The sequence below is a fragment of the Myotis lucifugus genome, unplaced genomic scaffold, assembly GCF_000147115.1.
Source record: "Myotis lucifugus unplaced genomic scaffold, Myoluc2.0 scaffold_50, whole genome shotgun sequence".
Taxonomy (NCBI): Eukaryota; Metazoa; Chordata; class Mammalia; order Chiroptera; family Vespertilionidae; genus Myotis; species Myotis lucifugus.
Window position 1 is genome coordinate 690,094 of NW_005871098.1, and position 72,089 is coordinate 762,182.

The following is a 72,089-nucleotide window of genomic DNA, read 5'->3' on the forward strand; positions in this document are numbered from 1 at the left end:
CTAGCTGGCCTCGGAGCTGGAGCCACAACAAAGTTTCAATTACAGAAGGTAAATAAGTCCCAGAATAAAAAAAGAAAAGAAAAAAAGGAGAGACTGGGAGCTTCAGTTGCAGGCTTGGCCTGCCTGAAAGCACCCCTCAACGCCTCATCCAGGCTGGCCAGGCACCCCAGTGGGGACCCCACCCTGAAGGGGGTGTGACCATCCTGAAAACAGCCATTAGCCCCTCACCCTGGCTGGCCAGGCACCCAAGCGGGACCCCCACCCTGATCCAGGACACCATTCAGGGCAAACCAGCTGGCCCCCACCCGTGCACCAGGCCTCTATCCTATATAGTAAAAGGGTAATATGCAAACTGACCCTAACAGCAGAAAGACTGGGAATGACTGGTCACTATGACACACACTGACCACCAGGGGGCAGACACTCAATGCAGGAGCTGCCCTCTGGTGGTCAGTGAGCTCCCACATGGAGGAGCTCTGCTCAGCCACAAGCCAGGCTGATGGCTGCCAGTACAGCAGTGGTGGTGGGAGCCTCTCCTGCCTCCTCAGCAGCGCTAAGGATGTCTGACTGCAGCTTAGGTCTGCTCCCCGCTGGCAAGTGGACATCCCCCGAGGGCTGCCGGGCTGCCAGAGGAATGTCTGATTGCCAGCTTGGGCCCAATCCCCCAGGGAGCGGGCCTAAGCCAGCAAGTGGTCACCCCCGAGGGGTCCCACACTGCGAGAGGGACCTCCCCACCCCCCCCCCCGAGTGCACAAAGTTTTTGCACCGGGCCTCTAGTATATATATAAAAGCCTAAGCGACCATTATGACCAAATGACCGCAACGACCGGTCGTCCAGTCACTATGACACGCACTGACCACCAGGGGGCAGATGCTCAACACAGGAGCTTCCCCCTGGTGGTCAGTGCGCTCCCACAGCCAACCTCCTGTGGCCCCTCTCCATGGTTGGCCAACCTCCTTTGGCCCCTCACCCTCCCTGGCCCACCAGTCCCCCTCCCGTGGCCCCTCCCCTTGGCCTTCCAGCCCCCCCATTGGCCCTGATCAGGGGGCTGGCTGGACAAAATCTGGCAGCCCCTCCCCCCTGGGTTGACCAACCTCCCGCGGCCCCTCCCCCTCCCCAGCCGACCAACCGCCCACGGCCCCTCCCCCCTGGCCAGCCGGCCCCCCAGTAGGCCTTGATCGCCGGCCAGGCCGAGGGACCCTGCCCATGCATGAATTCATGCACCGGGCCTCTAGTTTTAACATAATTGTAAAGGAAACTGAAGTTATGTTCATTTTTAACTTTTTTGAATATACAATATTTGCAAAATGACATTAGTTGTTACATATGTAATTGTAACTAAATTTAATAAAATAATATATAATTTTATGTGAAATCATTTTAATTTTGCTATAAAATTGAAAATAAAGCAAATTTATCAATGTTTAAAAGTAAAACTCCTTATGTTATTTCTCTGCAATATACAATGAAATACAAAATGTATAAAATGAAAGCAAATGTATAAGCAAATTTATAAGTGATACAGAAAAGAAACTCTATGGTTTGAAATTGGAAATTATATACCTGAAGCTTCAGGCATCACAGTATAATTCACGTATTTTATAAGTAATTTCAATAAAGAAAACTAATTTTTTTACTTGTACATAGTCCCAATCAATATTCAGATGTCACATTTTCAGAGATCTTTATTAATCCACTACCATACTCCTGCTCTCTGTTCTTTGGCTCCAGTGCTTTCAAAAAACATGAAGTCCTAAATAAAAACAAAATACAGAAATAAGTTTTCAGTAATAAAACTGAGGTCAATTCTTGGATGCATAAATGCTAAGGGATATGAAATATGATGAAACAGAATGACATATCTGCTAACCAAGAAAATTGTTTATTATAAGTAGATCTGGGAAAAGTTGATAGCTTCAGCTTCCCATTTTAATAGCAATTACATCCTATAATTCTATCACTTATTAATACCTGTATGGATTTAATTAGTCATCTGATAATTTCTCTCAATTTCACTTTTTCTCAGGTCTCCTGTAATGACTCTTTTTGAATCTTTCTTCCTAAACTTTTTATATTCTTTCTCTAATAATATAACTTTTCTTAAGACTGGAATACCATGTACAACTTTTAGATTTATTTCAGGGGAATGAAAGCCATCTTAGAGTTAGAATACCACTTAGAATTGTTTGGCCCAGTTTTATGATTTCTCTTCCAAATTTGTCCACTGTGTCCCCAGCTGGTCTCACTCCATCAATGCCTAACTAGATTCTCTCTTCCATGACTTAAAGTCAAATCCTATGGATTTTATCTCTCACATCTATCATTTTCCTTTATCCCTTCAACAGAAATAAGTTAATCCTTATTTGCAATCACTTGCAATTACTCTACTACAATTATACCTCTCTTCAATCCATTTCTCACACAGTCACCAGGATTTATCTTTCTAAAATTTGGATTTATAACAATTTTATTTATACCTAGTTTAAACATAATGAGTTAACTAAAACCATTTCAATGTATTCCCAATGTCTATTAGAAGTTGCACAGTCCTTAATAGTCCTTTAGTAGAAGCCCAATCTATTCCATGGTCATTTACTAACAATCCCACTACCACCCCCAATCCCATGTCCTATCTATCCAAATATCCTGACTGCCTTATCTTCCCTATACCATTACATAAATATCAGATCTTAAAAAAACCAATAAGTCATTAATCATCAATAGCCAGTCAATGTTGAAATTTCTATGAATCCCTGTAAATGTCTCTTTTTTTTTTTTTTGAGGCTGGGAAGATAAGTGAATAGAGTCAGATTTTTCTACCCATTCATTTATCCTAGCCTGTTTCAATGTTCCAAAGTTTAATTAATAGCACAAGGTTTAAATGTCTTTTTATACTGGTTTGTTCGATTCAGTATACAGAGTCTACAAACTGCATTAAGTTGATGTCTTTTAAGTCTCTCTCATTTTATTATCTTTTTATTTTCCTGACATTTATTTGTTGAAGGAAATGGATCTTTTTGCTGTATATTCTCTCATATTTTATTTTTTTCTGAGTGCATCCCCAAATAAACATTTAAGATATTCATTTAGATGTTCCAAACCATGCTTGCAGATTGGAATCACCTGGAAGTGATGTAAACAGTTTGAAGGCTTGGTCCCATCTCCAGAGATTTTGATTCACTATTTGGGTGCAGTCTTGATACAGGGAGTTTAAAAAGCTACCCAGGTGTATCTACTGTGCAGCTAAGATTGAGAACTGTTGCTCTCTTCCAGGTGTCCTTGATTTGGACTGCATATTGAATCACCTTAAGAGCTAAACAACAAACTTTCGATTGTGAGCTTCTGATTTAATTGAATGTGGGTATGATTTGGTACTTGGGGGTTTTTGAAATCTCCCTAAGTCAGCGGTTCTCAACCTGTGGGTCGCGACCCCTTTGGCGGTCGAACGACCCTATCACAGGGGTCGCCTAAGACCATCCTGCATATCAGATATTTACATTACGATTCATAACAGTAGCAACATTACAGTTATGAAGTAGCAACGAAAATAATTTTATGGTTGGGTCACAACATGAGGAACTGTATTTAAAGGGCTAGAAGGTTGAGAACCACTAAGTGATTTAATGGAAGACAAGTTTAGAATACTGCTCTATCCTGTGTGTGTCAACTGGCAGTTTCATCTGGTGGTTGGATTGGATGCACTTTTATTGCAGTTCGCACTCAAGTAGTAGAACAGTTAATTTAATAAAGAATCAGGACAAAATCTCCCCATTTCACTGGGTTCTACTCCACCTTAGCACATATCTGAGTGCACCTATTTTGATTTTTAAATAGAAGCCCCAAAGAGCAGAGCCTCTCCATAACACACAGTCCTTCTATTGCCATGTGAAACTATAGAATTTCCAGAGAAATTAGTCACTTGTGAATCTAGACTATCAGGAGAAAATGGAATTTCAGAGCTAGCATTAAATGGCACCCCCTTTGAATATAATCTATAAATTTAAGCAAGTCATTTAAAAAGGTACACTTTACTGAATCTTTCAGAATGATATTAAATAAATACCCAAGCTTAGCAAGAATATACTTACAATGAGGAAACATGCGCCAAGCATCACAGCTTTCATTTTCACATCAAGGTCTAAAGGGAACTGGATCCCAAAGTTATCAGCGTCTGTAAATGCCTCTCTAACAAAACCAGTCCATTGCTTGGAAATCTTGCCAACCACATTTTCTTCATCAAGAGATTTAATCTAAAAAAAAAAATGATGGTCTTAAAGAATTCTAGAAAACTGATAATAAAAACTACTTTCAAGTTTGGAATAAAATGAAACAAATGTGTTATTAAGCTTATGTGCAATACATAACTATGAACAGTATATTGCTCATTGGATGTATATAAATTCCTGTATTTATAGATACATGAAAAAAATTGTTTCTTTGCTACAGAAAACTTATATGAAAGTAGTTTTACTGCTTAGTCAGCGTGGCTCAGTGGTTGAGCATTGACCTATGAACCTAGAGGTCACGGTTCGATTCCCAGTCAGGGCACATGCCTGGGTTGCAGGCTCGATCCCCAGTAGGGGGCATGCAGGAGGCAGCCAATCAATGATTCTCTCTCATCATTGATGTTTCTCTCTCCCTCTCCCTTCCTCTTTAAAATCAATAAAAATATTTAAAAAATAAAGTAGTTTTACTGAAATATTTAACATTTTATATTGTACTAGTATATTAAGACACAGTACTAAATTATTTGAAGTGATCTAAAACAAAATTTAAGCAGGAAAAGATACAAACATTAAATATTTCTTTGATGAAATTTCTAGAAGCCATCAAGAAGGTAGCAAACTAAACACCATGTGACATCTGCTTTAAGACAAGCACAGAGTTTACTAGTACATAGGCTGAGTGATTACATGTGATGGGAAGGACATTACCACTCAATGTCAGTAGACAAACAGGAAGTGCTAAGGTGCTGGGAAAGAGGACTGGCAATTTTTAGTGAAGGAAAGTATCTAATAAGTAACTTAAAGAGATGCCACAGGTCCAGGGTTGGGGTAAGACTGGACAACAGGAGAGTGAGGGAACAATAAAATAGGAAAGGTGTATGAAAAAAAGCTCTGAAGTAATTTTTTTAAATTTTACAATTCTGCCTGAAGAAACTCCAGGACCACTATAAAGAGTTAGACAGTTGCCCCTCACCAAGTGGGCATATGGCAGCTGATGGTAGCTACACTCACCATGGTGTGTACACATAGGGTTGTGTCAACTCAGGAAGAGAAAAGTCCTTTTCAAATATACACAAGGTAGCACATGTGCCAGCAAAATCCTTTGAAGCTCCAGCTCAAGTTGGAACTGCTAAATAAATGTGGGGAAACTAAAAACAGTTGACTCATTTTATTCCAGTGTGGGTGCTTAAGTTCTTAACAAACCTGAAATACGCTTTTAATATGAAAACTGTGACAGCATGGGTTGCTGTTCATCAATATTCATCCACCCCTCCCACTGTAGGTCCAGTATTCTTCTCTGAACATTGATACTTAGGGTTGGCCATGTGACTTGTTTGACCAATGGAATGTTAGTGTATATGACAGTGAGCAGAGACCTTAAACATGGCTAAGCGGTTTGGCCTGGCTCTTGCTCTCCAGTGATCAGCCACCAGAAAATCATGTAGTTCTTGCTAGAGCTCTAGAATGAGCATACTTGGAGCAGGTCCGAAGCCAACTTCAAGCCTAAATCAGTGCCATCTAGCTGAGCCTATGTGTATCCACTGAGACACAATTGACCTGCAGACTCACAAGCATGAGAGCAAATGCCTGTTGTTTTAAGCCACTGATCTTTAGGGGTTTTATGTTATACAACACTGTTCTGGGAAAACAGATTAAGTAAATCTTGTGCACCCTTTAGTGTTTTATCTGCTAATAGCTGTAATCTAAGTATTTGTAGCTTGTAAAGTAATCTTATTTTGTTTTTTAAATTTATTTTTAATTTTGAAAATGAACAATACAGAGGATAACCTATGAGCCACAATAATGCTGCACTAGATTTAACAGATATTAATATTTTCTTTTTTATTCCTATAGTTCAGAATGTGAAAAATGATCTACAGCTGAAAAGTCAACAGGACTAAGTAATTTTTAGCTAAATTCTAGATACTTAAAAAACAGAAAATCTATATAATGAAATGATTTTAATTTCTGAAAAAATAAACTGATATTACTATTTAATTTAAATGTTAATTATTAAAAATAATTGATAAAGGTATTCTAGTGATTCTTAGCCATTTATCTATTTGAACATTATCTCAGCACAGTCTCTGTCCTCTTTCTGTACTCCTCTTTGGCATGTATGCAAGAGTAGTTTATTCTAGCTTCCCATCCCTTCAAATTTTTTTATCCCTTTAAATTTAAATTATACTCCTTTATTTTCCTAACATAGATTTTCATTTCAGTAATTTATCTTCATCTGTATCTAAGTCCTTTCCAATGAGGTTTTATCAATCTTCATTCTACTACCTGTCTTGTTTTCAAAACTTCCTGTCCTTTAATATTAGTTTCATTCTTCTCCTTATGGTTCTTGTTTTGTCTAATGTTTTTTTAAATACTTCTTATATGATCAATTGCAGATTGTTCCATTATATGAAGTTTGTTCTTGGTGAATTAGTTCCTAGAGCATTATGTACTCATGACTTCAACTATCATCTGTGTGTTGAAAACCCCTCAACTTTTCCCTCTACATACCTAAAATCCAATACAACTCAAATACAAATTATTAACTTTTCATAAATCAACGAGTTCTCCTCCAAGATTCTTAATGTGGCCAATGGCATTATTATTCATTCAGCTTCTTATCTTCAGAGATCAGAATAATCTCCCAATTTTCTTTCATCTTCAACTGACATCAAATCCATGAATCAGTTCCACTTAGTACATTTATTAAATATATCTTGAATTATTTCTTCCTTATGGCATAACTTCTGCTCTTGCTATTTATTACATATACCAAGTTGCCATGCCAATTCATATTCAAACAGAATTCATATTCCATAATGGTTCCTCATATTGATAATTTCTGCATTCCATTTCCCATCAGCTAGCTTTCAGAAATGTTTCAAGGTGCTATTTTCACAATTCACTCAAAGATGTTACTTAATAGCACTATTCTAGATGCACAGAAGTAGAGTTAATTTATTACCTATAATAGATGCTATAAATCATCCATTGAGAAGGGTTGCTAATTCCTTAGCATTAATATCAGAGTTTCACAATCAAGTCTGACTTGCTTCACTAGTATTTTCACTTATTTTCAAACAAATAAAATATGTGTTAGCCAAACTTCTGTTAATACTCCCTGAAAAAACAATTACCTTTTTACTCCTCTGGATCTTTGATAGGAATGATAACCCCTATGTAAAGAACTATCTTATACATAAATCTATGAAGTCTTTACACATACATAGCATAAATCCCATCCCACAATCTATATCCCTTTTAAAGGATTCATCTTTATATAACCAGGGTCTAACACAGGAATTCAGTATCATGTAACCAGGCAGATAATATAACCTAAAGAAGCTGGCTAGTGGAAAACCTAAGAAAGTCATGGGAGACTGGCAGAGTTCCCACATATTAGTCACAATGGGCAGCACCACTTAGGTTCAGCCTGTTTTCTGCCCCTTTTATAGAAATGTGGGCCCAATTTACCACATTTTCTTCTTTTCCAATAGAACAAGAAAATCAAGATTCAGTTATAAAACCTTCTGACTTTTAATATTTGCAACTAAATAACATGAATTATTAAGGCTAGGCCATCTGTTGGAAAACAGCTGTGATGAAATTGCTCCATGTAGTAAGTACAAAGATATATTGTGGTTTCTAACAATCAATTTTTTTCCCCCAAAATACATTTTTATTGATTTCACAGAGGAAGGGAGAGGGAGAGAAAGATAGAAACATCAATGATGAGAGAGAATCATTGATTGGCTGCCTCCTGCACCCCCCACACTGGAGATTGAGCCCACAACTTGTGCATGTGCCCTGACTGGAAATCAAACCATGACCTCCTGGTTCATAGGTTGATACTCAACCACTGAGCAACGCCAACTGGGCTCTAACAATCAAATTAAATACAAAGATAAAGGAAAGACCACAGAGAAGTATAATTGGGTAGCTCATCTTACACTATCTTTCTGAAAACTCTCTTTGCATAATTGGACTTTTTGTAGGAATTCAAACATGTTAGATCTTCTGAAGAGGGCGAAGAGCATTGTCAGCCTGTGTTTCAGACTAAGCAAGGATCACAGGCTTTTGCAGTCAGATGTAGATGACAAGGTTAACCTTCTATTCAAAATGGATAATGTATAGGACTTTTATACAAAACCACATTTAAATATTAGTTGTTTTGCTTATATTTATTTGAGTGCAAGGCTCTGCTTTTTTTTATCTTTAATTTCTTTATTGTTTAAGGTATTACAAATGTGTCCTCATCCCCCCATTAACCCCCAACTTCCCCCCTTCCCCCATACACTCATGCTCTCATCGCCCTTTTGTCCGTGTCCATTGGTTTGGCTTATATGCACGCATACAAGTCCTTTAGTTGATCTCTTCCCCTTACCCCCACCCTCCCCTACTTTCCCTCTGGGGATTAATAGTCTGATTGCTGTTTCTCTGTCTTTGGATCTGTCCCTGTTCATCAGTCTATGTTGTTCTCTATATTCCACAAATGAGTGAGATCATGTGGTATTTATCTTTCTCTGACTGGCTTATTTCACTTAGCATAATGCTCTCCAGTTCCATCCATGCTGTTGCAAATGGCAAGAGTTCCTTCTTTTTTACCGCAGCATAGTATTCCACTGTGTAGATACACCACAGTTTTCTAATCCACTCATCTGCTGACGGGCACTTAGGCTGTTTCCAAATCTTAGCTATGGTGAATTGAGCTGCTATGAACATAGGGGTGCATATATCCTTTCTGATTGGTGTTTCTGGTTTCTTGGGATATATTCCTAGAAGTGGGATCACTGGGTCGAATGGGAGTTCCATTTTTAGTTTTTTGACGAAACTCCATACTGTTCTCCACAGTGGCTGCACCAGTCTGCATTCCCACCAGCAGTGCAGAAGGGTTCCTTTTTCTCCACATCCTCTCCAACATTTGTTGTTTGTTGATTTGTTGATGATAGCCATTCTGGAGGGTGTGAGATGATACCGCATTGTCATTTTGATTTGCATCTCTAGTGTAATTAGTGACTTTGAGCATGTTTTCATATGTCTTTCGGCCTTCTGTATGTCCTCTTTCGAAAAGTGTCTATCTAGGTCCATTGCCCATTTTTTGATTGGATTGTTTATCTTCCTATTGTTAAGTTGCATGAGTTCCCTGTAAATGTTGGAAATTAAACCCTTATCTGTGATATCATTAGCAAATATGTTCTCCCATGCAATGGGCCTTCTTGTTGTTTTGTTGATGGTTTCCTTTGCTGTTCAATAGCTTTTTATTTTGATGTAGTCCCATTTGTTTATTTTCTCTTTAGTTTCCATTGCCCTAGGAGCAGTATCAGAGAAGAAATTCCTTCGGCATATGTTTGCGATTTCGCTGCCTGTGGATTCCTCTAGTATTTTTATGGTTTCCCGACTTACATTTAAATCTTTTATCCATTTTGAGTTTATTTTTGTGTATGGTGTGAGTTGGTGGTCTAGTTTCATCTTTTTGCATGTATCTGTCCAATTTTCCCAACACCATTTATTGAAGAGACTGTCTAGACTCCATTGTAAGCTCTTGCCTCCTTTGTCAAATATTAATTGGGCATAGTGCTTTGGGTCAATTTCTGGGATCTCTATTCTATTCCATTGATCTATATGTCTGTTCTTGTGCCAGTACCAAGCTGTTTTAAGAACAGTGGCTTTGTAATACAGCTTGATATCTGGTATTGAGATCTCACCTACTTTATTCTTCTTTCTCAGAATTGCTGCAGCTATTCAAAGTCTTTTTTTTATTCCAGATGAATTTTTGGAACATTCGTTCTAGATCTGTGAAATATGCCATTGGTAATTTAATGGGGATTGCATTGAATCTATAGATTGCTTTGGGTAGTATGGACATTTTGATGATATTGATTCTACCAATCCATGAGCACGGAATGATCTTCCATCTATTTATGTCTTCCTCTATCTCTTTTTTCATTGTCCTGTAGTTTTTCGCATATAAGTCTTTTACCTCCTAAGTTTATTCCTAGGTATCTTAATTTTTTTGGTGTGATGGTAAATGGGATTGCTTTTTTAGTCTCACTTTCTGTAAGTTCACTATCGGTGTAAAGAAATGCCATAGATTTCTTGGCATTAATTTTGTATCCTGCTACATTGCCGAATTCATTTATTAAGTCTAATAGTTTTTTGATGGAGTCTTTAGGGTTCTCTATGTACAGTATCATGTCATCTGGAAATAAGGGCAGTTTTACTTCTTCTTTTCCAATTTGGATGCCTTTTATTACTTCTTCTTGTCTGAGTGCAACAGCTAGTACTTCCAGTACTATGTTGAACAGGAGTGGTGAGAGGGGGTATCCCGTCTTGTTCCTGTTCTTAGGGGAAATGGTTTTAGTTTTTGTCCATTGAGTATGATATTGGCTGTGGGTTTGTCATATATGGCTTTTATTATGTTGAGGTATGATCCTTCTATTCCTACCTTGCTGAGAGTTTTTATCAAGAAAGGGTGTTGGATTTTGTCAAATGCTTTTTCTGCATCAATTGATATGACTATGTGGTTTTTATCTCTCAAACTGTTTATGTGATGTATTACGTTTATTGATTTGTGGATATTGTACCATCCTTGCATCCCTGGGATAAATCCTACTTGGTCATGGTGTATGATCTTTCTGATGTACTGCTGCATCCGATTTGCTAGGATTTTGTTGAGGATTTTGGCATCTATGTTCATGAGGGATATTGGCCTGTAATTCTCTTTCATTGTGTTGTCTTTATCTGGTTTTGGAATTAGGGTAATGCTGGCTTCATAGAATGAGCTTGGAAGTGTTCCGTCCTCTTGAATTTTTTGGACTAGTCTGAAGAGGATAGGTTTTAGTTCTTCCTTGAATGTTTGGTAAAACTCCCCTGTGAAGCTGTCTGGTCCTGGGCTTTTGTTTGCTGGAAGCTTTTTGATTACTACTTCAGTTTCTTCCATAGTTATTGGCCTATTGAGATTTTTAGATTTTTCCTGATTAAGTTTTGGAAGGTTGTATTTTTCTAGGAATATGTCCATTTCCTCCAGGTTGTCTAGTTTGTTGGAGTAGAGTTGTTCATAGTATTTTTTAACAGTCCTTTGTATTTCTGTGGGGTCTGTTGTTATTTCTCCTCTTTCATTTCTGATTTTGTTTATTTGGGTCCTTTCTTTTTGTTTCTTAGTGAGCCTGGCTAGAGGTTCATCAATCTTGCTTATCCTTTCAAAGAACCAGCTCTTGGTTTTGTTGATCTTTTGTATTGTTTTTTTGGTCTTTATGTCATTTATCTCCACTCTGATCTTTATTATTTCCTTCCTTCTGCTTACACTGGGCTTTTCTTGTTGCTCTCTTTCTAACTCTTTCAGTTATAGGGTTAGGTAATTTATCATCATTGTTTTTGTTTTTGTATTTTTTTAAAAAATATATATATATTTTATTGATTTTTTTACAGAGAGGAAGGGAGAGATAGAGAGTAAGAAACATCGATGAGAGAGGAACATCGATCAGCTGCCTCCTGCACATCTCCTACTAGGGATGTGCCCGCAACCCAGGTACATGCCATTGACCGGAATCGAACCTGGGACCTTTCAGTCTGCAGGCTGACGCTCTATCCACTGAGCCAAACCGGTTTCGGCGATTGTTTTTGTTTTTTACAGTAGGCTTGTAGAGCTATGAACTTCCCTCTCAAGATTGCTTTCGCTGTGTCCCATAGGTTTTGGATTGTTGTGTTTTCATTGCCGTTTGTTGCCATGATGTTTTTTTATTCTTCTTTGATCTCTCTGGTAACCCAGTCATTGTTTAATAGCATGCTATTTAGTCTCCATGTGTTTGATTTTTTTGGATTGTTTTTATTGTAGTTGATTTCCAGTTTTATGCCATTGTGATCTGAGACGATGCTTGATATGATTTCTATCTTCTTGAATTTGAAGAGACTTTGTCTGTGACCCAATATATGGTCTATCTTTGAAAATGACCCATATGCACTTGAGAAGAATGTATATTCTGTGGCTTTGGTGTGAAATGTTCTGAAGATGTCAATTAATTCCATCTGATCTAGTGAGTCATTTAGGATTGATGTTTCTTTGCTGATTTTTTTGTTTAGAGAGTTTGTCCAATGGTGATAGTGGGGTGTTAAAGTCCCCTATTATGATGGTATTGCTGTCAATCTCTCCCTTGATCTCCTCCATAAGTTTTCTTATGTATTTGGGTGCTCCTATATTGGGTGCGTATATGTTTACCAGAGTTATTTCTTCTTGTTGGATTGCTCCTTTTAGTATTATGAAGTGGCCTTCCTTATCTCTTTTTATGTCCTTCACTTTGAGATCTAACTTGTCAGATATAAGTATTGCTACCCCAGATTTTTTTTCATTTCCATTCGCCTGAAAAACCTTTTTTCCATTCCTTCATCATCAATCTGTGTGCATGTTTTTTTCTGAGCTGGGTTTCCTGTAGACAGCAGATATATGGGTCATGGTTTCTTATCCACTCAGTTACCTTAAGTCTTTTGATTGGGGCATTTATTCCATTTACATTTAAAGTTATTATTGATAGATACTTGTTTGTCGCCATTTTTATTCTTTACCCCTGTGTTCTTTCTTTGTTTCCTATTTTTTCTTTTTACAGCAGACCCTTTAGCATTTCTTGCATTGCAGGTTTGGTGGTAATAAAATCCCGTAGTCCTTTTTTGTCTGTGAAGTTCCTGATTTCACCCTCAATTTTGATTGATAGCCTTGATGGGTACAGTATTCTTGGATTCAGACCCTTCCATTGCATTACTTTGTATATTTCATTCCATTCCCTTCTTGCCTGATGTGTTTCTGTTGAGAAATCCGTCGCTAGTCTGATGGGGGATCCTTTGTAAGTAACTTTCTGTCTCTCTCTGACCGCTTTTAAGATTCTTGCTTTGTTTTTTGTGTTTGCCATTGTAATTATGATGTGCCTTGGCATCGGTCTTTTGGGGTTCATTTTGTTTTGGACTCTGTGAGCTTTTTGGATTTGTGTGAGTTTTTTCTTCCCTATATCAGGGAAGTTTTCTGTCATTATTTTTTCAAATAGGTTTTCTATTCCTTGCTCAGTTTCCTCTCCTTCTGGCACCCCTGTTATGTGGATGCTGTTTCATTTCGTGTTGTCCCAAAGTTCTCTTAGGCTCTCCTCCTGCTTTTTAATTTTTTTTTTTCTAGAAGCTGCTCTCCTTGGGTATTTTTTCCTACCTTGTCTTCTAGCTCACTGATGCGGTCCTCTGCTTCTTCTAGTCTACTGTTGATGCTTTCTATTGAGTTCTTTATAGCAGTGATGTCATTTTTCATTTCTTCTTGGTTCTTCTTCATTTCCTCTTGGTTCTTACACATATTGTTGAATTTGTCTTCCATTCTTTTCATCCACCTTATGATCATTTCTCTGAATTCTTTCTCTGACAGGTTGCTTGCCTCCATTGCCTCCATTGTGTTTACTTCCTTTTCTGGTGATGCCTGTTTTTCTTTCATATGAGGGCTGTTTCTTTGTCTCCCCATGATCTCTCTTCTCCAGGTGTTTGGTTATGTAGTTCTCTCTCTGCTGCGTTGAGTTAAAGGCACAAAATACAACACAACAAGGCACAACGCACATGGCACTGAAATGTATTCATAATACTAATAACCCCAAATAAAGGTGACCACCAGATCAAGGAGAATTAGGGGATTAAGAGCAAGAAGAGAAAAAGAAAAAAGCGAAAAAGAAAAAAAAGGAGTGCAAAAATGAAATTTGGAGAAGAAAAAAAAAGTAAGAGAGAAAAGAAAGAGAATGAAATAGAAGAGGGGAAGAAACTATTTGTATGGGGAGAAAACTCCAATAGAACAGCCACTAATCCCAACAAATTCCAGCAACAGATCCCTGGAGATGAATGCAAACTACAAACAACAAGTAATATCAAGCGAGGTGAGGGAAAACAGAAGCAAAAAAATAACCAGGAAAAAAAAACTGACAGAAAAATAAAAAGAAAAAGCAAAACTATCTCACAAACAAGCATAAAAAAAAAAACCCAATATACTCAATAATCAAGCAAACAACAACAAAACGACAGAGAGAAAAATAACTTTGGATAGTGAAGAAAGAGCAGAGAGAGGTGTATATGGATTTAAAGCAAGAGATTGGTAATTAGATATATAAGGAGGGTGAAATTTTAACAGGGGGTAAAAATAAGGAATAGGGAAAATCTAAAGCAGGGATAGGGTAAGAGAAACAGGACAACAAAAGGGGAAAAGTGAGGAAGAGAGTTTTGGGATAAAGGTAAAGTTGAGGTAGAATAAAAGGATGCTAAAGGAAAGATGAAAATAGAATGTAGAACACTAATCCCAAAATATTCACCTTAACAAGACATGACCCAAAGGGAACAAAGCATGAATGTACTCATGGCACCGATAACCCCAATATAAGCAACCACCTGAGAAAAGATAATTAGGGGAGAGAAAAGAGAGCACAAATGATATCTAAGAGAGAGAAAAAAAGATAGGAGAGAAAAGAAAAAGGAGAATATATATTTATGGAGAAAATACCACAGAGCCAATAGATAAACCAAACAAATACAAACACCAAACACTCAGTAAAGAGGGTGAGGCAATGCTCTGCATTTTTTTTCCATTTAGCATAATCAACACTGAAGCTCAATGAGATTAATGACTTCCTTTCTGACCAAAGTTAAATATACGAGCAGTGTCTCCCTCTTGAGCTATTAGGATACACATATTTATTTAATATATTTGTAACATCCTCACAACTTATATTATTATTATATTAGGAAAGAAAAACCTATAAACATGATTAAATCTCTTACCTCAAAATCAACATCTGCACAACAGCCGCACACAAGACATGGACCAATAATTTTGAGTACATCCTCTCTCCTCTCATTTTGAATGGTTAACTTTGGCAGGCATGGGTGCCAATTTTGAATAACATAACCCACTGGTACACCAGGAGGAGCATAAATTTCTATCTACAAAAGCAAAAGAACATGTAAATTGTAATAATAATAATGATGTCTAATAATGGCTCTTATTTATTGAATATATTCTAAGTGTCAGACACTGTTCTAAGCACCACTTGATTTACAACAAGTTGGTACTATTATTCCTATTCATGGAGGAAGTAAATGAAGAACAGAGTTAACTAACTTTATCAGATTCCCTAGCTGCAAAGTAGATGAGATGAGTCACACACTCAGACAGGCTGCATGCATAGACTCCACTCTTCAGCACTGCTCTCCAGACCTGTACATTTAAAAATTTCCATACTTATGAAACACTAGAGGCCTGCTGCACAAAATTCTTGCATGGGGGTGGGGGGGTCCTTCAGCCCAGCCTGCACCCTCTTGCAATCTGAGACTGCTGGCTCCTGCTTGCCCAATTGGGTCTAAACCGGCAGTTGGACACCCCTCTCGCAATCCAGGACTGCTGGCTCCTGCTCGCCTGCCTGCATGATCTCCCCTAAACACTCGCCTGCCTGCCTGATAGTCCCTAACCGCTCTCCTGCCTACCTGCTCGCCCTTAACCTCTCATCTGCCTGCCTGCTCGCCCCTAACCACTTGCCTGCCTGCCTGATTTCCCTGGTCTCTGGTCGTTCCACCATTTTGGTCACTGGGCTTTTATTATATAGGATGTTGAAATTATTAAGGTACTTTTTTCTCAAACTCCTATAAAAACAGTGGCTTAGATGTATGAATAGAATCTTGATTGCTGGTGCAATTTTCAAATCTGAGTAGCAATGGCTCTATAATGGAAAGGAACTGGGGCCTAAAATCTTGGCTCTGCTATTAGCGGGGTGACCTAGGGCGAGCATGTCAAATTCTCGGCCCATGAGCTACATATGGTCCACAACAAACATTTTTGCAGCCTGGCTAATATAATGGTATGTAAGAAACATTTTAATAAAAATTGCATAACTTAATTTTTACAATATCCTGTTATACATAATTATTAATAACTAGAGGCCTGGTGCATGAAAATTCATGTACTGGAGGGGGATTCCCTCAGCCCAGCCTGTCCTCTCTCACAGTCTGGGAGCCCTTAGGGGAGGGAGGCGACCCAGGGATCAGGGGAAGGTGACACCCCCATCACACCTCTGCTGCTGCCACTGCCAGCAGTGCAAGCCTCGGCTGGCCCTGGTTACCTGAGCCTCGGGCAGCCCTGGGAGGCTGGGCAGCCAACATCCAAGGCTTGCCTGCACCTTGGGCGTCGGCTGGGCAGCCAACATCCGAGGCTTGCCTGTGCCTCGGACTGGCCCTGGGCAGCTAGGGGTTGAAGGGACTGGGAGACTCCAGAGGTAGGCATGTGGAGAGGCTGGACCCGCTTGGGGGCAGGCCCAGCCATGCTGCATGCCTGCCACACTGGCGGAGCTGAGAGGACTGGGCACCACCATCTTGTGGCTGTGGGCGCCACCATCTTTGAGGGCATGATGGTCAATTAGCATATTCACTCTCTATTAGATAGGATGAACTACAACATTCGCTAATGACTAATTACTATAATTGTATTGCATTCATTTCCCTTATGCGCTGTACACACAGGCACACCATCTCTCTCCACTAATACTAGCAGCGAATATTTTAGCAGCGGATTGCCACGTCATTAGTCTTGTACTGACTTGTTTGGTGTGTGCAATGAGAAATATTTTGCTTTTGGAGAACAAGAAAAATAGGTTTATTTTTGTTATGCTTATTAATTTGTGCAGTATTCAGTGTCTGGTAAGTTAATGCTCAAGAAAAAATATTAATTTTTATTAAAATGTTCTATTATTTTATGTTAACAAGTACTCATTTATTTCAGCCCTTTGTATTCAGCATGTCTCTATTGAAATAAACCAATATTTCTATGAAAATTGAGGCTTTTGTTTTTTTGCAGCCCACATAAACTTAAACCTTGTTTATTTGGCCCATGTTAGTCTTTGAGTTTGACATGCTTGACTTAGGGAGTTCCTTAGCATGCTCATGTGTAAGTGACATAGTCATAAACTATTTTCTAAGGTCAATAGTATAATGTTTGTCAATGTGCTCTTTACATTCAGAGCATATTCCACCAAACTCTCAGTTTTTCCTCAGATATTCCTATGGAAAGATACCATTATACCTAACCTAAATGACAAAACACAACATAATTCAGTAGGAATAGCTTCAGTTATCTTTTGAAAATAAATGCAGTCTTAGACTTCAAATATCTATGTGCCTGTGCTTTGGTCGGTCTGTGACCTGGTCTCACAGCTACTTGTCTGGAATGACAGCTGTGACAAGTAGCTGTGGAGATAGAGGCAAAGACCAACTTTCCTGTATGCTCTCTGTTCCCTGGTGCCTCCCCTGAGATCCATGTTCTGTACCAGTTAGCTGACAAGTAATATGAAATAGACACTTGGTCTTTATAGAATTGAAGGCACCCACACCTAGCATATACCTATTACAGGTGCACAAATATATTAATTTTTTTTAATGGGGAACTTAAGAACACACGAGTTGGCATTTCTCAAAGGTGGTATCTCCTAGGTTTCTTCCATAATAGGTTGGCCAAAATTGTGAGATGGACATATCTGTTCTTTTCTTCATTCTTCTGTACACTTGATCCTGGAATTGTATCCTAGGATATTCTCTGCGGTGCCCTCCTCTGGCTTTAGCCAGACCTCTCATGGTCATTTAAAGTAAGGGACTTTACCAGCATGCCTTATCTTCTCAACTCTTCCCAAAGTCTGACTCTGAGCAGAAGCTCATTCCCATGAGATGAACTTCTCAGGGCCAGGGGGCTAACTGCTCACTATTTTTCACCTGCCACCCTTCTTCTCCCAATTACTCTCAAGCATAAAACAATAGTTCATGGACCAAATTTTAGAAAATCTTATTTGATTATACAGTTTCAATGAAAGGGTGATAATTCTTGTTGAACTACTTTACATATTACCCAGTTAAATGCTCACTGACCTCCTGAAGGCAGCAGGGGCAACAACAGCTGGTACATCTTAGTGGTCTCTCCAGAGTTATGACCTCTCGGCCCATAAGATCAAGAATCCTCATGGTAAAAGGCCTATTAGCCCCACAGCAATTTCGGGTACAGCAATCAGTATCTTCCACGGCAAAGTAAATCCTCTGTCCAAGGCTGTTCTTAATTTCATATTTGTTATTTGTTTCAAAACCTATTAAGACTAAAAACATAAAAGGGAGTCATTATGACCATTATGATAAAAGAATATAGGATTGAATCTATCCTAAGATACTATAATATCTAGTTATACAATTTTTAGATGATACTTCATGTCACATTGGGAGAAAGCAAAGGAAAGGTGTTTGGAGATGATTCCAACAAAGGAAAAACAACAAAGGAAGAGAATTAGGAGAGAGTATGAAAGTATACAAAATTAAGAGTCCTGTGTGAGACATGGAAAAAAAAACCCATATTCTCCTAATTCCATAGAATCGTGTTGAAAAGGGAGACTTAAGAACTCATACTATTTGCTCACCTTAAAATGTCTTTCCAGCTCCTAAGCAATCCATACAAATAGTTAATAATTACTAAATTTGGAACTTTATGTTTTATGATTAATATATACTAGTATACACTTTAAAATATATATATATATGTATATATATATATATGTTATAAATCTAAAAACTATGAATGGAGTACTGTACTAATGGAGTACTGTACTATATAGGGTCTTTTGGGAGGATCTATAATCTCAAAAATAAATTCCCTAAAATAAAACATGAAAAAAAAATTCAGAATACAAATTATCCAACAACAAAGAGCTCCTTTCCAGGAGTTTAAACTTAGTTTAAACAAACTAACAATAATGAGAACATTATAAATACCTACCAATGTATGTTGTATGTAATCTGAATATAATAGATAATAATTTTATTGTAATTGAATCTATCACCGACTAGTGAAATTAATATTATAATTTCTACTAGTGGTAAGAAACTTTGCAGAGAGGTGAAGAGTTTTCATTAAAGTCTATATCTAGGAAAAAAGACACTATGGTTCATGAATCTTCCCGGCACGAGTTTTGAAACATCTGGTGACTTCCTATGCTCATATTATATGTGAGGAGTACTGTACCCAGAGAGACATCTGTTGGAGTCAGACCCATTCACATGAGCAGGAATGCTGTTTTGGGAAGTCAGATCTCTAGGCCTGCTGATCAGCATCCTTCAACATCCTAAGTGATAATCCTCGGCCCATGGCAAAAGGGTTTTATAGGGTTCATCTGAACTCCCAAGAGAAACTGTTGGCAGGATTGTAATTTTCTACAACATACCCATCCAGATTCAAAAAATGTATTCACTTTGGAAATGCACTAAGATAAGTGCACTACTGCACGTGGCTCTGTGCCAATCTCAAGGTTATCACATATTAGGGGAGGAAAAGCCAGAGTGAGAGAGGTTAGATAAAGTGATAAATCACTGAAGTGCTTTCTAGAGAGAAGAGGGAGCAAAAGTAAATTCTGGTTGGTTTCCTTCTAAATTAGGGTCTATATCATAAGGATGGATGCCCAGAGTAATAGTATTTTACCACTTGATTCCTAAGTTCAAGAAATGAATTATCAGGATGAGAGACATTTGTAAATAAACAGTTTTAATCATTCCACATCTGTTAAAGTGTTATAATTGTGGTTGTTGATATGCCTTTATTTGCACAAATGTCTTCTCTTTCTAGAAATATAATCAACACAATCAATACATACCTTCTAGAAGCTCAACTTGCTGATGAATCAGTATCTGATCTATCTATTATAATAAAAACAAAAAGTTAAACTGTAAATTATATATCACATTTTTAAGCCAACCAAATTAACATCAGTTTTTATATTTTATTTTATTTTATTTTTTTAATATATTTTATTGATTTTTTACAGAGAGGAAGGGAGAGGGATAGAGAGTCAGAAAATCGATGAGAGAGAAACATCGATCAGCTGCCTCCTGCACATCTCCCACTGGGGATGTGCCCGCAACCCAGGTACATGCCCTTGACCGGAATCGAACCTGGGACCCTTGAGTCTGCAGGCCGACGCTCTATCCACTGAGCCAAACCGGTTTCGGCGGTTTTTATATTTTAAAGAATACATATAATCAATTAACAATACTTACCAATATTATCAATATTTAATGATAATTTATATTACTTCTAGATATACCTGAAATTAATATATACTTTATATTTTTTATTTCTTTTATTTTTTAAAGAATAGTTTATAGATTTTTAGAGAGAGAGGAAGGGGAAAAAGAAACATCCATTAGCTGCATCCTGCACTCCTCCCTGGGGATTGTGCCCACAACCCGGGCATGTGCCCTGACTGGGAATTGAACCAGCAACCTCTCAGTGCATGAGACAATGCCCAACCAACTAAGCCACACCGGCCAGAGCTAAAGTTAATATGTTTTTAATTAAAAATATCTATTGAATGGCCTGGCCAGTGTGGCTCAGTGGTTGAGTGATAAATAGTGATAATTATAACACCTAAATATCATAGAGCTTTTATAAGGATCAAATGAGTTAATACTTGTATTATACTTAGGAACAAAGCCTGGAAAATGGTGCTTAATAAGTGTTTGCTGTTGGTTAGTATCAGATTATATTCAAGATCATAGAAAATTCAATTTCTTAAGCCATATGTAGTTTGCTTTAAAAGTAAGCCTGATCTGCTCAGCCAGTGTGGCTCAGTGGTTGAGTGTCGACCGATGAACTAGGAAGTCACTGTTCGATTCCCAGTGAGGGCACATGCTTGGGTTGTGGGCTCCATCCCCAGTGTGGGTCATGCAGGATGCAGCTGATAAATGAATATCTCTCATCTTTCATGTTTCTATCTCTCTCTCCCTCTCTCTTCCTCTCTGAAATCAATAAAACTATATTTTTAAAAAATAAAAATAAAAGTAAACCTGACCTAGAAGAATTAGAGTAATTTGTTTGCAAAAAATGTTGTTTTACCATTTCAGACATTTGCTAATTAGTCATTTGTTAATAAGTAAACTGGAAGCACAGTTTTATTTGAATGACTATTCGAGGTATTTGAAATTACCTGACTTAAATATTCCAACCCTGGTGGACAGTCTGATGGAGGTGGTGGTGCTGGCATCCATGGTACCCCTGCAGGTCCAACTGGCTGATTATACACTGGCTGGTGTTGGACAGGAAAGCCCACTGGACCAGCACTTGAACAGCCAGGTGGTGGGACTGAATAGTCAGCCTGGGGGACAGGATAGCCTGCTAGCATCCCAGGATAGGCAGCTTGCAAGCCAGGGTAGCCAGTATGTCCTGGAGGTCCTGCAATATGAACAAGTGAAATAATTTGTAACTATACCGAAAAATGGAAACATCAAGTCTTTGGGTTTACCCCAGTATCTACAAACTGAAATTTCAGTTTAGGAATCTTGTTTCTATGAAGCTTAAACTTCATGTTTTTATCTTTCATCAAATTTTCAATGAAATATCATATACATTTATATTTTGAGAGTTTTGGGCAGAATAGAATTGGCCCTGGCCTTATTTTTATTATTCAACACTCAGATGAAAATATGCTTAATACCTAAGAAAGTGAAAGAATCAACAATGATCTAGAGTCATTTGCACAAATATTCTGAAATGCCTTCATGGAAAAGAGAGAGAACATTGAGTAGAAGGTCCAACATAAAGGCTTTAGGAGCCAGCATTTCTAGGATCAAAGCACTCTGTAAAACTGGAAATTTTGGAATTCTAAAAAATCATATCTTCTATATATATATAGAGAGAACTGGGAACAGTTTTGTCTCTTCAGGGTATATTTGGCAAGTTCTAAAGATGTTTTTGGCTGTTACAACTAGAAGGGAGGATGACACTGACATCTGGTGGACAGAAGCCAGAAATGCTGCTAAATATCCTAAAATGCCCGAAATAGCACCCTGATGAAAAAAATTATCCATCCCAAAATATGACAGTGCCGCTTTTGAGAAACCCTGGTATAGAGGTACAGGCATGTCATTCCTTCCAGTACTGTCCATGTAATTTTCTGGTTTAACAATTTCCCTGGAGTTTAATCCACTGTATAGTCCATTCCTAAGACCCTCTACATGTAAGGCATGGTCCAGCATGTATACAAAAGGAAAGCTTTCACTTGTTATCAGATGAAGATGAGAATATCCCCAAGTAGCTGCGTTTCTATAGCCTGCAGCTTCCTTTTAAGCAGTCATGTCTTTTCTGTGACTCTCTCTGAACACAATTAACCTCAGCCCCACATGACTCAAAAACACTCAGGATCAAATCTCCTAACTGATTGATTTCATGATCACAATTTTCTGAAGAGATGGAGAATCAATACAATCAATAAAAAAATACTTTAATGCTATTGATGATAACATATAGTCAACCAAAACAAATCAAGAACTACTCTGCCAATTTCATTATTGCACCTTCAACAAAGTGCAATCATACATAATAGAGCTAATATGCAAATTGTCATCACGCCCTCACACCCTCGCACCCTTGCGCCGGGCCTGGGGGACCTGAGGCCGCACCCCACCCCCGCCCTGGCGTGGGGTCGGGGGACCTGAGGCTGGGCCCCCTGCCCTGTGGGGCTTGACGGGGTGGGGCAGGCCAGGTCTGGGTCTCGTGCAATTTCGAGGCGCATGCGGGTGGGTGGGGACTTGACTCTGGGTCCCACGGCGCGCCCCAGACTCAGACAGGAGGGAGATTTTCGTATACATTTTACTAATTTTCTTTCATCTCTGACACTTCTATAGAGAAAGGGCAAATAGCAATATTAAAATATTTCCTCTAATTAATTCCCTTTTAATGGGCACGAATTTTCTGCACGGGGCCACTAGTACTATAATAAATACACAGACAGATGGACAGACATGCACACACTCCCTTTGGAGAATATCAATGATTGATTTATTTTCACTTTATTCTTTAAACAAATGAGTTTACCTTGGAATGCTGCCGGAGGATATTGAGGATGATACCCAGCTGGGAAATTTGTTCCTGGGTGAGGAGCATTCATTTGTGCATCTGTAATTCAAGGAGAGTTAAGCTTTAACAAAATACACATTAAAAAGAAAAATATAATGTCTGTGGATAGGTAACTTCATTTGCATGATCTTGTGCTATATTGAAATAGAGTGAATTCTTCACTTAACACAAGTTGTGCCTGTTATCAGAATTATTTTGACACAGAATCATGTGTCAAACAAATTCCCTTTAAAAAAAATTTCAACTGATTTTTAGAGAGAAGGAATGGGAGGCGAGAAACATCGATTCAAGAATGAAACATCCCGCATGTCTCTCCCTCCCCACAACCAGGATTGAGCTTGCAACCCAGGCATGTGCCCTGATCAAAAATCAAACTGGCAACCTTTTGGTGCACAAGACAATGCCCAACCAACTGAGACACACCAGCCAGGGTAAACATATTCCCTTTTGGATAAAATGAAACAGCTAAATTCACAGGGCTTGAATTTCTAGTTTTAAACTGTGCTGGATGAGTGTTCACTTCCATACTCTGATTTTGTTGGTATTAGAAAAGAGATGGTTTTAAAACCACATATAGAGTGTGAAGAGATAAATAAAACTAGGGGGATGTGAGAATGGTAATGGAAGAATTATAGATGATTTTAAAGATATCTATAATCATGGCTCTAGGAATTTTTTAATATTTAAAATAATGCATATATATGTATTTAAATGTATTTTTATTGATTTCAGAGAGGAAAGGAGAGGGAGAGAGAGGGATAGAAACATCTATAGATATAAAAGCCTAAGCAACCAGCCAACCGGCTGACCAGCCGGTAGCTATGATGCACACTGACCACCAGGAGGCAGACGCTCAATGTAGGAGTGGAAACCAAAAGCATGAAAACAGACTGATGAATCTCAAAGGGAAGGGAGGAGGGGGGAGGGTGGGGAGAGATTAACCAAAGATCTTATATGCATACTAGATTTGTGCACTAGTGCGTTCCCTTGGCCTGGCCTGTGCCCTCTCACAATCTGGAACCCCTTGGGGGATGTCGGAGAGCCAGTTTTGGTCTGATCCCCACAGGCCAGGACAAGGGACCCCGGCACCGGGCCTCTAGTCAATGATAAAAGAGAATCACTGATTGGCTGCCTCCTGCACACCCCACAGTGGGGATCGAGCCCACAACCTGGGCATAGGCCCCAACCGGTAATTGAATTCTGACCTCCTGGTTCATAGGTCGATGCTCAACCACTGAGCCATGCCGGCAGCCAGGCTATATCTGTAGTTAAATATCCTTTTCATGCTTACTCTGGGACTTCCCTAATAAGGTTGACCAAAGTGAATGCTAATATTTGACTGATTTTGACTTATAAAAATCAAAACTGACTTAAGTACAATAAATTAACAGGTTAAATGTTATTATTTGCTAATCAAATGATATACAATGTGCCGTAACTAATCCTAATATATGTACAAATAGTTCAACATCCTAGTTCTTTATATTTATGTTTCTCCAATTATTCATTTAGTGGCCAACCCAGCTGGACAATAAGTATCTCCTGTCTCACCCCTGACTTAGACTCTAGGGCTACACTGGCTCTGTCTTCATGGAACATATAGTCTAGTGGACTCTCCACTTTTATTATGTCCTCCTCTCTTTCATATGACTTACTAACTGTAAATTCAAAGTTTCTCTTTGAATCATGGGGACATGGCATCAATACAGAAGAAAATGTTGGCCTAATATTCAACCTGACACCTCCCCTGTATGCTTCTCTTTCATGAGATTTTAAAGATGACTCAATTCGTGGTTTCAGCAGGAAGGCTGGACTGTGGGCCCACTCTCTCCTCCATTCAATTGCTTCATAATAAGTTCAGCAGAATGGAGTCCATGGAGACTGCAAATTCAGGCAACAGAGCTATTTCCATCAGGCCTTTCCCCTGGATAGACACACCAAATTGTCACAGATTTCTGAATTACTGCAAGCCATTTTTTTCCCAACCATGCCTTTCTGTTTCTCAGCATCACATGAGTGGCCTTGCTTAGTTCTCTAGCTCTCAAGGCTCTGCCCAGATTCCCCACTCTCAGTGTGAGTTAGAGACAACAGGGTCAGACTCGACAGATCTGAAAGAAACAAACTGCAAATCTGACTTTAAGACCTACCCTTAAATGATATGTCACACTTTGGCACTTCTGAGCAAATACCATTGTTCACCACAATAGTGAAGATAAACATATGTCCATGACATCACAGAATCAAGAAATTAGGACCTCATTATCTCTGGGATTTTTGTACCAGAGCAATAATCCTGGTAACAGGATTAGTGGAAATTTATACAAAGATAAATACATGAATGGGCAAGTGGTCAAGTAGAGCAAAGAGCATATGAATTACAAATGAATTTGTGAAATGCAGCCTAAAATAACATAAAGTCATAGGAGTATCACATTGTTGTAAAGGTATTTCATTTTAATTTATATATGTATATTTATGTACATATGTACATTTCACTTCTATTGATGCATACATGTACATACAATTTATATATGTGAAACTGAAGAGTTAAAAGGTGATTATGACTGTGGCCAAAAGAATCTTTCTAAAGTGATTTGAAGCATCCTAAAATTTACATTAAACAAGTGAAATGTACACATGTATTTAATCTTATTTACAAAACTAAAAGCTTTATATAACTTACATTTAAAAAGCTTTGAGTTTTGTAACTAAGATTAAGTTAACATAGCAAACATTAAGAGAAAAACATGAAACTTCCTGAAGAAGAGCCAAAGTTCTGGTCCTAATAAATATATACATGTAGCAAGGCTGACACTGTGGTGAGAGATAAACATCTTTGGCTACCTACATAAAGTTAAAGAGAGAATATAAATCCTTTCAGAACACAGGACTTTTTAAAAAATATTCCCCCCCCCTACATATTGCTTTAGGTTTTTAAATATATTTTATTGATTTTTTACAGAGAGGAAGGGAGAGGGATAGAGAGTCAGAAACATCGATGAGAGAGAAACATCCATCAGCTGCCTCCTGCACGCTCCCTACAGGGGATGTGTCCACAACCAAGGTACATGCCCTTGACCAGAATCAAACCTGGAACCCTTCAGTCTGCAGGCCGACACTCTATCCACTGAGCCAAACCGGTCAGGGCTGCTTTAGGTTTTTAATCAGACAATGTCTTATTACATGCTTGGTCAATACCTAACTTATTTAAATTTTTCTTGAAAGAAAAAAAAGCCAGAATATAATGATTGGTATTTATTTAAAATTATTCACATGTGTATGTTATGAAACACATATTAGGGATTTATGTGAGGATTTTATTACAATGAACTGACATATTAAATGTATTATGTTAATTAATATGACTTGAATTATCTTTATGTAAATGAAATACACATACAAGGGAAAACTGGTCTGGATGAAATATAGTATAAATTATACAACATATTTTCCAGTAGGCCTAAAATTTCTTAAGTTTAAGGCGTTTGTATTTTTAAAGAAAAAATTATTGGTAGTGAATATCTGTGGATACTGTATATCAAAACACTGAACTAGACTTTAGGATTCTGAAGAATAAACAACACAAAGCAAATTATATTATTTCAGAAACTCAATAAAACTTCTGATAATATATTAACAGCAGATTTAGCATTATAGGAGAAAAGTAAATACATAATTTACTTACTTTGTTTGTCCATGATTATAAAAGTTCTGAAAAAGAAGACCTGATATTAATACATCGGCTGTAATTTTATATGTCAAATATGACTTTTAAAACAAGATACTCTGAAAGAACATATGCACATAAGATATTCCTCTTTTCATCTAGTTTACCAGAATCTGGTCATTTCAACCCTTTGGTCTTGATCCATTCCCTATTGCTATATTTCTGAGTAGAACTTCGAAAGTTGTGGGTCAGCCAGCTGGTGGATAGCTCAGGGCTGGGCTCCAAACATGATCCAGCATGAAAGAGAGAAACATTAGCTATCAGGTCCACTACTGCAAACGCCTCTGGAAATTCCAGGTCCTGTGGATGTGTTCTGCCCAGTGTGGATGGTAAATCTGAAAAGGCATGAACCTTTGTTCTATGCTTTAATACCTTAAATCTGAAAAGGCATGAAACTTTGTTCTATGCTTTAATACCTGTTTTTAGCCAGATAACCCACCCTCAGGGGTTGTCATAGTTGTAGTTCCATGGCAATCTAACTGAAATTTTGTATTTGTTTATTTCTATTGAAGAATAAATAATAATAATAATAATAATAATCTACATTATAAAAGGCCAGGGGCCGTCATGACCTAAATGACCAGACAGACGACTGGTCACCAGGAAGTGCATGGAGCACCTCTTGGTCCCTCTCCCGTGGCCCACAGGATCCTATCACAGCAAGGCTGGCAGCCGGCAGGCGGGGCAGTGGGGGGTGGGCGGGGCGAGGCGGGCGTGGCAGCTGTGGATGAGGCCTGGAGAGAGGCAGGGCCTGATCAGCAGCTGCCATGGATGCTGGCGAGGCCCTGAGAGAGAGAGAGGCAAAGCCTGATCCGCAGCTGCCACGAAGGCTGCAGATCAGGCCCGGAGATAGGCCGAAGATAGGCCTGGAGACGCTGACTGGCATAGAAACCGGCCAATCAGAACCAAATCTGGGTGAACTGCGAGGAGCCAATGGCTGCCTATGAGGCGGAGCTTTTGAAGCTGACTGGCATAGAAACTGACCAATCAGAATCTAATCTGGGTGAACTGCGAAGGCAGAACCTAAGGTGGGGGCTGAGGAGGGTCTAAGGCAACAGCTGTTTGGTGTAAGGTGTAAGAAAGCGGTTCAATTTTTTAATAACCGGTTTGGCAGTACAGTGCATATGGCTATCAGTCCAGATATAGGGATTATGTATTTTTGTCTGCCAAGAGCATCTCCTCCTGATGAAAAAGGCTTTCCCCCTCCATTTAAGCAATCCTATCCTATATAATCTATCTTTACAAATAAAAGGGTAATATGCTAATTAGACTGGGTCGACCAGCCATCTTCTGGACATCCGACTCCCTTCTGGACAAAGCCATGATAGTCGAGGCCAAGGCAGAGACAGTTAGGGGCGATCAGGCCAGCAGGAGAGGGCAGTTGGGGCAACCAGGCTGGCAGGGGAGGGCAGTTGGGGGTGACCAGGCTGGCAGGGGAGCGCAGTTGGGGGCGATCAGGCCAGCAGGGGAGAGCAGTTAGGGGCGACCAGGCTGGCAGAGGAGCAGTTAGGGGTGATCAGGCAGGCAGGCAGAGGCAGTTAGGGGAGATCAGGCAGGCAGGCAGGTGAGTGGTTAGGAGCCAGCGGTCCCAGATTGCGAGAGGGATGACCGGCAGTTGGACATCCCCCAAGGGTTCCCCAATTGGAGAGGGTGTAGGCTGGGCTGAGGGAACCACCCCCCCACCCCCGCATGAATTTTGTGCACCGGGCCTGTAGTAATAATAATAATAAACATTGTACTCAGTACTTCTGCCTTTCAGTGCCTTGATCCAATCCTATATTTTCCCACTCCTATCCTGTCACTACATTTCTTATCTCTCCACTTTATATCCCAACCCCCTATATGCCTGTTAATTACAATTAACACATGAAGCAAAACTCTGTTACCTGACTCTTATCTTGGACTCACACACTAACATAAACCAGAACTGACCTTCCCAAGTCCTCTCGTCTTGCTACCACTTTATTAATGCCTCCTCCTGTAGTGTCTTAAATGGTAAATTTTTAAAAATCAACTGATTCCTCTATATTCTTTACTAAAATCTGGTGTTCCTAGGAATAACTCATGTCCCTCCTCTCATTTTAACTTTTTTTTTTAATTAATCCTCTTCCAAGGATATTTTTTCCATTGAATTTTTCAGAAAGAGAGGAAGGGAGGGAGGGAGGGGGGAGGGAGAGAGAGAGAGAGAGAGAGAGAGAGAGAGAGAGAGAGAGAGAGAAAAGCATCAATGTGAGAGAGACACACTGATTGGATGCCTCCCCAATAGGGGCCGGAGATCAAACCTGCAACCCAGGTATATGCCCTTGACCAGGAATCGAACCTGTGACCCTTTGGTGCACAAGCAGATGCTCTAACCACTTAGCTATACCGGCCAGGGTTCATCTTAATTTTAAGCATAAAATTCTGTAAACTAGTACAACTCTTATGAACATTCCAATTATAATCACCTCTTAATTATGTGTGCTCAAGAAATTCAGCAATGGTTGAATAATTCGAAATGGGTTTACTTGGCTCTTGAATAAAGCAAAACATTTGTTTGAGTTACTAATTTGACTTCCTGGATTTTCGTAGAATAATAGTAAACTAAGTTTTCATTAGTTAGTCAGAAACCAACTGTTGTGGACCTCATCAGGCTAAAAGATTAAAATTTATGTTTTTCTTCAGTTAATCTATAAGATGATCAATAATTAAATAAACATATATGCAACCAAAGTTGGCTAAAAGTTTTCATAGGCCACATTCATGTTTTAGGTTAGGAACAGTAAAAGGAGACTAAAGTCATATGTAACACATGCCATGGTTACTTTTGTTAATCTCACATTTCCATGATCAAATATTATACATTAAAAGTAATACCCATTAACTTAAAATATGCTAAGAGTACCTTCATAGATATATAAAATTAAAAGATTAAGGTTGTGGAGTAGAATTAAAGTATATCCTTTTATCAACATGCTGGACAGGACATCTCTAAAGTTTTTATTTATCCTCAATTGTTCATAGGACAACCCTCTTTAATATGATTAGTCAAAAAATATCTTATACCTTTAACCAATTTTACAACAATTTTAAGGGACCATTGTTTCCATCATTCTCTACTTGCCTATAATGTCAGAAATGTACTAATTTCAAGGAGAAATCCAGAATAATACTTGGAGGAGGAACACAGACAAGTTCCCCCTGTGTGTGTCTGTGGGGGGAGAGGACTTTAAAATTATTAAAATAAAAAATTTTACTTAAAAAATAAAATATTTTTAGGAGAAACCAAGATGGCGGCATAGGTTAACGCCGGAGTTTGCTGCCTCGAACAACCACTTCAAAAATACAACTAAAAGACGGAATGGACATCATCCAGAACCACAGGAAGGCTGGCTGAATGGAAGTTCTACAACTAGGAGGAACCGAGAATCAGAGGAGGCGCAGTGCTGAAGTAAAATACTAAGGTGCGGAGTGCGCGCAGCGCGGGCTGGTGGCTGAGGGCGTGGTTGTCTGTTTCAATCCGGAGGGAGCCTCAGACTCAGAGCTCCAGATCTGGGCAAGTCTCTAGGGACCCAGACTCAAACGAGAGAAGGACTGTCTGGCTACGGTCCCTCCGAGGTTTGCAGCTGTTGCTGGGACAGAGAGGCAGAGCCCCTGGAGACGGACTGAGAGCAGCCATAACTGCTTCCTCCTCTGCCCTGTTGATCCCGTGGGACCCGCCCCGCCCAAGCCCTGCACAGAGGCATTTGCCGGATAGCTTCAGGCAAAGGCTAGATTAGCACCTCCCTAGAGGACACAAGTTCTTCCACTGCAGACACAGCTGATTATCACAGCTAGTCGGCCTGGAGGTCAAATCCCTCTAGTATTAACTATAACAATCAAGGCTTAACTACAACAAGACTGCGCACAAAGACCACTAGGGGGTGTACCAAGAAAGCGTAAAAAATGCGGAGACAAAGAAACAGGACAAAACTATCAAGGGAGGATATTCAGTTCAGAACCACACTTTTGAGGTCTCTCAAGAGGCTTCTAGAGTCTGTCGATAAACTTGATGAGATGTACAGGAAATCTAATGAGACCCTCGATGGTGTGATAAAGGACCATCTAGAAAGTAAGCATACACTGACTGAAATAAAGAATATTATACAGACTCCCAACAGCAGACCAGAGGAGCGCAAGAATCAAGTCAAAGATTTGAAATGCGAAGAAGTGAGAAACACCCAACCGGAAAAGCAAAATGAAAAAAGAACCCAAAAATACGAAGATAGTGTAAGGAGCCTCTGGGACAGCTTCAAACGTACCAACATCAGAATTATAGGGGTACCAGAAGATGAGAGAGAGCAAGATATTGAAAACCTATTTGAAGAAATAATGACAGAAAACTTCTCCCACCTGGTGAAATAGACTTACAGGTCCAGGAAGCGCAGAGAACCCCAAACAAAAGGAATCCAAAGAGGACCACACCAAGACACATCATCATTAAAATGCCAAGAGCAAAAGACAAAGAGAGAATCTTAAAAGCAGCAAGAGAAAGAAACTCAGTTACCTACAAGGGAATACCCATACGACTGTCAGCTGATTTCTCAACAGAAACTTTGCAGGCCAGAAGGGAGTGGCAAGAAATATTCAAAGTGATGAACAGCAAGAACCTTCAACCAAGATTACTTTATCCAGCAAAGCTATCATTCAGAAGTGAAGGTCAGATAAAGAGCTTCACAGATAAGGAAAAGCTAAAGGAGTTCATCACCACCAAACCAGTATTATATGAAATGCTGAAAGGTATCCTTTAAGAAGAGGAAGAAGAAGAAAAAGGTAAAGATACAAATTATGAACAACAAATACACATCTATCAACAAGTGAATCTAAAAATCAAGTGAATAAATAATCTGATGAACAGTATGAACTGGTGATTATAATAGAATCAGGGACATAGAAAGGGAATGGACTGACTATTCTTGGGTGGGAAAGGGGTGTGGGGGATGCGGGAAGAGATTGGACAATAATGTGCACCTATGGATGAGGACAGTGGGTGGGGAGTGAGGGTGGAGGGTGGGGTGGGAACTGGGTGGAGGGGAGTTATGGTGGGAAAAATGAGGAACCAATGTAATAATCTGAACAATAAAGATTTTTAAAAAAATTAAAAAATAAAAAAATAAAATATTTTTAATTTAAAAATATATGTTTTTACATTCAGTTGTTTGAGCCTGGGGAGTTCAGGACCAGTCAGAAAGAACAAGTATGCCAGAAAGAGGAAATCATTAATAAATGCTGTGAATCACATGAGGAAAAGGTAAAAGCTCCTGAGCAATGGAGTGCTGTGACCTAACAAGTCCTTGCCAAATGAGTGCCAACTTGAATATCTTTCTTTCACAGGGTCAGAGATCATTCCCTCCCTGTACAGAAATCCAAAGAAGAGAAACTAAACTGACCCCAAAACAGAGCACACTTGTTCTTATTTGCTTTTTTCCTTCCTATTTGATTACATTATTTTGAGTCTTAAACTACAAGTTTGTAAGGATGAGTATCTGTTGGGAAAAATACCGTGGAACACAATCTGGGCCCTCATTTTCCCATAGCTTTTAGAATTTTCACTATTACATCATGCCTCAAGCATAAAAATGGTTATGTCATAAGCTGTGGTGCAAAATGTTAAGTGACAGTTGTACCTGTGTGTATGCCAGGTGGAATAAAGCACTTGTGGATTAAAGATATCCACCAAGTTCATCCTTGTCCACTATTTGCTGTTTTAAGGATCTTTTGATTTTCTCAAACTTAATGATTCTATCACAAGACATAACATCACTCAGCTTTGGAAATGACGGAGCTGAGTCTTGGGTGAATTAGTTACTTAATTAACATGATACCTTAATTAAATAATGCCTCCACTACTTCTATAAGAAACAAATTCCAAAAAAATCTTCTAAGACAGAGAAAGTCATATTTATCCTATATAGTCTCTAATGAAGTCATATTATATACTGTACCATTGAAATCTTAATTACTTCAGGACAAATAAAAACTTCAAATTATAAACTTCTATGACCAGGAGAAGGAGAAATAGTTCAGCTGATATCCAGTAAATCGTTCCACAGTTCATAATACAGTGAAACCCTTTTGACCATGTCTTGGGGTTCTAAAATTTCTATCTTGTTGCTTTTAAAAAAGTATGACTATAAAATCTGGAACCCAAGGGGGAAGCATCCCTCATTTTGGAAAATCCTAAAATTACTATGCCTACAAATTAGGCAAAACTAGATTTGAATTATTTATCCAAATTTGCTTCTTAATTGCCGGCCCTAGACAAACTAGTTAAAATTTTTTCTCACATTCCCAAGATGGGGGATATATGTTCTAAATTATTTTAGCAAGTTATTGCTCTACAGTCCATCACATAAATGTTCCTAAATTCCTACGAATAAGTGAAAATGAGTTATTAGGCGTGGAGGAGGGGAGAAACTGGGCACAGGAACACTTGCTGAGGTAGGTTACAAATAAAATACTTTGGGGAGAGATCAACCAAGGACTTGTATGCATGCATATAAGCATAAGCGATGGATGTGGACAACAGGGGGTGAGGGTGAGAGCAGGATTGGGGGGATGAGAGGACATTGGGGGGATAAGGACACATTTGTAATATCTTAATCAATAAAGGGAAAATAAATTTTTAAAAAAGAAGGAAATTGTAAAAAAAAATAAAAAAAATACTTTCTATGTTGTTCAGCTTGTGTTCATAGGTAAATTTTGTGCATTTAAAAAGCTTTAGTTAACACTGAGGACAAAAATACTTCATCTGTTGAACTGTAGTTTTGGTAAAAGATAAGTAGACTAAAACCAGATGAATTTATTACAGATGTTGAGTCCACCAGTCCACCAAATACATGTACAAGATATGGGATGGAAGTGAGGTGGCTAAGGCTGATTTACAAAAGCAAAGTATCTGGTAATGGGGAGTCTTCCTATAAAAGTCTACTCCTGCATTTCATGTTCAAGGAAACAAAACAAATATGCTCAGAACCACTTTGAGATAGCATTTTATAGTAAACTTTGAAGATAAAAGTAGATATTGCATCAACTGGGACCAACTGAGAAAGTGATGGTCAAGTGTTCTACAAAACTAACAAGTAAACCAAAAAGATAAGAGAAACAAAAACAACTTTATGTCAGTTACCCTGGCATGGGTGCTTTATTCCTTCTGCAAAGCCTTTGCTGACAATTCCCAGAGGTCCCTCACAAATTTGTTTCCTTTCCTCCTTATAAATGAGGAAACTACACCCCAAAAATGAATGGTTATTTAATGCTAACTCACTAGCTGAATTAAAATGATTTATGGTTCATGTGCTTTATGCTCATGTCCTTGATTCATTGAAAAAAAAAAATCTCCTGGGCGGGGGAAGGGTGGGGGAAAAAAATAAAATAAAAAAATAAATAAAAATTAAAAAATCTCCCAAATTGTCCAGTTTCAGTAAAACTTGTTAAAAGACTATCTTCATGGTATCTCTCTTAATAATTTCAAATTTACTCATGGCCATTTTGTTTTTAGTTCTAGCCAGGCTAGAAATTTCATAAGCACTTACTACATTCAAAATTTGAAAAATGAAAAGCACAGTTGTTAGTACTAATTAACAGCTGTACTTTGACTTTTTCAATTTAGCACTACTTAAGAAATTGCTATACAGTGTGTGTATATACACACATATAATGCGCATGTACATTTATAAATATTGTGTAAATATTAACAGTATAAAACTTGTGCCTTTTATATGATGAGAGGCATAGAGCATGTAAAATAGTGTAACAATCACTAGAACAAAATGACAGACAATACTTTATTATGAACACTCTAAGTGCTATGAATAAGTACAATGCTGCTATAATAGAGTTATGGGGGCACTGGGTTAGGTAGTGGGGATGTGTGTGTCAAGGAAGAGAGATCCCAGAGCTGAAGGAAGTGTGTGTGAAGAGTGGGTAGGCTGTGGCATTACAGACAGAGGTAACTGCATAGGTAGAAGTCCTGAGGCTGAGGGAGCTTGTCTCATTCAAGAAAAGGAAATTTCTGTGAGTTACGGACTAGGAGGGAGAGGTCATTAGACTTGAGGATGGAGTTCTCACACATTCACTGTCTCCAGCTGCACTTTACACTCTGAAAGGCCAGAGCATAGCCAGTCCAAGGCAAAGCACTTAATTTGTGCTTGTTGATTCAACAGGGTGTGTACTGTATTAGTTCATTCCTTTCAGTCAGAAAGAACAGCTGCCTTACAGATTTGAAGGCTGCTTAATCTCCTATGACCTAGCTATTTCAAATGCCACTTTTCTACCTAAGTGCAAAAGTCCACTCACTTTACAAGCAGCCTTGTGTTAGTTCAGCCTTCAAACTCCTCCAATCGTCAGGGTAGTATTAAGAGGAACTTATGCTGTTACAAAAATTCAAGGGAGAAAAAGTGATCCCAAATCGTCTGACACTTGACACTAAGTGACACTTTGCACAGTACTAATCATGTTCCGGATCTTTCTAAACTAGGAGAAACAATAGTTTCCTGCCTGTTCCTGGAACTGGGAAGTTACCATGCCAGAATTCCAGGAATAAGTAAATGTATAAATAAAACCCCAGGGAACCAGATAGTAAGCATGGAGAAGCTGAACTTAGTCAAATATTCAAACAATAAGAACTGATTTTCACTGAGTACTTTCTGCAGTGCCAGATCCTGCCCTAACAAAGTTCACTAATTCACGTCATACTCTAACTCTTGTAAATCTTAATAGTTGTACAATTTCCAGAATGAGGTAAGGAAGGACGGTCTTTGAAGAAACTGGCTGGAAGTCCCCATATTAAGTAGTACAGGCAGGATTCAGTCAGGCAGGGGGACTCCTGAGATAATGGTCTTGGCCTCTACAAACCGCCTCTATCTTTCCAATGCTGATTTTCCAGGGTGTCTGGCATAGTTCCACCCACACTCCTATTTAGTGTTTACTGTTCAACGACAGCTAGCAGGCTCTATTACTCGTCCCTTCCAACTTCCCCAATGGGCTGGCAGATCCCCCTGGGCCCAGGTTCGTGCCTTGATTCAAGGTGCTCTCGGGGCTGTGAAGACACCCACTAGAAGCCGAGCCTGGCTGGCGGTTTCAGACGGGGATCTCGTCAGGGCAAGTTCCTGGCCTGGAGCACCCGGTGGCCAGCAGTGCCCTTCCTGAGCCCTGGCTCCACTTCCGGGCGGCTTCCCTTGGCCCCCAGGACCTCTGTCCCACCAGGTACCCGCCAATCTCAGTGCCAGCGCAACCCGCTGCCCTCGCGCCCCTGTGTCACAAGCCGCCCCTGAAGTCCCGCGCCAGGAGGCAGAGAACGCCCCCAGCTCACCTGTGGCTGCCGCTGCTCCGTGACCGCCCTGCGCTGACCAGAAAAGGGAACCCAGGCGCAGGCGGTGGCTCTGCTGCCTTTGGCCCCTGGGTGGCCCCTGCGTGTCCGGTTACACAGCCTCCCCGGAAGTCACCAGGGAGGGGCCTCTTAGCGACCTTGGCGCTGAATGGAGGCTCTGGTTTCGTTTCCTGGATCCTACGTATACAAAAGGGTTCCCTAGTGTCCCGCGCGCGCGCACGTCCGGTGGCTGCTGGAGGGGGAGCTGCAGGGAGATCACCGCCCGCCCTCCTCTTGCTCTCTGGACTGACTGCAGCAACATTGGCTCTGCGGCTCAGAGCAGCTGGGCACTGGAGCGCCTACACTGGAACTGAGGGTCATTACCTGGAGTTGGCTGTCAGGGGTGGGGTTGAAGGCACTTCTTTGACTCTAGCCTTGACCTCCATACCTTACATTCCTGTCACTTTCAGGGGTGGGAGCAGTGAATGGTTCAGAGCACACAAGTTTTTCTTTATGGGGCCTTTTCACTTTCGCTCTCTGGCTCTTTGTCTCTCTCCATCTTTGAGTCTTAACTCTTTTTAAGAGTTAAACCGACCAGATTTGTTTAGAATGTTTAGTTTTTCAGGTCCTTTGGACTGGCAACCAAGCACAATAAATGTTTGAACTGAACTGAAGAATTCATTGATTTCTTTTTTCTTTTAAAATTTTCATTTACAAATGTAACACCTGATCTTCCACACAATAAAAGTGAAATAAGCCAGTCAGAGAAAGACAAGTATCACATGATCTCACTCATATGTGGAATCTAATGAACAAAATAAACTGATGAACAAAATAGATCCAGAGATATAGAAGCATTGAACAGACTGAGCAATTTCAGAGGGAAGGTGGGGGTGTGGGGAAGAGTGATTAATTGAGGGAGTTATATGTATATATGCATTGGCCAAGGACACCTGGTGAAGGCCTGGGAGGGGCAGTGCGGGGTGGAGGGGGTCAATGGGAAAACAAACAAAGGGGACATCTGTAATGCTTTCAACAATAAAGATTTTAAAAATAATAATAATAAATAAAATTTTCATTTACAAAAGTAACACATGATCTTCCACACAATAAAGCCAAATGTGGAGAAAAGAAGCAAAACATACTTTCTGCACCCCTCTCTTCTCCCCATGACACTTAATAGACATTTGGAAATTTACTGAGAGAATAGGGAGGTGGTAGGAGAGAAGGGAGTTGGAAGGGAGGGATATAGGGACATTGAGAAAAATAAGACTGAAGAAGGAGGGAGGAAACTGTTAGGGTCAAAAAAGGAGGTATGTGAAAGTGGTAAAGAATTATAAATTTACTAGAGGCCCAGTGCACGAAATTCGTGCACTGGGGGCAGGGTGGGGGGTGTGTGTGTCCCTCAGCCCAGCCTGCACCCTCTCACAATCTGGGAGCCCTCAGGGGATGTCTGACTGAAATCTGGCAGTTGGACATCCTTAGCACTGCCGCAGAGGCAGGAGAGGCTCCCATCACCACCACTGCACTCACCAGCCATGAGTCTGGCTTCTGGCTGAGCAGCACTCCCACAGAGTGCACTGACCACCAGGGGGCAGCTCCTGCATTGAGCATCTGCCCCCTGTGGTCAGTGTGCATCATAGTGACCAGTCATTCCTGTCTATTTGCATATTAGCCTTTTATTATATAGTACTAGAGGCCCGGTGCACAAAAGTTTGTGCGCTCGGGGGCGGGGGTAGGTCCCTCAGCCCGGCCTGTGCCCTCTCACAGTCTGGGACACCTCGGGGGATGACCATCTGCTGGCTGAGGCCTGCTCCTCGGGGGATTTGGCCTAAGGTGGCAATCAGACATCCCTCTGGCAGCACGGCAGCTCTCAGGGGATGTCCACTTGCCAGCGGGGAGCAGACCTAAGCTGCAGTCAGACAACCTTGGCGCTGCTGAGGAGGCAGGAGCGGCTCCCACCACCACCGCTGTACTGGCAGCCATCAGCCTGGCTTGTGGCTGAGCAGAGCTCCTCCATGTGGGAGCTCACTGACCACCAGAGGGCAGCTCCTGCATTGAGTGTCTGCCCCCTGGTGGTCATTGTGTGTCATAGTGACCAGTCATTCCCAGTCTTTCTGCTGTTAGGGTCAGTTTGCATATTAGCCTTTTACTATAAAGGATAGAGGACAGGTGCACGGGTGGGGGCCAGCTGGTTTGCCCTGAATGGTGTCCTGGATCAGGGTGGGGGTCCCGCTTGGGTGCCTGGCCAGCCTAGGTGAGGGGCTGATGGCTGTTTTCAGGTTGCCTGCACCCCCTTCAGGGTGGGGGTCCCCACTGGGGTGCCTGATCAGCCTGGATGAGGGGCTGATGGCTGTTTTCAGGCTGCCCGCACCCCCTTCAGGGTGGGGGTCCCCACTGGGGTGCCTGGCCAGCCTGGATGAGGGGCTGATGGCTGTTTTCAGGCTTCCCGCACCCCCTTCAGGGTGGGGGTCCCCACTGGGGTGCCTGGCCAGCCTGGATGAGGGGCTGAGGGCTGTTTTCAGGCGGGCCAAGCCTGCAACTGAAGCTCCCAGTCTCTCCTTTTTTTCTTTCTTTTTTTTTATTCTGGGATTGATTTACCTTCTGTAATTGAAACTTTGTTGCGGCTCCAGCTCCAAGGCTGGCTGGCTGAAAGCAGGTATCTGGGGTTTGTTTAGCTTCTATAATTGCAACATAGTTGCTTAGAGTGCAGCTCAGAGCTGGGCCCGCGGCAGGCGGGGAATCTTGGCTTCCTCCATCGCCGGGGCAACCAAGGCTCATGTTCACTTCAGCTGCCTGGCTGCCGGCCGCCATCTTGGTTGGCAGTTAATTTGCATATCGCCCTGATTAGCCAATGGGAAGCGTAGCAGAGGTATGGTTAATTACCATGTTTGTCTATTATTAGATAGGATTAGGTCATCTAGAAACCAGATGGGTTGAGCCCCAAAGTGGCTCCAGCACCCAAGGGTGGGGAGTCAGAGATTTTAAAAGACTCTAGGCAGACTTTTTCAGTGGGGAATTCTCTGGACAGGTCCAGATCCGGGTCAAGTCAGGAGGGGATAGTTCCTGGTCTTAGCAAATGGAAGGTGGTCTAAGCTAAAGGGAATGTCAGTTGCCAAACGATCTAAAGGTCAGTTTCCCAGGGGAGGGGAACATGGATTCAATTATTTGATCAGTCCTAACAGAAACCAAGTCACTTTGGTTTGAATCCCTTCTCATTTGTGTGACTTTATGCAAATTGCACTCTCTGTGTCTATTTTTTAATCTGTAAAATGAGGGTAGTAATACTATCTATTCGTAGAATTTTTTAAAATCTTTTTTGTTGAATGTATTACAAATATTTCTTTTCCCCCCTTTGACGCCCTCCTCCCTCACCCTTCTCCCCCAAGCCTTCACCAAACTATTGTCTATGACCATGGGTTATGCATATATGCATATAATTCTTTGGTTAAACTCTCCCGTGCCTCCCCTTCCCTCTGAGATTCATTAATCTGTTTTATGAGGATTAAGAAAGGTAAAATATACAAAAAGTTCAGAGTAATGCCTGCCACAGAGTAAGCACTAAATAAATTTTTAAAAACATAAACAGGATTATTTTATGTAAAGTGTTCTCTCATGTGTTTCCACCTTATGATACATCTTGGAAATCTCCTTACCTTTAATACAGAACTGAATGTTTATCTAATCATCACAGTATGTTTTGCTTCCAATTTCATGATTACAAATTATGTCATGGTCATAAACCTTGCACATATCTTTCTGTATACACCATAGAAACTTATCATTCTGTTCTTCTGCCAATATAGTCTGAGAATGCTTGTTTTACCAGATCTCTCCACCTCATAAATATAATTTCCAAATGTTTTCTCTTTTGATTGGCAAGTATTAACTTATTATTGTTTTTGTTAATTCCAATTGTTAGTAATACTGAGTAATTTTTTCATATTATTACTGAACATTATACCATTTTCTTTTGTGATATGTCTGATATTAATACAGTTTTCTGTTGGATTGGGACATTTACTCCCCCTTTCTTATTTGTTGTGCTCTTTATATACTGTGGATTGAATCCCTGATTTATTAATAAGGTACAATCCTTTTGCCTAGACGATCTCTGAATTATGTCTAATTGTACGTTGCTTTAGCAATACACAGTTTTCATTTTTAATCATCTTTTACAGTGTTTTCCACTTTTGACTTCTGGAATTTGCATCTATTTTAGAAAGCTTCCTGTATGCACTCCATAACATCCAGTATGAGTTCTTTCTTGACACCTGTTTATTCTTTCTTTTTAAATCAGGACACAACTTTTTATTTTTTTATAATAGTTAATTTACAATATTATGTCAGTTTCAGTTATATTGATTAGACATTTTATATCTTATAAGTGATCACTCCAATAAGTCTAGTAACCATCTGACAATATACATAGTTTTTATAATATTATTGCCTATATTCCTTATGCTATACTCTACATCAGCAGTTCTCAAACTGTGGTTCGCGACCCCTTTGGGGGTCAAACAACCCTTTCACAGGGGTCACCTAAGACCATTGGAAAACACATACATAATTACATATTGTTTTGTGATTAATCACTATGCTTTAATTATGTTCAATTTATAACAATGAAAATACATCCTGCATATCAGATATTTACATTACCATTCATAACAGTAGCAAAATTACAGTTATGAAGTAGTAATGAAAATAATTTTATGGTTGGGGGTAACCACAACATGAGGAACTGTATTAAAGGGTCGCGACATTAGGAAGGTTGAGAACCACTGCTCTACATCATTGTGACTCTTTTTATAACCAGAAATTTATGCTTAATTTCTTCACCTTTTCATCCATTCCCGGACACCCTTCCCATCTAGCAAACATCAATTTGTTCTCTGTGTCTATGAGTTTGTTTCTGTTTTGTTTGTTTGTTATTTTGTTTTTTCAGATTCCACATGTAAGTGAAATCATATGGTATTTGTCTTTTACAGCATGGCTTATTTCACTTAGCATGGGTCTCAAGGTTCATCTATGTTGTTGCAAATGACAAAATTTCGTTCTTTTTTATGGCTGAGCAATATTTCATTGAATGTGTACCACCTCTTCTTTATCCATGCATCTATTGATGGACACTTAGGTTTCTTACATATCTTGGCTATTGTAAATAATGCTGTAATTTACATAGGGGGTGCATATATCTTTTGGAATTAGTGTTTCGGATTTCTTTGAATAAATACTCAGCAGTGAAATTGCTGTGTCATAAGACAGTTCCATAATTTTTGAGGATCGTCCATACTATATTTGTTAATGGCTACACCAATTTATAATCTCACCAACAGTGCTTGAAGATTCCTTTTTGTCCACATCCTCACCAACACTTGCTGTTTGTTGATTTGTTGATGGTAGCCATTCTGACAGATATGAGATGATATCTCATTGTTGTTATAATTTGCATCTTTTACCTCCTTAGTTAACTTTATTCCTAGGTATCTTAATTTTTTGTTGCAACGGAAATGGGACTGTTAGATTAGTTTCTCTTCCTATGAGTTCATTATTGGTGTATAAAAAAGCCATAGATATCTGGGTGTTAATTTTGTATCCTGCTACATTGCCAAATTCATTTATTAACTCTAGTAGTTTTTTGATAGAATTTTTAGGGTTTTCTATGTATTATTTGCAAATATCATGTCATTTGCAAATAATGACAGTTTTACTTCTTCTTTTCCAATTTGGATACCATTTGTTTTTTTCTTCTTGTCTGATCATTATGGCTAGCACATCCAGTACTACGTTGAACAGGAGTGGTGAAAGTGGCATCCCAGTCTTGTTCCTGTTCTTAGGGGAAATGGTTTTATTTTTTTGCCCATTGAGTATGATGTTGACTGTAGATTTGTCATATAAGGCTTTTATTATGTTGAGGTATGATCCCTCTATTCCCACTTTGCTGAGGGTTTTTATCAAGAAAGGGTGTTGGATTTTGTCAAATGCTTTTTCTGCATAGATTGATATGATCATGTGATTTTTATCTTTCAATTTGTTTATGTGATGTATCATGTTTATTGACTTACAGATATTGTACCAGCCTTGCATCCCTGGAATAAATTCCTCTTGGTCATGGTGTATGATCTTTTTAATGTATTGCTAGATGCGATTTGCTAATATTTTGTTGATGATTTTAGCATCTATGTTCATCGGGGATATTGGCCTGTAATTGTCTTTCTTTGTAGTGTCTTTATCTGGGTTTGGGATTAGGATAATACTGGCTTCATAGAAATAGCTTGGAAGTGTTCCTTCACCTGGAATGTTTTGGAATATTCTGAGGAGGATAGGTGTTACATCTTCTTTGAATATTTGGTAAAACTCACCTGTGAAGCCACCCAGACCAGGGCTTTTGTTTGCTGGAAGTTTTTTGATCACTGCTTCAATTTCATCAGTAGTTATCGGCCTATTAAGGTTTTCTGATTCTTCCTGATTGAGTTTTGGAAGATTGTATCTTCTAGGAGTATGTCCATTTCATCTAGCTTGTCCAGTTTGTTGGAATAGATTTGTTCCTAGTAATTTTTTTATGATCCTTTGTATTTCTGTGGGGTTGGTTGTTACTTCACCTCTTTCATTTCTGATTTTGTTCTTTTATTTCTTGGTGAGCCTGGCTAGAGGTTCATAAATCTTGTTTATATAAATATTTCAATATAAATATTTCTTTCTTTTTTGCATCCAGTGTGGCTAGACAGCGGTCCGGTTCCTGAGTAGGGGCGACGGGGAATTGAGAAAATGAGAGACAGACACAAATACAATAGGGAAAGCTGGGACTGGGTGGGACCACTGTCCTCTGATGGAGAGACAGGGACCCAGAGTCGATACAGCGAGTTTATTTTATATAGCAAAAACCAGGAAGTTTTACTAAAGCCCAAGACAAAGGAGATTATGTGCATTCTTGTGACTTCTTTGTAATTATCACTTCTGGGTGGGCCCGGATAATCGTGTTTGTTCCTGGTGCTTGGCTGGATTTAGATAATGAAACCCACCCCCTGGCGCCTGAGCTGAAGGTCAAGCTGACAACACACCTGCCTCTGGCAAGGTGTGTTTCCGGGATGTGGCTCTGCCAATGCCACTGGATTCAGCTGGCAATAATTGAAGAAATGCTCACGTGCCTTTCCAGGCACTCTCTACATGTTTATCCTTTCAAAGAACCAGCTCTTGGTCCTATAGTAGGTCCTTGGGTTGCGTTGGAGATCCGTTCCTATGGCGGGTGATGTAATGTGATTTTCACCATAAGTCCAAACCCACCTACATAAGCACCTATGTCACTCACATGGAGCACATACACAGCAGTAATGAAGTGAAAGAGTAAAAAAAATTAAAAGAAAAATAACAATTCCTGACCTTTACTTGTGGTGAAAGGGTGAGGGCTAGGCCCTCCATCTTGCCCCAGGGTAAGGGCTACGCCCTCCATCTTGCCCCAGGGTAAGGGCTAGGCCCTCCATCTTGCCCCAGGGTAAGTGCTATGCCCTCCATCTTACCTTTGGCCATGTGCTTGGCAAGGAGCTTCTTCCCGGAAGTCTAAGCCTCTGCTAGCCACACCCAGGAACAAGACACCGACTTGCGCCAGACCTTTCTCCTCCCCTTACTCCAACCCCCTATAAAACCCGTCTCCACACAGAGTTATCGCTCTCTGCTTCCTGTCGCTGCGTCGGCAAGGTGGGGGAGCCGAGCTAGCTCAAATAAAGACTCTTATGCTTTTGCATCGGACTGGCTGGCTCCCTGATGTGGTTTCTTGGGGATCCTGAAATCTGGGCATAACAGTGGTAAATAAATAATAAAAAAACATACAGCACACATGTACATACATTGAAATGACAGAACTTTTTTTTTAATAAATAAATGGGAGATGGTGACGTAACCACAAAACAACATACATCGAGTCCAACGTAACCCGAGGACTGTCTGTATTCATTTTTTGTATTTTTTTGTGTGTGTGTGTCTCTATGCCATTTATTTCCAATCTGATCTTTATTATTGTCTTCCTTTTACTTACTCTGGGCTTTTCTTGTTGCTCTCTTTCTAATTCCTTAACTTTTAGGGGTTAGATAACTTATTACCATTTTTTTTTTCCTTGTTTTGTGAGGTAGGACTGGAATGCTATGAACTTTACTCTCAGGATTGCTTTCACTGTGTCCCATAGATTTTGGATTGTTTTGTTTTCATTGTCATTTGTTATAAGAATGTTTTTTTTTTATTTCTTACTTGATCTCTGTTTAATAGCATGCTATTTAGCCCCCCATGTGTTTAATTGTTTTTGAGTGTTTTTATTGTAGTTGATTTCTAATTTTATGGCATTGTGATCTGAGAAGATCATTGATATGATTTCAATCTTCTTGAATTTTAGAGACTGAGCCTGTGTCCTAATGTGTTCTATCTTTGAAAATATCCTATGTGCACTTGCGAAGAATGTATATTTTATAACTTCAGGGTGAAATGTTCAGAAGATGTCAATTAGTTCCATCTGATCTAGTGAGTCATTTAGAATTGCTATGTCCTTGTTGATGCTTTGTCTAGAAGATTTTCCAGTGATGTCAAAAGTGTATTAAACTCCTCTACTATGATTGTATTGCTGTTGATCTCTCTCTTGATATCTTCCAGAAGTATTTTTATATATTTAGATGCTCCTGTATTGGATCAATATATTTTTACCAGAGTTAAATCCTCTTGTTGTATATATTTCTTTAGTATTATGAAATGGCCTTTCTTATCTCTTGTTATGGCCTTCACTTGGAGGTCTATTTTATCATCTATAAGTGTAGCTACCACAACTTTTTTTTTCATTTCCATTCGTCTGAATTTTTTTTTTCCATTCCTTCACTTTCAGTCTGTGTGAGTCCTTTGTTCTGAGCTGGGTCTCTTCTAGACATCATATATATGGGTCATGTTTTCTTATCCATTCAGCCACCCTATGTCTTTTTGATTGGAGCATTTAATCCATTTACACTTAAGGTTGTTATTATTAAGTACTTTTTTTGTTTCCATTTTTTTCTTTATGTCTTTGTTTCTCCCTATCTTTCTATTCCTTCTTCTTACACCAGTCCTTGTAGGATTTCTTGCATTACTGGTTTGGTGGTAATAAACTCCCTTAGTGTGTTTTTGTCTGCAAAACTCCTTATCTTGTCTTCCATTTTGAAAGGTAACCTTGCTGGATATAATATTATTGGATTCGGTCCCTTTCTTTTCATTACTTTGTATATTTCATTTTATTCCCTTCTGGTCTTATGGGTTTCTGTTGAGAAATTATTTGATAGTCTACTGGGAGATAACTTGTAGGTAATTTTCTCTCTCTCTCTTGCAGCCCTTATGATTCCTTCTCTGTCGTTAATGTTTGCCATTGTAATTATATGTGTCTTGGTGTGGATCTTTTTTGGTTCATCTTGTTTGGGACTCTATGTGTTTGTGTGACTTTTTTCATCCCAAAGTCAGGGAAGTTTTCTGTCATTATTTCTTAAAATTGGTTTTCTATTCCTTACTTAGCTTCTACTTCTGGCACCCCTATTATGTTTATGTTGCTTCGTTTCATGTTGTCCCAAATCTCCCTTAAACTGTCCTCCTGCTTTTTACATTTTTTTTTCCAATGGAAGTTCAGATTGAGTGTTTTTACTACTCTGTCTTCTAATTCACTGATTCAGTCTTCACCTCCTTCTAGTCCAGTGGTTGCCAACCTTTTGGACCTCATGGACCACCAGTGGTCTGTGGACCACCAGTTGGCGACTGCTATTCTAGTCTACTGTTGAAACCTTCCATTGTGTTGTTTATTGCAGCTATGTCATTCTTGATTTCCTCTAGATTCTTACTCTTGGTGAATTTCTCATCCACATGTTTAAGCATCCTAATAACCATTACTCTGAATTCTTTCTTTGACAAATTGTTTGCCTCCATTTCATTTAGTTTCTTTATTGGCAATTCCTCTTTTTCTTTCCTTTCGGGATCTTTTCTGTCTCCCCATTTTTGCTGTCCCTTCTTATATGTTTCTATGTAATGTGAGTTGCTATCTCTTTCTGTTCCTCGGCAACCTGTTTGAGCTCCAAGAATTTGAAGCCCATAGAGGTCCAATGGTCTGATACTCCTAAGACCAGAGGGTGAGCCTGCCTTGAGTCTCATGACTTTATTGTCTCTGTTCTGAGTAGTACCCCCTTCCTCTACAGATCTTCCCTCAGTTATCTGCTGCAGATGCTCGGGGTTGGCGGGGGCACTTGAACAGTTCTTCTGGTGTTCGACTCCCTGTGAGGACTCCTCTGGCATGTGATTCACTGCATGGCCCCAGTGCCCATGGCAGGGTGGTGCCCTAGGTCATTCTGGCAGCACACTTGTAGTGCGGTCCTGGAGCCTGGGCGGGGTGCTGTGCTGGGTACCTCCATTGTACACTTTCAGCATGGTTCTTGGGCCTGGACAGGGTTCCATGCTGGGTGCCTCTGGTTTTCACTATCAACATGGTCCTGGGGCCTGGGTGGGGTGTCACACCAAGTCTGTTGAGTGTTTTTTGATTAGTGATTCGATTTTGTTATCAGTCTGTTCACATTTTCTATTTGTTTCTGATTCCATTTTGGAAGATTATATGTTTCTATGAATTTATGTATTTCTTCCAGATTGCCTGATTTGTTTGGATGTAATTTGTATTCATGTCATATCAATCATCACCTCTCCTCTTTCATTTCTGATTTTATTTTTTGGATCCTCTATCTTTTTTCTTAATAAGTTTGGCTAAAGAATTATCCATTTTGTTTATCTTTAAAAAATTACAGCAGCACCCTATCTAATAATAGAAAAACATGGTAATTGATCATACCTTTGCTATGCCTCCCATTGGCTAATCAGCATGATATGCAAATTAACCACCAACAAAGATGGCAGCTAATTTGCATACTGCAGGCAGGGTGGGACAGCAAAGCCCCCAGCACCAGCAGCCATCCCGGGCTGCAGGCCGGCCCCAGAAGCCCCAGAAGCTGCCCAGAAGCCAGTAATCAGGGGGAGATGGGGATCCCCTGCTCAGGGCAAGGGGCTGATCCTGCGATCGGAGGGTGATGGAGGCCAAAGTCTCGGGCTGAGGTGTCAGGCCTGGGCGGGGGGCGGAGCCGGCAATTGGAGGGGTCTGGGGGTCCCCTGCCCAGGCCTGACGCCTGGGCCAGAGGCATCAGGCCTTGGTGGGGGGCTGATCCAGCGATTGGAGGGTGATGGGGGTCACCTGCCCAGGCCTGAAGCCTGGGCCAGAGGTGTCAGGCCTGGACCAGTGGGGCCAAGCCAGCAATTGGTGTGAACTACAGAGGAAACACCTTTTCTGACCACTCATTGGCTAAACTCCCTGTATGCCACTGGTAATATCATTAGTAACTTAGGTAATAAGAATCCAAAAAGGTGATCTAGGGTTTTTCACCACACTCCTGGTGAAAAAAAAAAAGAAGGTCCACTGCTGGAGGGCTAAGAAATGTCATATCCTGCCCTAGCCGGTTTGGCTCAGTGGATAATGCCTTGGCTTGCTGATGGCAGGGTCTGGGTTCAATTCTGACCAAGGGCATGTACCTAGGTTGCAGGCTCCTCCCTGGCTGGGGCCCAGGTCAGGGCTCATGCAGGAGGCAACCAATCAAAGTGTTCCTCTCACTTTGATGTTTCTCTCTTTCTTTCCCTTTCTCTTCCACATTCTCTAAAAATCAATGGAAACATATCCTCAGGTGAGGATAAAAAAAATAATAAAGAAATTATTATTATATGAAAGACACATCTTGAAAATGCCTAAAGAAAGTTGTCATTTTTTCATGGTGAGGAGACTGGAGTCCTTGTTGATGAAAAAACCTTGCTGGCTACGATGACTAGCAGTGTGTGCAGCAGCGGGGTGATGGGGCTGGTGCCTTCCCCTGATCAGCCCGGTCACCTCCCACAAAGGGAGGCCAGACTGCGGCTTAGGCCCGCTCCCCAAGGCGAGTAGGGAGCGGGCCTAAGGCATCACTAGGACATACCCTGAGGGCTCCCAGTATGTGAGAGGGGGCAGGCTGGGTTGAGGGACACCCCCCAGTGCACAAATTTCGTGCACCAGGCCCCTAGTAATAATAATAAAAGGCTAATATGCACATTGACTGAACGGCAGAATGACCGGTTGCTATGATGCGCACTGGCCACCAGGGGGCAGATGGTCAATGCAGGAGCTGCCCCATGGTGGTCAGTGCACTTCCATATGGGGAGTGGCACTCAGCCAGAAGCTGGCTCATGGCTGGCCAGCACAGTGGTGGTGGCAGGAGCCTCTCCCACCTCTGTGGCAGTACTAAGAATGTCCAACTAATGGTTTAGACCTGATCCCTTGGGGTCCTAAGCCTTTAGTTGGACATCCCCTGAGGACTCCCTGGCTGCCAGAAGGATGTCTGACTGCAAGCTTAGGCCTGATCCCCTGGGGAGTGGACCTAAGTCGACAGGTGGACATCCCCCAAGGGGTCCTGGACTGTGAATGGGCGCAGGCTGGGCTGAGGGACCCGCCCCAGTGCACAAATTTTTGTGCACCAGGCCTCTAGTCCTATATAATAAAAGAGAAACATGCAAATTAACCATCCTTCTGCTACGCTCAAGCCACGCCCACCAGCCATGCCCACCGGCCAATCAGGAGCGAGTATGCAAATTAACCCAACTAAGATGGTGGCGGCCACGGAACTGGAAAGAGAAGGAGTCTTGGGTTGGTTCCCCCAGCAATGGAAGAAGCCAAGCTTCCCACCTTCCCTGGCTGGCCCTCAGCTCTGCTCAAGGCTACAAAGTTTCAATTATAGAAGATAAATAAAACCCAGATACCTGCTTCCAGCCCGCTGTGGCCTTCACTCAAGGAGGGGCTTGGAACCAGGGAAACCCAGGCTTCCAGCCGGACCTGGACTCTGCTCAAGGCTACAAATTTTCAATTATAGAAGATAAATAAATCCCAGAAAAAAAAAGGAGAGGCTGGGAGCTTGGGTCGCTGGGGGTTGTGGCCAGCCTGAAAATGGCCATCAGCCCCTCACTCAGGCTGGCCAGGCACCCCAGCAGGACTCCCCCACCATGAAGGGGCTGTGGGCAGCCTGAAAACATCCCTCAGCCCCTCACCCAGGCTGGCCACACTCCCATGGGGTGAGAGTCCCCGCTGGGGGGCTTGGGCAGCCTGAAAACAGCCATCAGACCCTCACCCAGGCTGGCCAGGCACCCCAGTGGTGACTACCACCATGAAGGGGGTGTGGCAAGCCTGAAAACAGCCCTCAGCCCCTCACCCAGGCTGGCCAGGCACCCCAGTGCGGACCCCCACACTGAAGGGGCTGTGGCTAGCCTGCAAACAGCCATCAGCCCCTCACCCAGGCTGGCCAAGGACCCCAGTGGGGACCCCCACCCTGAGGGGGCTGTGGCCAGCCTGCAAACAGCCATCAGCCACTCACCCAGGCTGGCCAGGCACCCCAGCAGGACCCCCCTCCCTGAAGGGGATGTGGCCAGTCTGAAAACGGCCCTCAGCATGTCACCCAGGCTGGCCAGGCACCCCAGCGGGACCCCAACCCTGATCCGGGGATCCCTTCTGGGCAAACCAGCCGGCCCCCACACGTGCACCAGGCCTCTATCCTATATAATAAAAGGGTAATATGCAAATTGACCCTAACAGCAGAATGACTGGGAATGACTGGTCACTATGACACACACTGACCACCAGGGGGCAGACGCTTAATGCAGGAGCTGCCCCTTGGTGGTCAGTGTGCTCCCACAGGGGGAGCTCTGCTCAGCCACAAGCCAGGCTGATGGCTGCCAGCATGGCGGTGGTGGCGGGAGCATCTCCCGCCTCCTCAGCAGTGCTAAGGATGTCTGACTGCAGCTTAGGCCTGCTCCCCGCTGGCAAGTGGACATCCTCCGAGGGCCCCCCGGGCTGCCAGTGGGATGTCTGACTGCCAGGTTAGGCCCGATCCCCTGGAGAGCAGGCCTAAGCCAGCAGGTGGACAACCCCCGTGGGGTCCCAGACTGCAAGAGGGCACAGGCCAGGCTGAGGGACCCACCCTGAGTGCACAAATTTTTGTGCACCGGGCCTCTAGTATTATATAATTATTCCAGGCAAACTGAAAAATCTAATTCCTTAGATGCCTGGCAGCAATTTAAAGAAAGAATTTGCTCCTTTACTTTTGCCTTTTAGCATAACCACTATTATCTGTCTCATTCTTGTTCTTATTTCTTTAATTTTAGTCTGCAGATGCGGAATAAAAATTTTAAAAGAATTGAAACTCTGCAAGCAACATATCAACCTCTATTAAGAATTTAAAGAAGGGGGAATTGCTGGAGGCCAAGATCAGCAGTAATTGATATAAATGTGAGGAGTCTGGCAGAAGGCTGACCAGGACTCCTTTTGATATTCACAGGGTGAATATCTACATTTTATTAACTGCTGCTGACTCAATGGCCTAAAGCAAACTCCCCCAAAACCTGACAATCTTACTGTTTACTAAACATTACCATTGATATGTCTGTTTGCATTCCTAAAGGCAATTGTGTATTCTAGCTAATAAAAGCAGCTGGGAAAGGAGCAACAGAGAGAACTTGACTTCTATAGTTGAGTTGTCCTCTGGTTTCCCCAGTATTCAAAATAATATTTCGTCTTGTGTATCATTTGTGAGTCAGCCCTTCCTCCAAGTCTTTGAACCTGAGAAAGCCACGCTGGCTGTGGACTCTCACAGAATAGCTCTGGGACAGGAAAACACTCCCATCATATTCCCTGAAAATGAAACAGCACTTACCCCACCTAAAGCCCTGTCAGAAAGAGACTTTTGAGTGATTACGATTGATAGCTGTCTGACAGGCAAAGGTGGGCAGTGGTGGAACCCCAGGAATCAGGGGAAGTGTGCTGAACCAGCCCTGGGTCACAGGCAGCTAATAAATCTACTCTAGAGTGCAAATTGGCCCCTCCTGCTTTCAGCCAAGGCCTGAAGAGAGAAGTGTTGGATTGGTGGATCACTTGGAGCTTCAACAGGGTGCTTAAAGCCAAAAGACAGTGTCTGACAGTGGTTAGCACCTAAGTGGTTAGCATCTAACAAGAAGCCCAGAATTGGCAGACAGAACAGAAGAATGGGGTCCTAAGCCAGCTCCCATGGAGCATTAAAACTTGGATGAAATTAACACTTCACTTTTTTTTGCACCTTTTTCTTCCTCCCTTCTCTTTTTTCCTACCATTCTTCTTGTCCTTTCTCCTTTTTAGTTTTTCTCTTTACTTTCTCTTTTCTCCCTTTTAAAATTGATCTTCTTTATCTAGCTGCTTAATTTTTTTTATTATTATCTTTTGTTAATTCTCACCCAAGGATATTTTTTCATTGATTTTTATAGAGAATGGAAGAGAGAGGGAAAGAGAGAGAAACATCAATGTGAGAGAAACACATTGGTTTGTTGCCTCCTGCATATGCTCTGACCAGGGCCTGGGCAGAGGCGGAGCCAGCAACCAAGGTACGTGCCCTTTACTGAAATGGAACCCAGAACCTTTGGTCCACAGGCTAATACTCTATCCACTGCGCCAAACTGTCTAGAGCTATCTAGCTGCTTTATTGATTTGTTATTATTCTAGCCTCTGTTGTTTTGTTCATATATCTAATTTTCATCTTCCCTGCTACTACTCAATTTTCCTTTCTCTTTTGCTGTGTCCCATAGAGTTTGGGTTGTTGCATTTTCATTTTCGTCTCAAGGTATTTTTTTATTTATTCCTTGATCTCATTGTTAATCTAGTTGTTGTTAGTAGAATGTTATTTAGCTTTCACATGGTTGTATATTTTTCAGTTTTCCTTTTGTAATTGATTTTTAGTTTCATACCAAATTGATAGGAGATTCTTGATATAATTTCAATCTTTTTAAATATATTGACACTTGTGGTCTATCCTAGAAAATGTTCTATTTTCACTTGACAGGTTTGTATATTTGGCTGCTTTTTGGTTCAATGTACTAAAAAAATATCTGTTATGATGTGGCATTTAAGTCCAATGTTTCCTTCTTTATTTTCTGCCGAGCTGATCTGTCCATTGATGTCAATAGGCTATTAAAGTATCCTACTATTAATGTATCACTGTTGACTTTTCCCTTTATACCTATCAGTTTTATATATTTAAAAAGTGCTCCTAAACTGGGTGCATAGATGTTTATGATTATTATATTTCTTTGTCTTTTGTTACAGCCTTTTTCTTTCTTTATTTTTAAAACTATATTGTTGAAAGTATTACATAGGTCCTCCTTTTTCACCCACTATCCTCTTCCAGATTCCTCCTGTCTTCCCACCCATCCCAGGACCTCACCACCCCATTGTCTGTATCTACAGGTTTATGCATATATGCATTGAAGATCATTGGTTGATCTCTTCCCACCCACTCTCCCCTGTCTTCGTATGAGGTTCAACATTTTGTTCATGATTCTATGACTCTGGGTCTGTTTTTGATCATCAGTTTATTTGGTACATTATATTCCACATATGAGTGAGATCATGTGATACTTATCTTACTCTGACTGGCTTTTTCTGCATCAATTGATATGATCATGAGATATTTGTCTTGCAGTCTATTTTTGTGTTGTATCACTTTTATTGATTTGCGAATATGGTACCAGCCTTGCATCCCCAGTTTGCTAAAATTTTGCTGAGAATTTTAGCATCTATGTTCATCAGAGATATTGGCCTGTAGTTTTCTTTCTTTGTCATGGCTTTATCTGGTTTTGGAATTAGTTTGATTCTGTCCTCATAGGAAGAACATTGGCAAATATGTTCTCCCATGCAGTGGGCTTTCTCATTGTTTTGTTGATTGTTTCTTATGCTGTGCAGAAGCATTTTATTTTGATGTAGTCCAATTTGTTTATTTTCTCCTTAGTCTCCATTGCCCTAGGAGCTGTGTCAGTAAAGATATTGCTACATCATATGTCAGCTATTTTGCTGCCTATGGAGTCTTGTAGGATTTTTATGGTTTCCCATCTTACGTTTAAGCCATTTTGAGTTTGTTTTTGTGTATAGTGTAAGTTGGTGATCTAGCTTCATTTTTTTGCATGTATCTGACCAAATTTCCTAGCACCATTTATTGAAGAGACTATCTTGACTCTATTGTATGCTCTTGCCTCCTTTGTCAAATATTAATTGAGCATAATGGCTTGGGTCGATTTCGGGGTTCTCTGTTCTGTTTCACTGGTCTATATATCTGATCTTGTACTAGTACCAGGCAGTTTTGAGAACCGTGGCTTGGTAATATAGTTTGATATATGGTATTGTGATACCTCCAACTTTGTTTTTCTTTCTCAGAATTTCTGTGGCTATTAAGGGTCTTATTTTATTCCAGATGAATTATTGGAGAGTTTGGAGATCTTTGAAATATGCCGTTGGTATTTTAATGGATATTGCATTGAATCTGTAGATTGCTTTGGGTAGTATGGACATTTTAATGACATTGATTCTACCAATCCATGAACATGATATGTTCTTCCATTTGTTTATGTCTTCCTCTACCTCTTTTTTAAATATCCTGTAGTTTTCCAAGTACAGGTCTTTTACCTTCTTAGTTATGTTTACTCCTGGGTATCTTAATTTTTTTGGTGCAATGGTAAATGGGATTTTTTTTGTTTGTTTCTCTTTCTGTGAGTTCATTATTGATGTATAAAAAGGCCATAGATTTCTTGGTGTTAATTTTGTATCCTGCTATATTGGCAAATTCATTTATTAGGTCTAGTAGTTTTTGATGGAGTCTTTGGTGTTTTCTATGTACAGTATCATGTCATCTGCGAATAAGGACAGTTTTACTTCTTCTTTTCCAATCTGGATGCCTTTTATTTCTTCTTCTTGTCTGACCGCTATGGCTAGCACTTCCAGTACTATATTGAATAGGAGTGGTGAAAGTGGGCATCCCTATCTTGTTCCTGTTCTAAGGGGGAATAGATTTAGTTTTTGCCCATTGAGTATGATGTTGGCTGTAGGTTTGTCATATAAGGCTTTTATTATGTTGATGTATGATCCCTCAATTCCCACTTTGCTGAGAGTTTTATCAAGAAATTGTGTTGGATTTTGTCAAATGCTTTTTTTTTGCATCAATTGGTATGATTATGTGATTTTTATCTCTCACTTTGTTTATGTGATGTATCACATTTATTGATTTGTGGGTATTGTACCATTCTTGCATCCCTGGAATAAATCCCACTTGGTCATGGTGTATGATATTTTTAATGTAATGCTGGATCCAATTTGCTAGAATTTTGTTGAGGACTTTAGCATTTATGTTCATCAAGGATATTGGCCTTTAGTTCTCTTTCTTTATAGTGTCTTTATCTGGTTTTGGAATTAGGGTAATGCTGGCTTCATAGAAAGAGTTTGGAAATGTGCCTTCTTCTTGAATTTTTTGGAATAGTCTGAGGAGGATAGGTTTTATTCCTTCTTTGAATGCTTGGTAGAACTCCCCTGTAAAGCCGTCCGAACCAGGGCTTTTGCTTGCTAGATTTTTGATCACTGCTTCAATTTCTTTGTTGGTTATAGGCCTATTCAGGTTTTTTAATTCTTCCTGATTGAGTTTTGGGAGCTTGTAATTTTCTAAAAATTTGTCCGTTTCATCTAGGTTGTCCTTTTTGTAGGAATAGTGTTGTTCTTAGTATTTTTTTTCCATAATCCTTTGTATTTCTGTGGGATCGGTTGTTACCTCACCTCTTTCATTTCTGATTTTGTTTATTTGGGTCCTCTCTCTTTGTTTCTTGGTGAGCCCCACTAGAGGTTCATCAATCTTGTTTATCCTTTCTAAGAACCAGCTCTTGGTTTATTGATCTTTCGTACTGATTTTTTGGTCTGTATGTTGTTTATTTCTGTTCTGGTCATTGTTATTTTCTTCCTTCTGCTTATGCTGGGCTTTTATTGTTGAGATCTTTCTAACTCTTTGAGTTGTAGGGTTAGACAATTTATTACCAATTTTTCTTTTCTTTTTTTTCTTTTTGAGGTACGCCTTTTAAGCTATGAACTTTCCTCTCAGGACTGCTTTCATCGTGTCCCATAGATTTTGGATTGCTGTATTTTCATTGTTGTTTGTTGCCATGCTTCTTTTTTATTTCCTCTTTGATCTCTTTAGTAACCCAATCATTGTTTAATAGCATGATATTTAGCCTCCACGTGTTTGATTTTTTTCATTGTTTTTATTGTAGTTGATTTCTAATTTTTATGCCATTGTGATCTGAGAAGATGCTTGATATGATTTCTATCTTCTTGAATTTGAAGAGACTTTGCCTGTGTCCCAATATGTGGTCTATCTTTGAAAATGTCCCATGTGCACTTGAGAAAAATGTATATTCTGTAGCTTTGCAGTGAAATGTTCTGAAGATGTCAATTAAGTCCACCTGATCTAGTGAGTCATTTAGGATTGCTGTTTCTTTGCTGATTTTTTGTTTAGAGAATTTATCCAGTGGTGTTAGTGGGGTATTAAAGTCTCCTACTATGACTTTATTGTTGTCAATCTCTCCCTTGATATCTTCCAGCAGGTTTTTTTTGTATTTGGGTGCTCCTATATTGGGTGCGTATATGTTTACCAGAGTTATATCTTCTTGTTGAATTGTTCCCTTTAGTATTATGAAGTGGCCTTCCTTATCTCTTGTTATGGCCTTCACTTTGAGTTCTAATTTGTCAGATATAAGTATTGCTACCCCAGCTATTTTTTCATTTCCATTTGCCTAAAAAACCTTTTTCTATCCCTTTACCATCAGTCTGTGTGAATCCTTTGTTCTGAGGTGGGTCTCCTGTAGACAGCAGATATATGGGTCAGGTTTCTTATCCATTCAGCAACCCTATGTCTTTTTGATTGGGGCCTTAATCCATTTACATTTAAAGTTATTATTGATAGGCACTTGTTTGTCGCCATTTTTATTCTTTATGCCTGTGTTCCTTGTTCCCTTCTTATTTCTTCTTTTTACAGCAGACCCTTTAGCATTTCTTGCATTGCTGATTTGCTGGTAATAAACTCCCTTAGTCCTCTTATGTCTATGAAGGTCCTGATTTCACCCTCAACTTTGATTGCTAGCATTGCTGCGTATAGTATTCTTGGATTCAGACCCTTGCTTTGCATGACTTTGTGTATTTCATTCCATTCACTTCTGGTCTTATGTGTTTCTGTCGAGAAATCATTTGATAGTTTGATCAGAGCTCCCTTGTCAGTAACTTTCTGTCTCTCTTTGGCAGCCTTTAAGATTCTTATTTTGTTATTGGTGAGCTTTTTGTTATCTGTGAGCTTTTTGGACTTGTGTGAGTTTTTTTTCTGTCCAATATCAGGTAATTTTTCTGTCATTATTTCTTCAAACAGGTTTTCTATTCCTTGCTCAATTTCCTCTTTTTCTGGCACCCCTATTATGCAGATGTTGTTTTGTTTCATGCTGCCCCAAAGTTCCCTTAGGCTCTCCTCCTGTTTTTTTTTAAGTGGTTTTTTTTTTTCCAATTGCTGCTCTACTTGGTTATTTTTTCCTACCTTGTCTTCTAGCTCACTGATGCAATCCTCTTCTTCTTCTAGTCTACTGTTGATGCTTTCTATTGTGTTCTTTATTGCAGTGATGTATTCTTCATTTCTTCTTGGTTCTTCTTCATTTCCTCTTGATTCTTACAAATATTGTTGAAGTTGTCTTCCATCCTTTTCAGCATCCTAATTACCATTGCTCTGAATTCCTTCTCTGACAAATTGGTTGCCTCCATTTCATTTACTTCCTTTTCTAGTGATTCCTCCTTTTCTTTCATATGGGGGCTATTTCTTTGTCTCCCCATCTTCGCTCCTCTCAGGGTGTCTGGTTATGTAGCTCTCTCTCTCCTGCAGTGACTTAAGGGCATAAAATACAACATGACAAGGCACAAGACAAATGTATTCATGATACCAATAACCACAAATAAATGTGAGCACCAGAGAAAAGAGAATTAGGGGAGAGAAATGAGTGAAAAAATGATATTGAGAAAAGGAAATAATGTAAGAGAGAAAAGAAAGAGAAGAAAAAGAAGGGGAAAAATATATGTATATGGGGAGAAAACCACAACTAATCTGAAAAATGCAAATAACAAACACTCAGAGAAGAATGCAAACAACAACTAATTCAAAAAATTCAAACAACAAACACCCAAATAAGAAACACCCAGATGAATCTGAAGAGGCAGAGCTCATTTATAGAAGGTAAGGTCAAGGAATTGAATGAATGGGGAAATGTCCATGATTCAGTATATAGGCGGTAGAAAGAGAATAAGTGTATAACAAGAAAAGTAAAAAACAATATACAAAAAAAGAGAAAAAAATAAATAAAAATATATGTATATTATATATGAGAAATTTATATATATATATATATATATATATATATATATATATATATATATATATCTTTCCCCCTTCTTTATTCTATCTATGAATTTATCTAGTTTTGGAAAAGGAGAATAGAGAGCAGATAGACCTGCATTTGTGATTGGAACTAATTCTGCTATTAGTAGAAGAAGAGAACAAGCGAGGAGAGGAAAAATAGATGCAAAGCAAAAAGAAAAACAAAACAACAGAAAAAACAAGCTAACAAACAAACTTCAACAAGAAGACAGAAAGAAAGAAAAAGGAAGAAAAGAAAAAAAAAATGGCTAGTGAAGAGAGAATTGTGCCTGGACTTGGAGCAGTGGAGAGGAAATCTATACTAATAATCTATACTAATAAAAGGGTAATATGCTAATTAGACATCTTCCAGATGACCTTTCAGATGTCCTTCTGGACAAAGCCATGGTGGCAGGGCCGAGGCAGAGGCAGTTAGGGGGATAAGGGTGGCAGGGGAGAGCAGTTAGGGGTATCAGGCTGGCAGGGGAGCACAGTTAGGGCGATCAGGCCAGTAGGGGAGAGGACTTAGGGGGATAAGGCCAGTATGGGAAATCAGTTAGCGGAATCAAGCCAGCAGGGGAGAGCAGTTAGGGCAGCGGTTCTCAACCTGTGGGTCGAGACCCCTTTGGCAGTTGAACGACCCTTTCACAGGGGTCGCCTAAGACCATACTGCATATCAGATATTTACATTACTATTCATAACAGTAGCAACATTACAGTTATGAAGTAGCAAAGAAAATAATTTTATGGTTGAGTCACAACATGAGGGACTGAATTTAAAGGGCCAGAAGGTTGAGAACCACTGAGTTAGGCGGATCAGGCTGGCAGGGGAGAGTAGTTAGGACTATCAGGCCAGCAGGCAGGTGAGCGGTTAGGAGCCAGCAGTCCCAGATTGCGAGCGGGATGTCCGACTGCCAATTTAGGGCCTAAACTGGCAGTTGGACATCCCCCAAGGGGGTCCCAGATTGGAGAGGGTGCAGGCCGGGCTGAGGGACCCTCCTCCTGTGCACAAATTTAGTGCTCCGGGCCTCTAGTCAGATATATGAGTAAGACCAATTTTTAACAGGGAGTCAAAGAAAAAGATAGAGAAAAACTAAAGCAGGAAAAGGGTAAGAGAAACAGGACAAAAAAGGGGAAAGTGAGAGAGTGTTGGCATAAAGGAAAAATTGAGATATAGTAAAATAATGCTAAAATAAAAATAAAAATAGAATGTAGAGCACTAATCCAAAAACAAAATAAAATAAAATAAAGAAAAAATAAAATAAAATGTAAAAAAGCTAAAATAATAGTAATAATTATAAAAATTATAATAAAAAGTAAAATAAAGGGAGAAAAATTTTAGTTTCTTATGTAAAAGATAAAAAATAAAAAAGTGAAGTAGTGAAGGTGGTTCACTTCAGTGGGGCTTCAATAACCCATGGGTGCTGGTTTAAGACCCCTCTCTACTGTTCTGTCTGGCACATCTGTTTCCTGTCAGGTAATCAGCACAGTGTTAAAGTTCCCTGCGATCCACCGCTCTACTGTGTCATAAGCCACAACCTCGTTTTCAAGCAGGCAGGATCCCTCTGATCACTTTGTTCCTCTGCCTGCCTTCAGTTGTATTTACACAAGACTCACTTTCTGACACAACCCCTGGTGGTGGTGTTTTTGTATTAATTTCTGGGACTAAATGGCCCCTCTACCCAGTGTTTAGATTCTTCTTTCCCTGCCGCACTTAATACTGGGTTGGAGGGACGGACTGACCCAGAGCTGGTTCCCTGCTTGTCTCTCCTTATTCTGATCCCCAGTTTCCACAAAAACAACTTTCCCCTGCAGTCTTGGTGAGTGTTTTTAACTGGAAGATCCTATGTACTGGACTTATCAAGCAAAAGCAAGGAGGTTTTAAAAAAAAAAAAAGACAAAGGGAACCACGCCGACTCATGTCTTTTTCCCTTGGCACTGTGCAGCCAGTATAGAACTTCAGGCTGCCTTTCTGTGCACAGATTCTCATAGCTGTGGGCTTATATCTAGAGTCACCTTCTGCCAGCAGCCCTGTGGACCCCCTTCCACTGTCAAGGGTTACACTGATCCCAAGGGCCGCAGGTTTTGTGGAGCGCAGTCTCCCACTGAGACTCTAGACTCCGCTGCACGCGTTTCTCCCTCCAGCCTGGATCCCAGATCTTACCTCTGTCTAGGGCGATTGATCTCTGACCTTTCTGTCCATGTATTGCCTCACCAGCTGTGTTTAATTTGTCAATTCCAGGTGGGTGTTATTTGATTCAGCTGTTCCTTCTATCTGCTCTGTGAGAAGGCACAGGATCCTTCCACATATTTGACAGCCACCTTGACTCCCCTGGACAAACTTTTTAGGTGCCCATGGCCTGAGAGGCTGGAGTCTTGGTGTTTGTTGGTTTGTAGCTGAGGCAGCTGGTCCCTGAGCGTTGTGGTTGTAGAGTTCCTGGAGGTATTTGAGGTCTCCCTGGTTGAAGGTAAGGCTGGGGTTCTGATCACAGCTGCTCTCCCCTTCAAGATGATGTGGTCTCTGTGGCAGAGCTGGCTGCTCATCTAGATATTTCAGCAGTAGTAGAGGTTGCCCAGCCAGGGGAGCCTGGTCTGCTAGTCCCCAACCGTCCTGTGAATATAACTGTCCCTCACTCACAAATACAGACACTCCTTGCACGTCCATGCACTCTCCTTTCGCTCTGTCACTCACACACTATCTTGCAGCTTGCTGTCCTGTCAGCCACCATCTTCTAGCCCACCCCATTTTCATTCTATTTTTTAATTGTTGTATCACTTAAAGTATTACAAAGAGTATATGTCTCCTTTTTTTTCTCCCCTTGACCTTCCCCTAGCCTCCCATACCCCACAGTGTCTTGTGTCCATTGGTTATGCTTATATGCATGCATACAAGTCCTTTGGTAGATCTCTTACCCACCCTCCCAACCCTCCCCAGCCTTCACGCTGTAGTTTAACAGTCTGTTTGATGCTGCTCTGCCTCTGTATCTATTTTTGTTCATCAGTTTATAATGGTCTTTATCATCCATAAATGAGTGAGATCATGTGGTATTTTTCTTTCATTGACTGGCTTATTGCACTTAGCATAATGCTCTCCAGTTCCATCCATGCTGTTGCAAATGGTAAGAATTCCTTCTTTTTTACAGCAGCGTATTATTCCATTGTGTAGATGTACCACACTTTTCTAATCCATTCATCTGCTGATGGGCACTTAGGCTGTTTCCAGATCTTCACAATGGTAAATTGTGCTGCTATGAACATAGGGATGCATATATCCTTTCTGATTGGTGTTTCTGGTTTCTTGGGATATATTCCTAGAAGTGGGATCACTGGGTCAAATGGGAGTTCCATTTTTAACTTTCTGAGGAAACTCCATACTGTTCTCCACAGTGGCTGCACCAGTCTGCATTCCCACCAGCAGTGCACGAGCGTTCCTTTTTCTCCACATCCTCTCCAGCACTTGTTGTTTGTTGATTTGTTGATGATAGCCATTCTGACAGGTGTGAGATGGTACCTCATTGTTGTTTTGATTTGCATTTCTCAGATGATTAGTGACTTTGAGCATGTTTTCATATGTCTCTTGGCTTCCTGAATGTCCTCTTTTGAAAAGTGTCTATTTAGGTCCTTTGCCCATATTTTGATTGGATTGTTTATCTTCCTTTTGTTAAGTTGTATGAGTTCCCTATAAATGTTGGAGATTAAACCCTTATCAGTGATAACATTGGCAAATATGTTTTCTCATGCAGTGGGCTTTCTTGTTGTTTTGTTCATGGTTTCTTTTGCTGTGCAGAAGCTTTTTATTTTGATGTAGTCCCATTTGTTTATTTTCTCTTTAGTTTCCAATGCCCTAGAAGTTGTATTGGTGAAGAAATTGCTTTGGCATATGTCTGAGATTTTGTTGCCTTTGGATTCCTCTAGTATTTTTATGGTGTCTCGTCTTACATTTAAGTCCTTTATCCATTTTGAGTTTATTTTTGTGTATGGTGTAAGTTGGTGGTCAAGTTTCATTTTTTTGCATGTATCTGTCCAGTTTTCCCAACACCATTTATTGAAGAGACTGTCTTGACTCCATTGTATGTTCTTGCCTCCTTTGTCAAATATTAATTGCGCATATTGGTTCGGGTCGATTTCGGAGCTCTATATTCTATTCCATTGATCTATATGTCTGTTCTTGCGCTAGTACCAGGCAGTTTTGAGAACAGTGGCTTTGTAATACAGCTTGATATCTGGTATTGAGATCCCACCTACTTTGTTCTTCTTTCTCAAGATCACTGCAGCTATTCGGGGTCTTTTTTAATTCCAGATGAATTTTTGGAGCGTTCCTTCTAGGTCTGTGAAATATGTCATTGGTATTTTAATGGGAAGTGCGTTGAATTTATAGATTGTCTTGGGTTAGTATGGACATTTTAATGATGTGGATTCTACCAATCCATGAACATGGTATATTCTTCCATCTGTTTATGTCTTCCTCTATCTCTTTTTTCAATATCCTGTGGTTTTCAGAGTAGAGGTTTTTTACCTCTTTAGTTAAGTTTATTCCTAGGTATCTTAATTTTTTTGGTGCGATGGTAAATGGGATTAATTTTTTAGTCTCTCTTTCTGTAAGTTAACTATTGATGTATAGAAATGCCATAGATTTCTTGGTGTTAATTTTGTATCCTGTTACATTGCCAAATTCATTTACTAAGTCTAATAGTTTTTTGATGGAGTCTTTAGGGTTTTTTATGTACAATATTATGTCATCTGCGAATAAGGACAGTTTTAATTCTTCTTTTCCAATTTGGATGCCTTTTATTTCTTCTTCTTGTCTAATTGCAATGGCTAATACTTCCAGTACTATGTTGAACAGGAGTGGTGAGAGGGAGCATCCCTGTCTTGTTCCTGTTCTTAGGGGAAATGGTTTTAGTTTTTGCCCATTGATTATGATGTTTGCTGTGGGTTTGTCATATATGGCTTTTATTATGTTGAGGTATGATCCTTTTATTCACACCTTGCTGAGAGTTTTTATTAAAAATGGGTGTTAAATTTTGTCAAATGCTTTTTCTGCATCAATTGATATGACTATGTGTTTTTTTCTCTCAATTTGTTTATGTGATGTATCACGTTTATTGATTTGCAGATATTGTACCATCCTTGCATCCTTGGGATAAATCCTACTTGGTCATGGTGTATTATCTTTCTGATGTACTGCTGGATCCAATTTGCCAAGATTTTGTTGAAGATTTGCCATCTATGGTCATGAGGGATATTGGCCTGTAATTCTCTTTCATTGTGTTGTGTTTACCTGGTTTTGGTATTAGGGTGATGCTGGCTTCATAGAATGAGATGGGAAGTGTTCCTTCCTCTTGAATTTTTTTGGAATAATCTGAGGAAGATAGGTTTTAGTTCTTCCTTGAATGTTTGGTAAAACTCCCCTGTGAAGCCGTCTGGTTCTGGGCTTTGTATGCTGGAAGCTTTTTGATGACTGCTTCAATTTCATCCATAGTTATTGGCCTATTGAGATTTGTAGATTCTTCCTGATTGAGTTTTGGAAGGTTGTATTTTTCTAGGAATATGTGCATTTCCTCCAGGTTGTTTGGTTTGTTGCAGTAGAGTTGTTCATAGTATTTTTTAACAATCATTTTTTAACAATCATTTGTATTTCTGTGGGGTCTCTTGTTATTCACCTCTATCATTTCTGATTTTGTTTATTTGGGTCCTTTCTCTTTGCTTCTTGGTGAGCCTGGCTAGAGGTTCATCAATCTTGTTTATCCTTTCAAAGAACCAGCTCTTGGTTTCATTGATTTTATGTATTGTTTTTTTGGTCTCTATGTCATTTATTTCTGCTCTAATCTTTATTATCTCCTTCCTTCTGCTCATGCTGGGCTTTTCTTGTTTCTCTCTTTCTAATTCTTTAAGCTGTAGAGTTAGATGATTTACTACCATTTTTTCCTGTTTTTTTTTGAGATAGGCCTGTAGAGCTATAAACTTCCCTCTCAGGACTGCTTTCATTGTGTCCCATAGGTTTTGGATTGTTGTGTTTTCATTGTCATTAGTTTCCAGGATGTTTTTAATTTCTTCTTTGATCTCATTGATAACCCAATCAATATTTAATAGCATGCTATTCAGCTTCCAATTGTTTGAGTGTTTAGGGTTGTTTTTATTGTAGTTTATTTCTAATATAATGCCATTGTGGTCTGAGAAGATGCGTGGTATGATTTCAATCTTCTTGAATTTGGGGAGACTTTGCTTGTGACCCAATATGTGGTCTCTTTGTGAAAATGTCCCATGTGCACTTGAGAAGAATGTATATTCTGTGGCTTTGGGGCGAAATGTTCTGAAGATGTCAATTAAGTCCATCTGATCTAGTGAGTCATTTAGGATGGCTGTTTCTTTGCTGATTGTTTGTCTAGAGGATTTATCCAGTGATTTCAGTGGTGTATTAAAGTCCCCTACTATGATTGTATAGTTGTCGATCTCTCCCTTGATATCTTCCAGGAGTTTTTTCTGTATTTGGGTGCTCCGGCATTGGGTGCATATATGTTTTTCAGGGTTATATCCTCTTGTTGTATCGATCCCTTTAATATTATGAAGTGACCTTCCTTATCTCTTGTTATGGCCTTCACTTTGAGGTCTATTTTGTCCGATATAAGTAATATTACCCCAGCTTTTTTTTTCATTTCCATTTGCCTGAAAGATATTTTTCCATCCCTTAACTTTCAGTCTGTGTGAGTCCCTTATTCTGAGGTGGTTGTCTTGTTGACAGCAAATATATGGGTCATGTTTTTTTATCCATTCAGCCACTCGATGTATTTAGATTGGAGCATTTAGTCCATTTACGTTTAAAGTTATTATTGAAAGGTTCTTGTTTGTAGCCATTTGTATTTTTTGTGCCTTTTTTCTTTCTTAGCTTTTTATTTCTTCTTTTTACACCAGTCCCTTTAGCATTTCTTGCATTGCTGACTTGGTGGTGATAAACTCCCTTAGTCTTTCTTTGTCTCTGAAGCTTCTTATTTCCCCTTCAATTTTGAATGATAGCCTTGTTGGATAGAGTATTCTTGGATTCAGTCCATTGGTTTGCATCACTTTGTAAATTTCCATCCATTCTTTTCTGGCCTGATGTGTTTCTGTTGAGAAATCATTTGATAATCTAATGGGAAATCCCTTGTATGTCACTTTCCATCTCTCTTTTGCAGCCTTTAAGATTCTCTCTTTGTCCTGAACATTTGCCCTGGTAATTATTATGTGTCTTGGTGTGGGTCTCTTTGGGTTCATCTTGTTTGGGACTCTCTGTGCTTGTGTGACTTTTTTCTTCCCCACCTCAGGGAAGTTTTATGACATTATTCCTTCAACTATGTTTTCTAACCCTTGTTCCTCTTCCTGTTGTTCTGGCACACCTATCATTTGTATGTTGCTTTGTTTCATGTAGTCCCATAGCTCCCTTAGGCTCACCTCCTGTCTTTTAATGTTTTTCTCCAATTGCAGTTCAGTTTGAGTGTGTTTTGCTTCCCTGTCTTCCAATTCGCTAATTCGGTCTTCCGCTTTTCTTAGTCTACTGTTGAAACTTTCCATGGTGGTTTTTATTACCGCTATATCACTCTTCATTTTTTCTTGATTCTTACATAAGTTATTGATTTTTTCATCCATTTCTTCTTAATTCTTACATAAGTTGTTGATTTTTTTCATCCACTTCTTCTTGATTCTTGCATAAGTTGTTGATTTTTTCCTCCATCCAGTTTATGCACTCTAGGACCCTTATTCTCAATTCTTTTTCTGACATGCTGCATGCCTCTGTTTCACTTAGCGGCTTTTCTGGCGATTCTTCCTTTTCTTTCCTTTGGGGGTTTCTTTTTCTACCCATGTTTGATCTCACTGACAGATCTAGATGTTGAGTCATTCAGGGGCTGCTCCTTGGGTGGAAATGGCTCTTTGGGTTGTGGTTGCTCCATGGGTGGTTATGATAGCAGGTGCTCCTCAGTTGGCAACAGCTCCTCTGGTGGGTGCTGTTCACAGCTGTGGTGGCTCCTCTGGCTGGTGGCTCCTCTTGCTTCTCACACAGTTGCTGTTCCTCAGATAGTGGGTGTGCTGATCACGAGGCTGCTGTTCCTTGGATGGGGGCGGGCTACACATGCAGCTGTTACTCCTTGAACTGGTGCGGACTGCTCACGTGGCTGCTGTTCCTTGGATGGGGGCTGGCTGCACCCTGCTGTTGTTCCTCTGACGTGATGGGCTGCTTGTTGGGCTACTTCTCCTTGGATATGGGCAGGTTGATTGCAAGGCTGCTGCTCCTCAGACAGGGGTGGGCTGCTCCCTCAGCTTCTGCTCTTCGGACGGGAGTGAGCTGCACATGTGGCTGCTACTCCTCGGACAGGGATGGGCCACTCACTGGCTGCTGCTCGTTGGACTGGTGCAGGCTGTGTGTGGCTCTGCTCCTCGGACCGGTGTGTGCTGCACAGGGCTGCCATTCCTCGTAAGTGGGCGGTTTGCTCATGTGGCTGCTGCTCTTCGGCCCAGGGTGGGCTGCTGCTGCTCTTCATATGGGGACGGGCTCCTTGCAGAACTGCTGCTCCTCAGATCAGGGCAGGCTGCTCACACAGCTGCTGCTCCTTGGATTAGGCAGGCTGCTAGTGCGTCTGCTGCTGCTTGGATGAGGGCAAGATGCTTGCGCAGCTGCTGCTCCTCGGACGGGTCAGGCTGCTTGCGTGGTTGCTGCTCCTCAGATGGGGGAGCGGGCCACTCACACAGCTGCTGATCCTTGGACAGGGGCAGGTTACATGAGGCTGCTGCTCTTAGGCCTGGGGCATGCTGCTTGTGGGGCTGATGCTCCTTGGACAGGAGCGTGCTGCTCACGTGTTTGCTGCTCACGTGGTTGCAGTGCCCTGGACTAATGTGTTGGGCTGGTCAGAGGGGAGTGTGCTTCAGAACTCACAGGAACCTGCACCCGGCGTGGCTGGAGACTTGGTGACTGTGGGAACACAGCCGAGGTAGCAGGTCCCTGGCAGGGGTGGCTGTGGGGTCCCAGGTGTTACCTGAGTGCACCCTGGGTGGAGGTGAGGCTGGGCTCTCAGTTACATCAGCTCTCCCCTTCGAAAAGGTGAGGCCTCTTAAGAGGAGCTGGCCTCCTGGTACTGTTTGCAATGGTAGCAGAGGCTGCCTAATTAGGCTAGCCTGGTTAGCCTGCCATCGAAGGTCCTGCAGGGTCTAACTGTGCCTCACTCTCTCTCTCACACACACACACACACACACACACACACACACACACCACACCACACAACCACACACACCTCTTTTGTTCCCTCACTGCTGCCTTCTTCCTGCCTCTGTAGCTGGGTCTAGGGTGTAATTGACCCGTTCGTTAATGAAGTTTCCTCTCCAGGTGTCTGGTTATGTGGCTTGCTCTCTAGCACTTTAGCCAGACAGGATAAAATTCACCTTAACAAGACATGACCCAAAGGGAACAAAGCATGAGTGTACTCACGACACCAATAACCCCAATATAAGTGATCACCTGAGAAAAGAGATTTAGGGGAGAGAAAAGAGAGCACAAATGATATCTAAGAGAGAAAAAAAAGATAGGAGAGAAAAGAATAAGGAAAATTATATATATATATATATATATATATATATATATATATATATATGTATGTATATATATATATGGAGAATACACCACAGAACCAATAGATAAAGTAAATGAATACATACACCAAACACCCAGTAAAGAGGGTGGGGGCAGAATCTGTAGAGGCTGAGCTGATATACAAGAAATAAGGTTAAGAATTGGATAAATATGGGGAGTACCTCAATTCAGTATAGAGGAAGTAGAAAAGGTATGAGTGGATAAGAAGAGAAAGAAGGGGAACAAAATAATATATTTACAAAAAATTTGATTTAAAAAATGGTATAAAAATAGAAAATAGCAAGTAAAAATAAAATAAAATTGAATGATGAACAAATAATGTGAAAAGAAGTTGAAAATAAAGCAACAAACAAAAAAAGGAAAACAAAGAAAAAATAAAAAAAAAGAGCTAACAAAATAATAATAAAAAAATAAAAATGAAAAATTGAAATGTCATTCCTTTGGCTGGCTTAAGATCCCAGTTTCCTGGAATGTCTGTGATTTTTTTTTTTCTGTTGCTGGGACTGAAGGCCTCTCTATAGGCTAGACCCTGTTAACTCCCAGGGACTAATCAGATTTTTTTAATCCTTCATACCATTCAGGGTTGAATCTGGGTGTGGCTGTATTCCTTGCCTGGAGACTGGAGGGAGGGGTTATATCTTCAGGAGAAAATGGCTGCCCAGGTCCTGGGCTCAGGAGTGACTCAGCACTCAACTTGCTGCCACCTCTCCTGGACCCCCTTTTCTCCCCAGCCTCTCCCCAGATTCCACTCATCCGCACCTTCTCCCGCTCCTCAGCATGGGTGAGTGTCTGTATCCGAAATGTCCTATGAACAGGGTTCAGTGAAAAAAGAAACAAACAAATGCCGGCCGCAGAAATGGTGAAGACTGAGTCTCTGTGAGCTCCTCTCTTACCTGCACTGCATGATCTGGTCAGTGCTTCAGGCTGCCCCCTCTGGGCTCAGTCTTCCGTAATTATGGTACCCAGACCTCAAATCCCCCGGCGCCAACAGTCCTGCAGATCTCCTTTCCCCAGTCAGAGGCTGTGCCTGTCCCAAGGGATGCGGCTGGGTACAGCGCGGATTCCCTCTGACCCTCTGGGCTCAGAGATCTGGCAAACTTTCCTGCCCAGATCCCTGTTTTTTACCTTTCCAGGAGAACTCTGCCCTTCCCGGCTGCAAACGGTCTCACCAGCTGAGTCTCCTTTGCCAATTCGGGGTGGATGTTATTGGTTTCAGCTGCTCATTCTATTTGCTCTGGGACAAGCCTTGGGATGTGTCCGCCTATTCCGCTGCCATCTTGTCTCCTCTTTTTCCTTTCCAGGCTACCCCCTTGCATAGGTGTTAGGCAGTAGGTCTGAGGAAGATCCACAGAGAGGGTAGGCCTGAGATTCAGGGGAAGTCGGTTTCAACCAGCAGCAATGACTCCAAATTTGTGTTCATCACAAGAATCCAAGGAAACAAAATAATTCCAAGCAAACAAATAACTTCCTCTTTTTGTTCTTTTTACAGCGTCTTGCCTTTCAGGAGCTGCTCTTTCGCAATTTCCCTTCTACCTGCAATGCAGGAACCGAGATCCAGTTCATGTTGTACAGCCCCAAACCCTGGCTATCTGATAAGCCGACAAGCCGCTGCGTGTTGACACTCGGAGCTGCTCGGTCAGGCTGCGCTGAAGCAGAGGCAAGAACAGGACCATTTTTATTCTTTATGCCTGTGTTTCTTCTTCCCTTGTAGTTCTTGTTTTTACACCAGTCCCTGTAGGATTTCTTGTGTTACTGGTTTGGTGGTAATAAATTCCCTTAGCCTTTTTTTGTCTGTGAAACTCTTGATTTCCCCTTCAATTTTGAATGATAGCCTTGCTGGATAGAGTATTCTTGGATTTAATCCATTGCTTTGCATCACTTTGTATACTTCATTCCATTCCCTTTTGGCCTGATGTGTTTCTGTTGAGAAATCAGTTAATAGTGTATTGGGAGATCCCTTGTAGGTAACTTTCTATCTCTCTCTTCAGCAGCCTTTATTACTCTTATTATGTACTTGATGTTTGCCAATTTAATTGCAATATGGCTTTGTTTTGGTCTTTTGGGGTTCATCTTATTTAGGACTCTCTGTGACTTCTTGGACTTGTGTGGCTTTTTTCTTCCCAAGGTCAGGGAAGTTTTCTGTCATTATTTCTTCAAACAGGTTTTCTATTCCTTACTCAGCTTCCTCACATTCTGTCACCCCTATTATGCAGATGTTGTTTCAGTTGATGTTGTCCCAACATTCCCTTAGTCTGTCCTTTGGCTTTTTATTTTTGTTTTCTTGCTTCTTCTCTCTTTGCTGTTTTTTTTTTTTTTTTTTTACATTGTCTTCTAACACGCTGATTTGGTCCTCAGTTTCTTCTAGTCTACTGTTGGAACCTTCCATTGTGTTCTTTATTTTGCAGCTATGCCTTTCTTAATTTCCTCTTGATTGTTACACATGCTGGTGAATTTCTAATCCAGACATTTGAGCATCCTTATAATTATTACTATGAATTCTTTCTCTGACAAATTGCTTGCCTTCATTTAATTTAGTTCCTTTGCTGGTGTTTCCTCCTTTTTTTAAATTTGTGGGTTGTTTCTTTGTGTCTCCATTTTTGCCTCTCCTTTGTAATTGTTTCTATGTTTTAGATGAAATGGCTATGCCACCTACATATTTTGAATTGGTCTTATACATTAGATGTTTTGTGGGACCCAGTGATGTAGGCTTTCATGTCTCCTGGGCTGAGTGTTCTAGGGAGGCCCCCTCCTTGAGATATTTGAGTTCTACTGATTTAGTTGGGTCTTGAATGTTATTATTCCATTCATGGATGTAGTGTCCCCTCAGGGTGTCCAATTATCTGGCTCATTCTCTACCATGTCGTGCCAACTGTTTTAGAGCTGCTGACTGAACAGTACCAAATACCACATGACAAGACATGACATGGTTGGAACAGAACACAAATGTACACAAGCCAATTATTACCTTAATATAAGTGCCCATCATAGAAAGAAGAATTAGGAAAGAGAAAAGAGAATAATATTGATAGTGAGAAAACATAAAAGAAAGAAAAAATATGGGGAGAAAACACACCAAAGCAATCAAATAAACCAAAAAGGCACAAACAAACAAACAAAAAACACTCAGAAAAAGGCAGAATCTGTAGATGCAGAGTTTAAATAAAGAACATAAGGTTAAGGAATTGGATGAATAAGGGAAGGACCATGGTTTAGAATAGAGGAGGGAGAAAAGAAATGAGAAGACAAGAACAAACAAAAATAAACAAATAATCAAAAAAAGGTATTTTTTTTGTGTGTGTGTTTTTTTAAGCAGAATAGATGAGAGAGCAGATAGGTCTAAATTGAGGAAGTGAAACAAGTTAAAAATTAGGAGAAGAAAAGAGCAAGAGAGGAGAGAAAAAAGTAAATCAATAGTGAAGAAAAAGATAAGAGAAGGGGAAATGGAGTAGGAGCAGGGAAGAGGGAATTAGATATATGACTAAACCAACAGAGACTAGAATAATAACACATCAATAGATAAAGAAGATCATTTTTTTAAAAGGAGAAGAAAGAAAGGAAAGAGGAAAACTAAAACAGAGAAAGGAAAAGAAAAATGGAAGGAAAAAAAGAGAAGAGAGGGAAAAAAAGCACAAAAAATAAAAAAGTAAAAAATTTAAAAAAATAAAAGTGAAGTATCATTTGCTTTAGCCAAGTTTTATTGCACCATGGGAGCTGGTTTAGGATCCCACTCTTCTGTCTGCCAATTCTGGGCTTCCTGTCAGGTACTTAGATGATGAGCACTGTTAGGTACTATCTTCTGGCTTTTAGCACTCTGATTGATGATCCAAGTGATCCATTTGTCTTCTGCTTATGTTTGTTTCTGCATGCCTTGGCTGCAAGAAGGTGGGGCCAATCTTCCCTCTTTGCCTGTCTGCCAGCTGTCAATTTTAATCACTCAAGGGCTTTAGGTGAGATTGGTGCTGTTTTGCTTTTGGGGAATAAGATGGTGGATATTTTTCTTACACAGAGCTACTCTTCTGTGAGTGGCCCAAAATATTGTTCTGCCCTTGGTTGGTTAGAGATCCTTGTATGGATACCAATGGGGTTGGCTGGCAATCTAGAGTTTTTATCAGTCTGGTTTCCAGAATAGCGGGGCAGATGGCCCCTCTTACAATCTAGTCACTGAGGGCTCCTTGGGACTATTCTGACCTGTAAGCTTGGCCTTTGCCTGTTTCCTCTGTAAAGCTCAAAATGCAGGGTGTGGCAAGCTGTATCACCTGCCTTGAAGCTACTGGGAGGGGCTAGCTCTTCTGGGGAGAAATGGACGCTTATGTTTGGAAGCTTAAGAACATCCCAATGCAGGACTCCTGGACAAGTCTCCTTGCCCTGCTTCCCTCCACATCCTCTCTTCAGGCACCTCAAGTTCGTGCCTCCCTCCCTGTGCCAAAGTCTCAGGTAAGTGATTGCAATTGAAAAGTCCTGTGTTCTGAGTTTAGAGAATAAAAACAAAGACAAAACAAAACACAACACAACAACAAAAGCATGGCTTTCTCTCCCCCCAGCACCATTCTGCTTTCTCCTCGAAGTGCTGCCTTTGGAGGGGCAGCCTTTCATGGCTGTGGTCTTGGGTACAGATTCCCAGGCTGCAAGCAGCCCTGTGGCTTTTCCTTTTGACAGTTGGACATTAAACCTGCTGTTAAGGGACATGGCTTTGGTGCAAAGCTGTTTTCTCCTCTCCTTCTCAGCTTGCTGGTCCGCTGCCGCTCTCAAGCCCAAGTCCCCGTTTCAACCTGTCTCCAGGCATTTTCTTCCCTTCCTTGTTATAAGCTGTCTTCTCAGCTGTGCCTAATTTGTTAATTCGGGGTGTATGTTCTCTGATTTAGTTGTATTTCCATTCTGGTCCCTGGATGAAGTGTACAACACATCTACCTATTTGGCCACCATTTTTT

The 72,089-nt window shown here is 40.5% G+C and overlaps 1 protein-coding gene and 1 non-coding gene across 4 annotated transcripts; both read right to left on the reverse strand.

Moving 5' to 3' along the window:
* Positions 1 to 1,495: 1,495 nt before the first annotated feature.
* Positions 1,496 to 36,408, reverse strand: PLSCR1 (phospholipid scramblase 1). Of its 3 annotated transcripts, none has more exons than XM_006088632.3 (9): positions 36,220 to 36,407; positions 26,847 to 26,872; positions 23,120 to 23,200; positions 21,234 to 21,478; positions 19,902 to 19,944; positions 18,139 to 18,359; positions 15,013 to 15,174; positions 4,090 to 4,251; positions 1,496 to 1,754 (listed from the first exon to the last, which is right to left on the reverse strand). In XM_006088632.3, exons 2-9 carry the CDS (start codon positions 26,857 to 26,859, stop codon positions 1,698 to 1,700), a joined length of 984 nt encoding a protein of 327 aa, XP_006088694.1. In that variant the 5' UTR covers positions 26,860 to 26,872; positions 36,220 to 36,407; the 3' UTR covers positions 1,496 to 1,697. The 3 variants fall into 3 exon arrangements, with proteins under 3 accessions (XP_006088694.1, XP_023609517.1, XP_014311257.1); XM_023753749.1 differs by lacking the exon at positions 36,220 to 36,407 and adding an exon at positions 26,996 to 27,074; XM_014455771.2 differs by lacking the exon at positions 26,847 to 26,872 and having other exon boundaries at positions 36,220 to 36,408.
* Positions 2,777 to 2,915, reverse strand: LOC111826000. Its single transcript, XR_002829247.1, has one exon. It is a non-coding gene; the product is annotated as a small nucleolar RNA SNORA36 family (small nucleolar RNA).
* Positions 36,409 to 72,089: the final 35,681 nt, after the last annotated feature.

Coding starts and splice junctions, on each gene's coding strand:
- PLSCR1 (XM_006088632.3), bottom strand. Junction 21,479..23,119: donor TCCTCCGGCAGCATTCCAAG/GTAAACTCATTT, acceptor TTCATATTGCAG/GACCTCCAGGACATACTGGC. Junction 19,945..21,233: donor GGTTGGAATATTTAAGTCAG/GTAATTTCAAAT, acceptor TTATTATAATAG/ATAGATCAGATACTGATTCA.